General features: G+C 36.4%; 1 protein-coding gene and 1 long non-coding RNA gene across 3 annotated transcripts in view; one reads left to right on the top strand and one right to left on the bottom strand.

Annotated features, from left to right (window-relative positions):
* Positions 1–2,394: 2,394 nt before the first annotated feature.
* LOC149848532 (uncharacterized) lies at positions 2,395–35,309 on the top strand. Of its 2 annotated transcripts, XR_016430215.1 has the most exons (4): positions 2,395–2,564; positions 34,538–34,586; positions 34,682–34,820; positions 34,918–35,309. It is a non-coding gene; the product is annotated as an uncharacterized LOC149848532 (long non-coding RNA). The 2 variants fall into 2 exon arrangements; XR_016430214.1 differs by lacking the exon at positions 34,538–34,586.
* Positions 35,310–51,315: 16,006 nt separating this feature from the next.
* The window catches only part of LOC149848531 (transcription factor TGA2-like), a 13,505-nt gene continuing 1,912 nt past the window's right edge, over positions 51,316–62,908 (bottom strand). Inside the window, exons 5-12 of the mRNA XM_089995926.1 lie at positions 62,877–62,908; positions 62,675–62,734; positions 61,667–61,744; positions 61,533–61,575; positions 59,587–59,858; positions 57,175–57,414; positions 53,783–53,925; positions 51,316–51,684 (exon numbers count right to left, since the gene is read on the bottom strand). The exon at positions 62,877–62,908 is cut by the window's right edge and continues 25 nt beyond it. Coding sequence (XP_089852052.1) covers positions 51,597–51,684; positions 53,783–53,925; positions 57,175–57,414; positions 59,587–59,858; positions 61,533–61,575; positions 61,667–61,744; positions 62,675–62,734; positions 62,877–62,908 — 956 coding nt within the window. The 3' untranslated portion in view covers positions 51,316–51,596. The remainder of the gene's footprint in view (positions 51,685–53,782; positions 53,926–57,174; positions 57,415–59,586; positions 59,859–61,532; positions 61,576–61,666; positions 61,745–62,674; positions 62,735–62,876) is intronic.

Below are 62,908 nucleotides of genomic sequence, written 5' to 3'. Positions count from 1 at the left end.
CTGAGGTCGTTGTTTATGAAGTGTATATTTCATTTATTTGTTCTTTTTTAAACACTCATCTCGTATTTAGTGGGAAGTGTGATGGGATTTAATCATGATCAATTGTTAATAATGAATTGCCACTTGCTTTGAGATTTGTAAGCACTTCAGAGGTGCATGGAAAATGAGCCTATTTTCTATAATGCTGTAGCTGAATGTCACCGCCAGTTACTGTTAAGTGATGAATTTTTACAAGGAATTTTGCTTGTCCAATCGTAATAATTTTTAGGTATTATGACAATGGTGATGAAATTGGATTTGTCTGGCACTATCCATGATTAAAGTTGACCCACAGAGAACAGGTGATGGGCTACATTTTAATGATTTGCAGGTCTTCGTTAGCAGTAGCCCCCATATCCATCTGCAAATAAAGTGCTTTATGACTTTTAGTACAAATGCATTATCCAGATCTGTTTATGTTCTTTTTATTCAATGTTGGTTGTATATATGACAATAAGTTTTAACCTTGCTAATCCTTTTTAAACATATTTTCTTTGAGGTTATTCTCTAGCTTGTTTACTGCATTTTATCTTTAACTCTGTTAACTTGATTATTCAGACTTTAAACCAGCAATCAGATTTGCCTTGGATTCCATGCGTTTCTGAACTTGGTGTTTACTGTTTCCACGAATATGAGCTTAGATTCCCACCTGAATCACTTCAGAATTGTGAGATGCCTTCTATGGTACTGGACGCATGTCCGGGCAGTCGGAGATTCCTGGGCTGCAAGCTCATGTTGTAAAATTAAGTGCAGAAGGATTTTATACTGATATTGGCACATAGCCACATATAGCTGCACTTGCATGTAGTAATTTATCATATGTTGTTGGCGTGCTTTGTCGCAAGAAAATGCCATGCTTTTAAAGGAAATATTGAAGGATTTATAGGTAGGTTCCTAAGCATTAAAAAAGGGGCAAAACACACAACTGCAACAAGTGTAATGATCATGAATTCATGATGACAAAAAATGCTAATGCTTTAATATATTCATAGCAGGATTTTTTATTTCCTTTCTGGTTATTGACTGATCTCTGTGTCTGTAATCAATTGGGAGGAGCGTGCTTTTTGCGTGCTCTGTTAGTTGCTTTAGGTGTGGCTGAGGATTGGAAAGAAGCAGAGAAGAGAAAAAAAAGGGGTTCAATTAGGATGAATGCTCTTCACTGCAGGAGTTTTGGAGGAACGGCCAAAATGCCGTATTTCTTCTGAAAAGAAGGATGACTTAGAATGCGCTCCCTGCTTATATCAGAGGAACCCAAGAACTGTTAATTCATGGATGAAAACTGGTAAAAGTTCCTAGTTTCATAACTTGACACTTGCATCATCAGCAATATATTATAGTTACTATTCCTATTCTTTAGTTTGCCTGTTGCCTGTTGTCCTGTTGGATAAATCCTTTCCCTCCTGTGGCTGATAACATCTTGATCCTGTAACTTGTGTTGATGTTGTAACACTTGTAAATTTTATAGGCTAAATAAACTTGAAATTTCATGTTCAGATGTTGTTACGAGGATATTCTCATAGTTTTATTTTAGTCTTATTTGGATCTCTGATATCCTGTTCGGATCTTCGATATCGGATCCTTAATATCCTATTCGGATCCTTAATATTGGATCCCGAACATCTTAATTGGATATCTAATAGTAGATTTCAGTTAATGGTTCAGATCTTTGATATCGGATCTTCGCTGTCATGGTTGGATTTGATATCGGATCCAAAGTGTATTATGTGGATCCGTAAAATCTTATATTTAATCCATAGCATTGTATTTGGATATGTAATAGTCTACCGAATGTTTGGATCCACATTAACTTATTCGGATCCTTAGACATCGGAAAGTTTGATGTTTTAATGTGGATTTCACATCGAAATCATTTTGATCCAATTAAAATTTTATTTTTGGGATCCATAGTAAATTGTTTGCATCCATACAGGAAATCTTGAATCATCATAAATTAAGATTAAAAGATTCGGATCATTTGGGCAGATCCGGATAACTTAGGTGGATCCATAATCGTATTGGATCATGGATCCATATCACACTAGCACCCACTATGCATGGTTCAAATAAAAAAATTTCGGATCCTTGGATCCAGATAACCTAGGGTTGGACCCAAACCGTAAATGGGTTGCGGGTCACGGGTAGGGAGATCCAAACTCAGAGAGAAAAAAATGAATGGATCACGTTAAAAACAATACACGTTAAAGTAAAAAAAAAACGACATGCATTAAAAATGATGCACGTTAAAAAAAAGAAGTTAAAAGATGAAGTGGGGGGCGTGAAAGTCCCCTTTCACGCAGAAAAGGGGGGGGGGGGGGGGGGGGGGGGGGGGGGGGCGGGGGGAAGATCCCCATGACCCCTCTCCTCTTCCCCTGACCCCCTCTCTCACATTTCTTAAAACCCCTTCTCCTTCTCCCTCTCGTTATCTCTCCCTTTCTCGTTACTTCTTTCTCTCTCCCTTGCACGGTTCAGAAAAAGGGGGGGGGGGTCACGGGATCACGACAGCAATAGGAGAAATCGAGAAAAAGGTGATTTCTACTCCGCGTTCTGATTAATGTTCGAGGGTGTAGTGCTATGTGGTTTTCAATGCTCATCTGAATGGGTTTCTTCATTTTAACAAACATCTGAATGTGCCCTACGTTTTTCTGCTTTTCTTTTGATATTCATCTGAATGGGTTTCTGCATTTTAACAAGCATCCGAATGTGCCCTACGTTTTCTATTTTTCTTTTGATATTCATCTGAATGTGTTCCCTCATTTTTATCAGACATCTAAATGTGCTTTGCATTTTCTGTAGTTTTAATAGATAGTTGAAGGTGCTCTACGTTTGCTGCATTTTCAATATACATCTGGATGGGTATTGCGTTTATGCATTTTTTGATACACGTTTGAATGTATTTTGCATTTCCAATATGCATCTGATAGAGCTACGCTTTCATTATACATCGGAAAAAAAATCTTCGAAGTTCGGGTTAAATTTGGGGTCGTTATAGTTTTGGTATTAGCGCCTTGGAACAATAATTTATGAATCATGGTCATAGAACAACCCGTCAAGCGCTCTGTGAGTATATTTCATCTATGTTATTTGGGTATTCTTTTAAAGTATATATATGTAAATATACTTGGTAATAATTATAGAAATACTATAATTCGTAGATTGTAAAACGTGTGTTATGATGAAATGATTACTAGATATATTATCGAGCCAATACAAGTGTGAGCGCTGCCAATGAATGGCAGGAGCAAAGGGGTTTTATTATTGAAGCCCTCAATGACCTAGCTCAAGCAAGGAATACGCAACTGCGCAATCAGAATAAGCTAGCGGCGGCCGTCAGCGTGGGTCATAATGCTGACACAGTGACATACGAGAAATTTTTCAAGCTTGACCCACCAACTTTTTTTGGGATGGCTGAAAGTTGGATCGAAGAAACCGAGTGAACCTTTCATGTTCTTCTAGTACCGAAGGATAGGCAGATGAACTTCAGCACTTATCGTCTAAAGGGCGACACAAGGAAATGGTGGGATACAACTCGGGCAGTCAATTTTGTCAGAATGGATCCTATTCCTTGGGAAGTCTTTCGGGAGGCATTCCTGGTGACATACTTTCCCCAACATGCTCGTGACCGGAAACAACAGGAGTTTTTGGAGTTGACCCAAGGGAGTATGAACCTGATGGATTATACCACCATGTTCCGAAATTTGGAAAGGTATTGCCCTAACTTGTTCGCGAATTACAAGGCAAGAGAGACCAAGTATGTTCGTGGGCTCAAAGACGGTCTGAGATACTGGGTGATGACCAGTCGACCTTGCACGATGCCATAGAAGTGGCTACCACGTTGAATGAATAGTGGGAAAGGTCCAAGAATGATCAAAACAGACCTTCTGGTAAGAGTCGAGCCAACAAGTAGCAATATCAGGGTAGTAAGAGGCATCAACCACCACCAAAGAAGCAAAAGCAACACGGAAAAGATCGTCCCCAACGGAACCAAAATCAAAATCATGTGCCATAAATGCAACCGATTCTACAACGGGCAACCCTGCCCTAGAGATATTGGTGCATGTCTTTAGTGTGACAAGATGAGTCATTATATCCGTCAGTGTCACAAAAAGATGACAGGCATGCAAAAGCGGAATGCCGGATGAGGGCAGCCACAACAACAACCACCTCAACAGCAACAACATCAACAACAAAACGTCTAGAAGAGGGTGCCAGGACGCGTGTATGTCACCACTGCTGAGAATCTGGAGAAAGGTAACTTGGTGTAAGGTACGATGTTTGTTGATGGTAATGTTGCACTTATTCTTTTTTATTGTAGTGCCACACATTCTTTTATATCCGTAGACTTTGCTAAACAATTGGGTATGAGCATTGAACTATTGAAGCATGTATTAGATGTATATAATCCTGTCGGATATAACTCCATTTGTGTAAATTATATACCGGATATAGAAATATTATTAGACGGGCAGAAATTACATGTTGACCTCATCCTACTCGATATGACTGAGTATGATGTTATATTGGGTATGAATTGGTTATATGAATATCATGCCAACGTTCTGTACCGTCAAGGGAAAGTGGTGCTATCCCGACCTGGATTGCCGAAAATGGAGTTCAAACTCTCAAGACTTGCTGTGAAGGACCAGGTGATATCGACATTGAAGGCTCAGAAATATATGCGACAAGGATGCAAGGCTTTTCTAATTAATGTATCCTTAATTGAACCAAAGGTCACATCAATAGATGAACTTGAGGTAGTTCGTGATTTTTCGGAGGTGTTTTCGGAAGAACTGCCTGGACTGCCTCCACAACGTGAGGTAAACTTTCATATCGAGTTGGTGCCCAGGACGACGTCAATCTCTAAGGCACCTTATCGTATGACACTAGTGGAATTTGAGGAGCTAAAGAAACAATTATAGGAGTAAATGAAACGAGGCTTCATTCGATCAAGTGTATCACCGTGGGGCGCACCAGTCCTCTTTGTGAAGAAGGAAGGGTCTATGAGATTATGCATAGATTACCGGATGCTAAATCAAGCAACTGTTAAAAACAAGGATCCACTGCCTCGTACTGAAGACTTGTTCGATCAGTTACAAAAGGTTAAGTTATTCTTAAAAATCGACTTTAGAACTGGGTATCACCAACTCAGAATTAAGGACGATGATATTCTAAAGACAACCTTCCGAACAAGATACGAACATTACGAGTTTATAGTAATGTCGTTCAGACTCACGAATGCTCTCGCTGCATTTATGGTTTTGATGAATTGGATATTCAAACCATACTTGGATACTTTTGTGATCATTTTCATTAACGATATCCTGATATATTCAAAGAACATAGAGCAACATCAGAGCCATCTGAGAATTGTTTTGGAGACTCTTAAGGAACATCAGTTGTTCGCTAAATTCTCCAAATATGAGTTCTGGCTTGAGAAGGTCATGTTCTTACGCCACATGATTTCGAAAGATGAAGTATCGGTAGACCCAACTAAGGTAACAACTTTTTCATAGTTATGTCAAGAAATAATATATAATTTGGATAATAAACAATAAGAGAACCGTGCTAATTGGTGTTAAATCTATAGGTGGAGGCTGTGTTGAATTGGGAACAATCGAAAAATATTGGACATCAGGAGTTTTTTTTGGTTTGGCAGGTTATTACCGAAGGTTCATTCAGGATTTTTCACGGATCGCCTTGCCTATGACCAAACTCCTTAGAAAGAGAGTCAAATTTGAATGGACTAATAAGTGTGAGGAAAGCTCCCAAACCCTGAAGAAGAGACTTACAACCGCTCTCGTCTTGACCTTGTCATCTGGTCAAGGTGGTTTTGTGGTGTATTCAGATGCATCAAGTACAAGGTTGGGATGCGTCTTATTGCAAAATTGTAAAGCGATAGCGTTTTATGCCTGGAAGATCAACTATGGAAGCTATACATCTTCTTAGACAACTTATTGAAAGATATAGAGAGAGGAACAAAGATTTGCATATGGTTTTTATTGATTTAGAGAAGGCATGCGATAGAGTACCTAGGGACGTTCTCTGGTGGACAATGATGAAGAAAGGTGTTTCTCTCAAGTACATTAGTATAATTAAAGATATGTATGAAGGAGTAGTAACCAATGTCCGCACTTGTGGAGGGGTGTCAACCAATTTTCCGATAACGGTTGGGTTACATCAAGGATCTGCTTTAAGCCCTTTCCTATTTGCGATAGTGATGGATGAGCTTACGAGATCAATTCAAGAAAATGTACCGTGGTGTATGTTGTTTGCTGATGATATTGTTTTGATTGATGAGTCTAGAGCTGGGGTTAATGCTAAGTTAGAATTATGGAGACAGACATTGGAAGCTAGAGGTTTTAAGTTGAGTAAGAGTAAGACTGAATATATGGAATGTCGGTTTAGTAAGCAACGAAGTAGTGATGGGAGTGTAGTGAAGCTTGGTGAGCAAGATATACCGGTGAATGATTATTTCAAATATTTGGGATCCATCATTCAAAAGTATGGAGAAATTGATGGAGATGTAAATCATAGGATAAAGGTTGGGTGGATGAAATGGAAAAGTGCTACTGGAGTGTTGTGCGATCGTAGAATGCCATTGCGGTTGAAGGGAAAGTTTTATAGGACGACTATTAGACCCGCTTTACTATATGGTACGGAATGTTGGGCTGCCAAGAGACATCATATTCAAAAAATGAGTGTAGCTGAGATGCGGATGCTTAGATGGATGTGTGGAAATACAATAAAAGATAAGATTCGGAACGAAGAGATACGTAAGAAGGTAGGTGTTGCACCCATTGAAAATAAGATGCGAGAGAATCGTTTACGGTGGTTTGGACATATTCGGCGAAGGCCTAATGATGCTCCAGTTAGAAGGTTGGAGAAATGGGAAAATATATTAGTTAAAAGAGGTCGGGGTAGGCCTAGGAAGACTTGGATGGAGATGATAGGAAAGGATATGAATGCTTTGAACCTCACCGAGGACATGGCGTTGGATAGAAATGATTGGAGGAAAAGGATTCATGTGGAAGACCCAAAATGAATTTCTTTTTTGGTTCATATCGCTGACCCCAATTGTTTTGGGATGAAGGCGTAGTTGTTGTTGTTGTTGTTGATAGCGTATGCATCCCGCCAACTGAAGATCTACGAGCGAAACTATTCGACTCATGATTTGGAATTAGCAGCCGTAGTGTTCGCTCTGAAGATATGACGACATTACCTATACGGAGAACAGTTCGAGGTATTTACAGATCATAAAAGTCTTAAATATTTGTTCTCGCAGAAAGAGTTGAATATGTGACAACGGTGTTGGTTGAAATTTATAAAGGACTGTGACTTTACTATTTTCTTTCACTCGAAAAAAGCAAACATCGTAGTAGATTCTCTTAGTCGTAAGGTGGACGACACTTTGGCCAGTTTGATGGAAAATGGATAGAAGTTAGTGGAAGAGTTTACTAACTAGAAGACATTTGAAGACGAACTTAGAACCATCAAGCTATCCAGTTTATCTGCTCGCTTTGAGATTCTTACAAAAATTATTATGGGCCAGAAGGAGGATCTCCAATATGAGAAACCTAAGTCCCTTGTTCAACAAGAAGATTCCTCGTTCACACTCAAGGAAGATGACAATATCTGGATGCAAAAGCGGCTTTGGGTCCCTAGCGACCTTAAGTTAAGGGAAGAACTATTGAGTGAAGCACATAAGTCCAAGTATATCGTACACGCGGGAAGTATAAAAATGTTTAAAGACTTACAACGAGGGTATTCGTGGAATGAAATAAAGCGAGAGGTTGCAAGGTACGATAAGTAATTAGAATTTTAGCCCTTATTTTTGGTGAGTCCAGTACTTTCATGACTCAATATAATTTTAGTATTGGCTTGCATTTGCCAGTTATGTCTCAAAGTGCTTGACTTATCAGCAAGTCAAGATCAAGTATCAGAAACCTGGAGGAATGTTGCAACAGATGGAGATTCCATAATGGAAACGGGAGGAAATCAGCATGAATTTCGTAGTGGGTTTGCACAAAAGTCGAAGACAATATGACACCATATGGGTAATAGTGGACAAACTTACCAAATCGGCTCACTTCTTACTCACGGATCAATCAATCTCTAGAGAGTTTTGCAAATTTATACATCAGAGAGATTGTTCGGTTGCAGAGAGTACCAGTCTCGATCATAACTGATCGGGATCCACGATTTACTTCTCGGTTTTTGGGGCAGTTACAATAGGCTTTGAGTACAAAGGTAAAGCTGAGTACCGCTTTTCATCCCCAAACCGATGGGCAATCCGAGCGGACCATACAGACTCTGGAAGATATGTTGCGAGCCTGTATGCTAGATTGAAAAGGCGAATGGGACAAGCATGTTGTATTGGTTGAATTTGCTTACAATAACAGTTATCATGCGAACATCGACATAGCTCCTTTCGAGGCTCTATATGGACGACCCTGCGGATCACCCGTGTATTGGAACAAAGTTGATGAGCGATCTATGGAATCACCAATCGTGCTACAACACTATACCCAACAGGTCCAGATGATAAGAGATAGATTGCGGACAACTCAGAGCCGATAAAAAAGCTATGCAGACCAAGTGCGCAGGGAACTCACATTCGAAGTGGAAGATCAGGTCTTTGTGAAGGTGTCACCAACCAAAAGTGTTTTTCGATTTGGCAAGAAAGGAAAACCGAGTCCCAGATATGTGGGTTCATTCGATATTTTGGAGCGTGTTGGTGAAACAACCTATAGAGTATTTCTACCCTCTCAGTATGCACAAATCCATAACATATTCCATGTGTCTATGTTGAGGAAATATATCCACGATCCATCCTATGTGATTCAATACGAGGATGTGGATATACGGGAAGACCTAACTGTTGAAGAAAAACTAGTAGAAATTTTGGAATGAAGTAAACGAGTGCTAAGATCCAAGACTATTCCTCTTGTCAAGGTTGGATGGCAGCAGTATGGTATCGATGAAAGTACATGGGAACCTGCGGCTAGTATAAGAGAAAAGTGTCCCAGTCTTTTCGAGTAGTCCTCGAATGAGAATTTCGAGGATGAAATTCTTTTTAGGGGAAAATGATTAACACTTATAAATTTTATCGGCTAAATAAACTTAAAATTTCATGTTCAGAGGTTGGTACGAGGATATTCTTATAGTTTTATTTTAGTCTTATTTGGATCTTGGATATCCTGTTCGGATCTTCGATATCGGATCCCTAATATCCTATTCGAATCCTCGATATTGGATCCCAAACATCTTAATTGGATATCTAATAGTAGATTTCAGTTAATGGTTCAGATCCTTGATATCGGATCCAAAGCATATTATGTAGATCCGTGAATTTTAAATGGGATCTTAAATAGGAAAAATCTTATATTGAATCCATAGCGTTGTATTTGGATCCGTAATAGTCTACTAGATGTTTGGATCCATATTAACTTATTCGGATATTTGGACATTGGAAAGTTCGATGTTTTAATGTGGATTTCACATCAAAATCATTTGGATCCAATTAAAATTGTATTTTTGGGATCCATAGTAAATTGTTTGGATCCATACCGAAAATCTCGAATCATCATAAATTAAGACTAAAAGATTCGGATCATTTGGGCAGATCCGGATAACTTAGGTGGATCCATAATTGTATTGGATCATGGATCCATATCACACTAGCACCCACTATGCATGGTCCAAATAAAAAAAAATTGGATCCTTGGATCCGGATAGCTTAGGGTTGGACCCAAACCATAAATGGGTCGCAGGTCACTGGTGTGAGAGATCCAAACTCGTAGAGAAAAAAAATGAATGGATCATGTTAAAGACAATACACGTTAAAGTAAAAAAAAATTGACATGCGTTAAAAATGGTGCACGTGAAAAAAAAGTGGGTGGGTGGGGGGGGGGGTGAAAAGAAGTCGTTATTTGGGTTTCAGATCCAAGTCAGGTCTGCACAGAACCAGACCCGACTTCTGTACCGGATCGGGTTAAGATCCAAACATAGAATATGTTGTAATTCTATTTTGTATTAGAGGGTATTTTTGTACCCTAAATTTCTGTATTAGTTAAATACTCATAACCTAATACAATGAAACACGCTGAACCATTTTTTGACGTGTTTTTTTGCAGCCTCTTCTTCCTATATCGTGTTTCTTCCTTCTTGCACAGGTGAGCCTGGAGAGCATCATTTTTAAAATGGTATCAGAGCGGTGTTAAAGTTGGGCCTGGGATTGTTTTCCAGAAGGCATGTCCAAAGAGATGATCTGAGTTTTTCAAGTCAAGAAAAAATATTTGCGTCTTCTCCCTCATTTCTTTTCTCTTTTCAGTTCTGGTAAGGACGTTAATATCTCCTCTTTCTCTTCTTCAGATTTGATTCCTTTATCTCTAAAAGCTCAGAATCTGTTAATCGTTTAAAAAAAAAAGGGGGTTGCCGCCTATCTGTTAATCGTTCCAGATCAGCTCTCTGTAGTTCCAGATCGTCATTTTTTTTTTGGTTTCTCGACGTGAAGAGATGCCGATCAGTTCTCTGTAGTCGATCTGCATACTCGCTGAAACTAATGTTTGTGTTATTCTAGTGTGCATAATCTTTTATCTTGAACTATTCATATTTTTGTTTGGGTTTCAGCATGTCTTCCTTTTTATTTAATCTGGAACCTTTTCACGTTGATATTCAATCTTCTATTGTCGATCTGAATATTCTACTCTTTGAAATTAATATTTATGCTGTTTCGGTCTGCAATATCTTCTATTTTGAAGTATTCATATTCTTGTTTCACGTTACTTTTACTTAATCTGGAACTGATTCTATGTTGACATTCAGTTTTGATCAGTTTTCTTTCTGATCGTACCCAAATATAATATATCTGTCCAAAAAAAAAAGGGGACAGAATATTAGACTCACGTTAAAAAAAATTTTGGTCCAGAAAATTTCCTTCTTTTCGTTTCACAATCCTTCAAATGGACTCATCTTTCCCACAGTCAGGCCTTTCCTCTAATTTTCTTAGCCAATTGGTTTCTGAAAAGCTGAATAATTCTAACTTCTTGACCAGGAAAAGACAAATTGGTCCTTTTATAAGGAGCCAGGATCTCTCTGGTCATCTGGATGGATCAATCACAACCCCTCCATAGTTCACTTCGCAGGAAAAGAAGGACGATAAAGGGGCACAATCTATTGTTCTTCTAAAAAACCCAGATTATGTTGCTTGGGTGAAAAGAGATCAAGCATTAGTGGCATGCATCACCTCAACACTCTCGCAAGTTCTTGTAGCCATTCTCGATGATTGTTCAGCAAAAGAGCTATGAGACAAGCTAGTTCAGACATATTCACAGATCTCTGAAGTGAGAATCATGTTTCTTAAGCGAGAATTTCAAATGTTGAAGAAAGATTCGATGTCTATTATGGAGTACTTGAATAAAATGAAAGGCATCACAGATCAGCTGGCAATTGTGGGATGTCTCGTCAGTGATAAAGACAAGGTGCAACAGACCTTGAGTGGATTGGGGTCGGATTATCATGTTCTGGTAACATCCTTGTTGTGTCTCCCAGAACTTCCAAAATTTGAAGATCTTCGTGCGAAGCTCCTGCAGTATGAAATGACCCTGAAAGGATTTTCTGAGGACACCCATGTTCATTCAGGAACTCAAGATGTGCTAGCCAAAGGACTGACTTATGTTAGAGGTAGATGAGGAAATTCTTTTCGAGGAAGGGGAGGACAAGGGAGAAATGCTTTTGGGGGTCATGGACTACTTCCAACGCCTAATATACAGGGACAAAGGACCATTCCTACTTGCTTTTTATGCAATAAAAAAGAGCATATTAAAGCAAATTATTGGTTTAACCCTCAAAATAAGGGAAAAACCACACGAATAGAGGCTAAGTGGGATGGAGAAGTAAAGGAGTTGCTGTTGGCAGCTTTGGCAGGCTTGAATATGAAACAAAATGTTAAAGACATTTGGTACGTCGACTCTAGAGCAACGACCCACGTCTCGGGTGATGCGGGTAAGCTCTTGAATCTAACTCCTTATGTTGGTAAGAATAGCATAGTCACAGGAGATGGTTCCCATCACTCCATCTCACATATTGGAAACGCCATTATACCCATGTCCAAGTCTTCTCTTAATCTTTCAAATATTATTTATGCTCCCAATATTCATAAGAACATTGTTTCTGTCTCAAAACTTGTTGATGATGTTAATGCCTCAGTTGAATTTACTCCCTCTTGTGTTTATGTCAAAGATCTTCGCACGAGGTAGACATTCGTTGAGGGAAAGAGACGAGGCAACATGTACATCTTTCAAGAAGATCCCTCTTCCTCAGTTCATTCTGCCTGTTCATCCTTGAAGCCTCATCAACATTCATCTTTTGTTGCTTCTGAATATGTGTTTTCCATTTCTGAATGTAATAAGCCAACCCTTTGGCATAGTCGTTTGGGTTATTGTGGTCGTCATTTTATTGAAAAACTTGTCTTGAATAATTTCATTCCTAAGTCCAGTTTGAGTCTAGAAGCAAGTGATCTAAAGTGTCCTAGTTGTCATTTACGTAAGAGTCATGTTTTGCCTTTCAATTCAATTAATAAGAGAGCTTCAAGGCCTTTTGATGTCATATGTTCTGATGTCTGGGGTCTTGCCTCAATTGCTTCTGTTTTTGGTAGTAAGTATTACCTTATTTTCATCGATAATTATTCACGCTATACTTGGATATTTTTCATAAAACACAAAACAAAAGTTTTTTGGATTGTTTCAAAACTTTCATTCTTTTGTCAGGAATCATTTCTCTACTAACATTCTCAGTTTCCAATGTGATGGAGGAGGTGAATTCTCTTCTAGTGATTTTGTTAGTTTCCTTCAACATAATGGAATAAAGAGAAGAGTGTCTTGCCCACATACACCTCAACAAAATGAGATTGCTGAGAGAAAGCATCAACATATTATTGAGAGTGCAATGAGCATGATGCACGAGAGTAATGTCCCTATCACCCTATGGACAAAAGCTTTTTACTCCACAGTTCATGTGATAAATCGACTGCCCATGACCATCTTAGAAAATAGACCACTTTTCTCGCTATTTGGCATACATCCCGACTATCATGAATTATATGTGTTTGGATCTGTTTGCTATGTTCATGTTGACAGCTCATTGAGACATAAGTTTCAAGACAAAGCTTTAAAGTGCAGGTTTGTGGGATATACTGATGACTACAAGGGGTATAGGTGCTATGATCCATTGAGCAAACGTCAAAATATCGAGAAATGTCATTTTTGACGAGATGAATTTTGACAATCAGCCTGCTAATCCAAGTTTCCATGTTGCTAATCCAAGTCCCAGTGTTGAAGTATACTATCCATGGTTAAATTCAGAACTTTTTTCCAATACTAGGGATGATTGTTCTACAGATTGCAGTCAGAAAGAGATATGTGAGGAACTAAGTCACAGGGCTTCGGCAAAACAGGTGCCGCACCCGCGTCGACGCGACGCAACGTGACGCGGGTGCACGTGCGACACCGGGTGCGGTCAACACGACCCTGAGTGCGATCAACGCACCCGTACCCAGGGTCATTTTCGTACACTTTTCGGCGTTAAAAAAAAATCCCCGATGAAAAGGAGGATTAGGGCATTTTTTTTTGCCCTAATCTCTCCTCTCCTCTCTCGCTCAACTCGATCTCTCTCCTACCGACGCCCCAATGCTACCTCCTAGGCTCCTCTCCTTTTGCAGGTACGTACCCTCTCTCGCTCTCTACTTGTGTCGGCAGGGGAAGGACCGAGCCCCCCCCCCTGTGCCCTCTCGCTCTCTTGTTGGGTCGGCAGGGGAGGGGCTGAGCCCCTCCTGCTCCCTCTGTTTTTGGCAGGGGAGGGGCCGAGCCCCCCCTCTCGCTCTCTTGTTGGGTCGGCAGGGGAAGGGCTGAGCCCCCCTTGCTCCCTCTGTTTTCGGCAGGGGAGGGGCTGAGCCCCTCCCTGTTTTTGGCAGGGGAGGGGCCGAGCCCCCCACCCTACTCCCTTTGATTTCAGGGGAGGGGCCGAGCCCCCCCTCGCTCTCTTGTTGGGTCGGCAGGGGAGGGGCTGAGCCCCCCCTGCTCCCTCTGTTTTCAGCAGAGGAGGGGGTCGAGCCCCCGTCCCTGCTCCCTCTTATTTCAGGGGAGGGGCTGAGTCCCTCCTTGTTTTTGGCAGGGGAGGGGCAGATCCCCCTTCCTTGCTCCTGATTTTATATATATTTTTATATCAAGATAATGTTTGTATAATTGATTTGAAATTTTGAATGTATTTTTTTGTGTTTTCAGGATAAAAATGACGGATAAAGGGAAAGGACTTGCGTCATCCTCATCCCAACATGTGAGTTCTGCTGCTAGTTTTGTTGATAGTTGCAGTGAGATTGATGATGTGGGGCCACTATGAGTACATGCAGATAAACTTGCAAAAACTGGAGAAAGAGGTGGTAGAAACAAGAGATTTCGATGCAAGCTCTGCGAAAGAGATTTTGTTGGGTCTTACACAAGAGTGAATGCTCATTTGTTGAAGATACCAGAACATGATATTTCAGCTTGCAGAAAAGTTGACGAGGCAATGCCAAAACAATACAAGAAGAATATGAGAAGAGAAAGGCAATGGTCAATTCTTGTGCAGTTAGTGTGCCATTTGGAAGCCACCAAGAAGATGCTGAAAAGAAAAGAAAAGTCAATGTAGGAGGTAGAGGAACGATACAAGCATCATTCAATACATATGAAAGAGAAGAATTAGATAAAAAAGTTGAGAGATATTTTTATTCTGGTTCACTCCCATTTAATGCGGCTAGAAATCCTTATTAGAAGGATTTGGTAACATCCTTGGCAAATTGTAATTTGAGTGCCTATGTGCCTTCAAGTTCAGAAAAAATATGAACCACACTTCTTGCAGAAGAGAGGGCAAACGTGGAGAGGTTGGTGGATATTAAAAAATATTCATGGGAGCAAAATGGAGTTTCTATTGTGTCTGATGGATGGACAAATATTCAAAGGCGTCCATTAATCAATTTTATTGCGTGTTCGCTCAGTGGCCCAATATTCTTGAAAGCAGTTGATGTATCTGGGGAATATAAAAATGCAGAGTATTTGAAGGGATTGTTTATAGAAGTGATAAAAGAAGTGAGTGATCGAAAAGTGGTACAAATTATTACAAACAACGCTCGATTTTGTAAAAGTGCAACGTTGAGTTTGGAGAGTGAGTACCCTCATATTTTTTGGATTCCCTGTGTAGCAAACAACTTAAATCTAGCCCTAAAGAGCATTTGCAACCCCAAAGAAGAAGAAAATTCAAAAGCATATGCTTTATGTTCATGGATTGAAGATTTAGAAAAAAATGTCAAAAGCATTAGGAATTTTGTTGTTAACCACCATCGTGCTAATGCTATATTTAATAGGCATTCTGATTTGAAATTGTTGAAGGTCGCTGAAACACGTTTTGCGTCCATCATTGTGATGGTGAAGAGGATTAAAAGAGTGAAGAATGCTTTAATTAACATGGTGACTGATGAAAATTGGACATTCTATCGTGCTGATGATGATATCAAGGCTCAAGAAATTAAAAAATTCATTCTTGATGATGAGTTTTGGGATAGAGTGATATACTTCCTTCAATTTACACAACCTATTTGGGAAATGTTAAGAGAAGTTGATAAGGATGAGCCCATGCTTCACAGAGTTTATGAAATGGGGGATAATATGATTGAAAAAATACAAGCTATAGTTTTCAAGCATGAAGAAAAAAATCCTGTATTGGATGATTCAGATTTTTTTAATCATATTCATTCAATTTTAGTCAGAAGATGGGATAAGAGCAACACTCATTTGCATTGCATGACACATTCTCTTAATCCAAAATATTATGCAAATAAGTGGCGGGCTGGTGGTATTGTTCGTGTCCCTCCAAATTTAAACCCAGAGTTATCAATACATAGAAATATGTGTATGACAAGACTTTTTCCAGAAGCATATCTTCTACATCAAGTCACACAAGAGTTTGAAAAATTTTCATCTTCGAGATTATATGGACCGACATTATTCGCGAGAGAAGAGGATAATATAGATTCTATCACATGGTGGTCAACATTTGGATCAGAAATATCTCTTCTCCAACGTCTTGCATTAAGATTGCTATCACAGTCTGTTAATTCATCTTGTTGTGAAAGAAATTGGAGCACATATTCTCAAATCCACAACATTAAGAGAAACAAACTCACCAGCAAGTGTGCAGAGGATTTAGTATATGTTCATTCAAATCTTCAATTACTTTCGCGAAGCAATGATGAATATATGTACTAATTCTCTCTTAGTTATTTGATTATTTCTTAGTTTTTTATTTAAATATACTTGTATTGTATTTAACATTTTCAAATTGGGTTTGTAACACAGACAAGGAACATCCAAATTTTGGAATGTAAACCCAAAAGAGTGTGACTTTGAGGGAGAGCATGATTTCAACATAACAAACATGAATTTAGCTGAGCCCAGTATTCCTTCTAATGATGCATTTGATGTTGAAGAAGAAAATTATTAAGATCAATTACTTCATCAGGATATACTTTGGTATGTAATTTAATTCTTTTCTGCTTTACTTATTTGATTGATATTTAGGTTGATTTATGTAATTGCTTTACTTATTTGATTGATATTTAGGTTGATATATTGCATGAATGATGATTGCTGAATGATATTATGACAATGTTAACTGTTAAATGTTAACCATTAAAACTTCAAAATTATATATATATATATATATATATATATATATAGAGAGAGAGAGAGAGAGATATTTTACATTTTTGCCCTTGTCGCACCACCACACCCTAGGTTTTTGAAAGTGCCGCAACCCCGCACCTGCACCCACACCCATGTGACATAGGTGAGGAACCAGCAGATGCATCCCAACCAGAAGAGGTTACCACACAAAACTTGGAGCCAGTAAGGTATAAGGGTATTGTCTACACCCGGCGAGAGAAAGAGCCCTCATCCATTCCCTGCACAGATATTGGTTCTTCTACTTCCACTCCACAGATGTTGGACATCAGAAGATCCACCCGAATCCGACATTCGCTTGACAAGTGGGTAAGCTATAAAAATTTCTCCTTGGATTTTCAACTGTTCCTAACGTCCATAAATAAAGAGGATGTGCCTCTCACATTTTATCAAGCTGCAAGTTCTAGAAGATGGATCGAAGTGATGAACGAAGAAATGAAAGCATTGCTTGAATGTGATACATGGGAAGTTGTGCCTAGACCACTAAATAGAAATGTGGTTGGGTCGAAGTGGGTGTACAAGATAAAATATAAACCAGATGGGAGCATTGAAAGGTATAAAGCTAGACTTGTCTTATTCACACAAGAACATGGAAAAGACTTTGATGAAACTTTCAGCCCTGATGTTAAGATGGGGACCATTCGTATTGTGTTGAGTCTAGCCATTTAACATGGATGGACGTTGAGCCAGCTAGATGTTAAAATGCCTTTTTGCATGGGGACCTAAAAGAGGAAGTTTATATGGAACAACCCACTGGGTATGCAGAACAAGATGCCAATCAGTCAATCAGGTATCCTAATTTATGCATGAACCTCATACACCGCACATGGAGGCTGTTAAGCGAATACTACGGTATCTAAAGGGTACAATTGTTGATGGGCTGGTGTACAGGAAAAGTGAAAATCAAGATGGCCGTGAAATCATTATTTATGTTGATGCTGATTGGGCGGGTGATCCAGATGAACGACAATCAATATCTGGTTATTGTGGCTTCATTAGATCGAACATGGTCTCTTGGAGTAGCAGAAAGCAAAAGGCGATTGCTAGGTCGAGTACAACAGTTGAATACAGGTCGATGGCTGCTGCCACTGCTGAGGCTACATGGATAAGACATCTCCTAACAGAGATGGGAGAATCGATTACTCGATCACTTCTGTTGCGTGATAATCAAAGTGCCATCAATATGTCCTTTAATCTTATCTATTATAGTCGAGCAAAGCATATTGAGATAGATCAACACTTTGTCAGGAAAAAGGTTGAAGAAAAGGAGATTGAGCCTATGTTTGTGCGAACTGAAGAGCAAATTGCGGATATTTTCACCAAAGGGCTGACAAAGGACCGATTCTGGATGCTGAAAGGCAAGTTGTTCATGGTCCAAGACCATGCACAACTTGAGGGAGGCTGAAAAGAAGTCGTTATTTGGGTTTTGGATCCAAGTCGGGTCTTCACAGAACCAGACCCGACTTTTGTATCGGATCGGGTTAAGATCCAAACATAGAATATGTTGTAATTCTATTTTGTATCAGAGGGTATTTTTGTACCCTAAATTTCTGTATTAGTTAAATACTCATAACCTAATACAATGAAACACGCTGAACCATTTTTTGACGTGTTTTTCTGCAGCCTCTTCTTCCTATATCATGTTTCTTCCTTCTTGCACAGGTGAGCGTGGAGAGCATCATTTTTAACGGTGGGGGGGGGGGGTGTCGTGAAAGCCCCCTTTCACGCAGAAAAGGGAGAAGGGGGGGGGGGAACTGATCCCCACGACCCCTCTCCTCTTCCCCACGTTCTTCCCCCGACCCCCCTCTCTCACATTTCTTAAAACCCCTTTCTCCTTCTCCCTCTCGTTATCTCTCTTTCTCGTTACTTCTCTCTCTCCCTTGTACGGTTTAGAAAAAAAAGGGGGGTTTCACGAGATCACGGCAGCAGGAGGAGGAGAAATCGCGAAAAGGATAGGATTTCTACTCCGTGTTCTGTTTAATGTTCGAGGGTGTGGTGCTCTGCGGTTTTCAATACTCATCTGAATGGGTTTCTGCATTTTAACAGACATCTGAATGTGCCTTACATTTTCTGTTTTTCTTTTGATATTCATATGAATGGGTTTCTGCATTTTAACAGACATTTGAACAGACATCTCAATGTGCCCTAGGTTTTCTGTTTTTCTTTTGATATTCATCTGAATATGTTCCTGCATTTTTAACAGACATCCGAATGTGCTTTGCATTTTATGCAGTTTTAATAGATATTTGAAGGTGCTCTGCGTTTGCTGCATTTTCAATATACATCTGGATGGGTGTTGCGTTTATGTATTTTTCGATACACGTTTGAATGTATTTTGCATTTCCAATATACATCTGATAGAGCTACGTTTTCATTATACATAAAAAAAAATATAATAATAAAGATAAACAAAGATTTGTAACCTGCGCACCTTGCTACGAGACATCTTTCTTTTTTTTAGGATGATTCTATGCCAAATCTATTCCTGTACGACTATTGCGTATTTTATGAAAGGGGTTCTGCGTGTTTACATTTGTTAAAGGTTTCATACGCTAACTTCAATGCCAAAAATAAATGTCTGTGATTTTACATTAGTTTGTTTCTCTGCGTTAAGATCCATGACAAACATCGATTACTACTTAATTTTCTGAAAAAGGGTTTGCACGTTTGCATTGTTAAAAATTTTCTGTGTTAACTTCAACGACAGAAATAGCTCTGTTTTTTTTTATAATAGTTTGTTTTCTTTTTGTTCCATGACAAAAAAAAAATTGATTGCTGCATGGTTATAACAGACATTTTCTGCCTTACGTTCGTTATTATTTTTTCTGTGTGTGTTAAATAATCAAAATCAATATCTGCGTGTTACAATAGTTGTATTTCCTGTGTAGGTCCAATAATGGAAAATTAGTGTCGGCGGGTTCACATTAGTTAAATTTCTGTGTAAAATTTTAAGACAGAAATTGAGGACTGCGTATTTGCATCCGAATATTCTTGTGTCATGTTCCATGACAAAATCCGCGTGGCATCTTCATTTTCTGTATAATTTCAATAATTGAAATAGTGGCTGTGTATTTTCCTCTAATTTTTTTTTAAAGTCTTATAAGATGTCCAGCACTATGCCAATGGTCAAATCCTATTGTAAATGCTTTAATACAAGTGACAGAGTTTATGTACCCTGCTCATATAAAATGTTAATAGAGTATTTCTGTATGAGTGACAATGGAATTATGCCACATGCAATGACTGCTATTATAAAGTTTTACAACTATAATCATGTTAATGATTATTAAGTCTAACAACTCTAACCTACCGTGGATACTCACGACATGAGCTCTTAATCAATCTTGCGGTTCAGGTGAACCATTGTGTATATGTAAGCACGGGTTAGAGCCTCATTTGTATTTTAGAGGTAAATGTGGTATTAATTTGATGCGGGCACAAGAGTTGTCAAACAAGGGATCATAAACAAAAGGATTTAAAGGTTCTGCCTTTGCACCTAAAGTCTTATAAAGTTAGGTTTAAAGGTATCGGGGCACTTGTGCTCGTCCGGTTTAAAGGTACCAGAGCACACTGAGTAGTTTTGCACAAATAAATTGACATCTGACAACCTACCTACCTAAGGTGGAAATATTTGGGAACATGCTACTACAGTAGTATGATTCGTTATGTGTTAGTACCTGTAATAGTGAGTTATGGGGTTCAAATCATATAAAAACCTTGAGAAGTCAGAAAATAAAAAAATTTATAAGATAAGCAAACCACTCATACTCGGGCTTACCATTGAGACGGTAGGTGGTACACAACTCCAGGGATACGTGTTATTTAGCTTCGAGCGGTAATGGCTCATTGGTCTCCAATCCTTGGAGTTAGGAGACCCAGACTACCAATATGTCCTAGGTAGTAGGTTAAAGTTCTTCTACAGAAGTTTATGATGCATCCTGTTGCTTTGGCCTTTGAGAGATTCTCTCGGTTGTTACACCACTCTTTTAGGATTTCAGTTTCAGTTAGATGCTCAGGTTAATAAAACATACAATATAATAAACTCCCAAGTGTTCTTTTCTGTTATGGTTGCCTTAACTTGCGAGTACCCGCGGGATAATTAAAGAGAAACTTAAATTAATAATTTATATTCTTGGTTCAAGTGAAAATTTACACATGAATATGCTTATAATGAACAATGTTTATTTATATGTCAGTAATGAATCATGATGATGATTTTTTATTATAACATGCAGTTAGCTAAGATATGAGCATGATTGTTTTTGTGAAATTTTCAATTAATAATGTCATGATATGTTATAGTTCAATAGTTGAAAATTCATAGTATCATATTTTCCTGTTACATTGAACTTATAGACAAGTATATTAATCCTGCTACTCAGACTGATTGTAGTCTGATTCAATTACTTTACCATTTTTAGGTGAAGAATAGAGGAACTTGAGCGGTTGCGGGATCGTAGGTCATTATACATAATTCTTGATGTTTTCGAGACATTTAGAAATAGATTAGTTAATTTCATTTCTGCTATTATAATGTTCGGAACAATTAGTTTACTATTGAATTTCAATGAAAATGGAATGGATTGTTTTGTTTTGGTTACCCTGTGACGTGTTCGAGATGCGAGATGCTTAACTTGGAATAAACTTAATACTTCTGCTGTGATAAAAAAAAAATCTCGAAATTTGGGTTAAATTTCGGGTCATTACAGATGTACTTGTATTGACTTGAAAAAGAATGGATGGTAACCCTTTTCTCTGTATTTTTAGCTTGGTCAAAGGGGAAAAAGGCTTTAACTGTTAAAATGTATATATATATATGTATATACATATGTATTTTTGTATATATATTTTTATCTCTTGTATATATTTTTTCTTTTTTCTTTTCTTATTTTTTTTCTTTAATCTTTTCTTTGTATCTTGGTCAACCAAGGGTTGACTAACCATTAGAGCTAGTCCGACGGCTAGAAATCTAGTAGTTGTACTAGCTCCAACTGCTATAATGGTTACTCCTTTGAGCCTATTTGTCTTATTTTCTTATGTATATGAAGGAGGTGAATCCCCTCATTTTTGTAATGCTTCTCAAGCATATTTGAACATCCAATAAAAGATTATTTTTATATTTGAGAGTCTTCTTTGTGTGTGTCCGTTGTGGGTTTTATGAGTGTGCCCTTTATAACCCACTTTTGTGCATGTCCATTTGGGATTGATAGTGATGGACATTTGTGTATTGAAGACTCTCATTTCATTACATGGTATCTGAGAGCTTGCGTAATTGTGTATTGCTTTTTGGTGATTGTCATTCAAGAGATCATGTGATCGTGTATTGCTCTCTTGGAGATTTACGCAGTCCCTTGGTTCATCCTACTCAGAGTTCGTGGTGATCACGTGATTATGTTCATTCTCTCTCGTTTTCTCACTTCTTTTTATCTCTCTCTCTCTCTCTATTTTACTTTTCTATTATCTTTTGTAATCATGGATGAAAAGGAAGGCGTCACCATCATGCCTTTAAAACTTAACTATACTAATTATGTAATGTGGTCTTCTATTATGCAACACCACATTTGAGGCAAGGGATTGTGGGGGTTAGTTGATGGATCCGATTCAGAACTTAAACTAATTCTCACCAAAGAGAGTAGAACTGAAGTGGTTCTTTTAGATGAAAAAATTAATGCTATATCTGAATATAAAAAATAATGGAAAGAGTGGAGAATGAGATATGCCAAGATAATGTCTTGGCTCATTAATAGTGTAGATGTTAAAAAATGCTCGGTCTTTCAAAATTTGAGTATTCCAATAATGCTTGAAAATACCTCAAAAAAATGAATTCCCTTAAGGATATTGCCCATCTATGCAATTTGCAAGACAATGGTCGTAAGGTAAGCAAACGTATTAGGGAATATTACAATGAATTATTCGAACTTTGAGAAGAGTTGACTATTCTTGAACCAAAATAGTATTGCCCTTAAGACATTGAGCTCTGACAAAGACAAATGGATATAAAGCATTTTTAGTAATTCATAAATGTGCTATGACTCAAATTTGAAACCACTAAGTTAACTCTTTTACATGAAGAAAAAGTTTTCTCTATTGTTGATACTATGGAAAAGTTAAGCATGAAAGAAAATAGGTTGAAGAAACACTCAACCAAGAATGAGTAAGAATCCATTTTGGCTGCCTCTAGGCCGAGTAACTACACTCGTACATATAAACCACTTCATTGGAAACAAAGCAATGAACATGATCACAAGCCTTATTGAAAACAAGGCAATGAATATGACAATAAAAAAAATTTATTTGTCATTTTGCCATTAACTGGGACATATTATGCTTGTCATAAGCTAAAAACAAGGGAAGACAATAAATTGGCTACGGTTGAAGCACCATAAAAGACTAAGGACAACTCACAAGATTCATCCATTGGAATTGCCAAGCTCTTCAACCTCTTCTTAGAGGATCATCTTCTACAACGAGAGTGGTAGCCTCTGTTAAGATTAACCCTCTAATATATATATATATATATATATATATATATATATATATATATATATATATATATATATATATATATATATATATATATATATATATATATATATATATATATATATATATATAAACCGGAATACCTATAAAGGGCATTCCAGTCTTTTCACATTGTAATAGGCATCAACCCATTAGGGGCTGACTGTATCCTTTTTTTATTTCTTTTTATTTTTTTGTTTTTTGTATATTGATGTGACCGTTGGGAGCAGCCCAACAGCTAGTTGGCTGCTCCCTTTTATAAATAGGGCTTTAAGCCCATGTACACTTCAATGCTTTTTAAAACATTTCATTCAATACAAGAATATTTGTTTGATCCTTGTGTGGGTAGTGCAGTTTGATTAAGTATTTTTTTTTATTGTTTGTGTTTTTGTAAGTCCATAAGTGACATTTATTCTCTTTTATGTTATTCCATTTCATGGTATCAAAGCTTTGGTGCTCTTGAGTTATTATTAATTCAAAAAAGCCAAGAGGAGGATCATGAGATTGGTGGAGCTTCAGTTCGTGGGATCATTGCATCGGAAAACACACTATCAAATAACTCCTCAACAAATCTTTGGTTATCTTCCTTTCTCTGTCTTTCTCTCTCATGGAGAATGAAAGAGAAGTGATTGTCTCCATTCACGTGTGACTCAATGATACTAACTATGTGATGCAGGCATCTATAGTGAAACACAAAATATGGGAAAATGGTCTATGGGGTTTGGCTGATGGTACCAAAAGAGAGCCTAAACTTTTACTTACTACGAATAAAAATGGAAAGGAAGTGGCTCTTCAAGGAAGAAATGTCTAAGACCATCATCGAATATGAGAAAAAATGAAAAGAGTGGAGGATGGGTCATTTCATGATAATTGGATGACTCATCAATAGTGTTGACATCAACAAGTGCTCTAGCTTAGCAAAATTTGACTTCGCTAGTGATGTATGAAAGTATCTTAAAAATATGCATAGTCTCAAGGATATTGCTCACATATGCAATGCACAAAATAAAGTGAGAACTATGACCAAAGGAGAGATGAGCATTAAGGAATATTACAATGTTCTTTCTCTTCTTTAGGATGAATTTGCTTTACTAGAGTCAAAATGGCATTGCCCAAAGAATGTAGAACTCCGTAAAAAATAAATTAGAACAGAGCATTTCTATCAATTTGTTAATGGGCTTATACCCGAATTTGAAGGGACCAAGTCGGCCCTTCTTCATAGAAGAGGTATACCTACCATAGTTGAAACTCTTGAAGAGTTAACTATAGAGGAAAATAGGTTAAAAAATCATCCGCTTCAAAAGATGAAGAATCCGTGCTTGCTATGTCAAAGCCCAAAAATCACACCATGAGTTATAAACATCCTCACTTTGTAAAAAATAATGAGAATGAAAGAAATTCCAATGACTGAAAGAAGTGAAAGTGATAAAAGAAGTGATCATGAATACAAAAAGGGTGACAAAATAATATGTTGCCGTTGCTATGAGCCCTTTTTGTCCCAAAAGAAGGAAAGAAGATCGAAGAAATAATAAAATGGTGGCTTCGGTCGGACCATCCTTTGAAAGAAATGGTGTAGACGACTCCAAATGCACCAGCTCATTATCTTTGGCACAACTTATGGAGGCACTACAACTAATGTTCAAAAATCAAGTTTCTTCCTTCCTGGGGGCGATCTAGTCCACAAGTGGTGACCCTGGTAAGACTTCCTGGATCCTTGAGTTCGGTGCTTCTTTCCATATGACTCCAAATGAGTACATATTATCCGAATGTCATACTAACCCAAATAATTCTTATGTTTCAACCGTCGATGAAACTTTCTTAAAAATTAAAAGTTCTGGGGTTTTTCAAAAACAACAATTTTTCTTTATACCAAATATTAGAGCTTATCCGTTTCTGAAATTGCGGATCATGGATGTAAAATTTTGTTTTCATCTAATGATTGTTTAATATAGGATCTCCAGTCCAGGAAGCCGATTGGGCTATATTATAGAAGTAGAGATCTTTATGTTATGGACAATCTTGAGTTATCAAAACATAACTTTTGTAATTTTGTAGAAAAGAAAGATATAGAAAATTGACACGAAAGACTGGGACATCCTAGTATCTCCAAATTACATTTGTTTTCATTTCTTGCAAGCTATAAAGAAAAATATTTTGTTTGTAAAAATTGCATTCTTGGTAAAATGAAATCTTTACTCTTTGGGCCTAAACATTTTATATTTAAAAATCCATTTGAGTTGGTACATTTGCATGTATGATGACTGTCTCTGGTTATATCCAAAGGAGGAGTATCTTATTATGTTGTGTTTGTGGATGATTATAGTAGATACTCTTGAATATATTTTATCATTCACAAATCTGAAGTATTTGATTGTTTTAAAAAATTTCATTGCTATATAAAGACTCAATTTAAAACCAATATTAAAATCTTTAGAACCGATTTCGGAAGAGAATTTGTGTCAAAATAATTAAAAAATTATCTTTACTTAAATGAGATTATTCATAAAAAATCTTGTCTTTATACTCCTAAACAAAATGGACTAGCTGAAAGGAAGCATAGACATTATTGAGACCACTAGAACACTTCTTATATCAAGAAATGTTCTAAAAATGTTTTGGGCCAAAGCCAATCTTACTGTGGTTTATTTGATAAATAGAATATTTTCAAAATACATTGAAAATATTTCTTCTATTGAAAAATTGTTTAAAACATCTCCCGATTATAAAAGGTCGAGAGTCTTTGGTTGTAAATGTTTTGTCGTTACCAACAAAAGCAACAAACTTTTCTCAAAGTAATTCTTTGTGTTTTTCTAGGCTATGCCGAAAATCGAAAGTGATATAGATGTTATGACACTGAAAGAAACAAATTCTATGTTTCAAGAAATGTTACTTTTCTTGAAAATAAAAATGAGTTTGGTAAAGAGAAAATCCAAAAATAATGTGACTATTCATTTTTTTTCGACCTTATCAATAAACATGAAAGATGTAATAACATTCATGATGTGCATGAGAGTGACAACGAGGACACTCATGATGCACATGGAAACGTGAATGAGGGTTTTGATGGTATAGACCTATCTTATAATGAAATTCAAACCTATACTCGATGTATCGAAGTGTTAAAATGTATCTCCCAAAATCGTTGATGTAAATATAAATATATATACTTATATAATTAGAGATACATATACATATAATATATATATGTATATGTATCTCTATTTATATAAATATATATATTTATATATATATTTTATTTTTACCTGATAAGGGTATTATTGTAATTTCCCCTCTTGCGCATATTCCATTTGGAATATGCTGTATTTTTCTTTCTTTTTATTTTTGTATTTTTTATTCTTTTTATTTTTTGCTTTTTCATAAAAGGCGCATTGGGGGTCCCCCAATAGAGTCGTTGGGGGCTCCCCAACGACTCCTTTGGGAGCCCCCTTGCACCTCCTCTTTCTTGTATAAATAGGGGTGTTCCCCCCTTGTTTTCCCTAAGCTTGAGAGTCTCAAGCATTTGGTTATTTCTATAAAATACATGCCATTGTGCATGTTTATTATTTTTACGCTTTTGCGTACTTTGTTCAAGTGTTGTGAGAGTGCCTTCATGCACATCTTTTCTATATTATTTATGCTCGTTTGCGTATTGTCTTTTCATAGACAATTTTACACGAAGACTATCCACCATGCGTGTTAGAAATATATTATCAAAATCAAGATATAGATTCTCCTAATATTAGAAAATCCATGAGAATTTCAAAGGCTCATAGTAGATTCGTATCCTATAATTCTTTTGAACCTAGGTATAGATCTTGTCTAATGGCTCTTATGAAGAACCAACATCTTACCATGATGCTAAAAATCATCAAGAATAGATTAAGGCAATGAATGATGAATTAGAAGCTTTAGAAAAGACAAACACGTGCAAACATTACTTAAATGAAGAAAAACTGTAGGACGTAGATGAGTCTATAAGATAAAAACTAAAAGTGATGAAACATTAGAAAAATATAAAGCTTAGTTAGTAGCCAAATGATACAATCAAGAATATGAGATAGACTATGATGAGACATTTGTTTCAGTTGCTCGAATGACCACTGTTAGAACCCTTATTTCTATAGCATCAATTTAAAAATAGTCAATCTTTCAAATGGATGTAAAAAATATTTTTTTGAATGGTAAGCTCAATGAGAAAGTTTATATGGATCCTCCACCAGGTTTAAGTTTAGCACATGAAAAAAAAAATTCGGTTACGAAAAGCATTGTATGGTTTAAAGCAAGTCACCAAGGCTTGGTACGATCGATTCAGTAGTGTGATGACACTTCACTTTAAATCTTGTTATACTGACACTGTATTATTTGTTAAGTCTTCTAATGCAGGAATGATAATATTAGTCCTTTACGTTGATGATATGATTATCGGAGGAGGTGACAAGCAGGGAATTAATCATATCAAAGATGTGCTCAAAGATAACTTTAATATGACAAATCTTGGTTTTTTACGATATTTTTTTGGAATAAAAGTGACTTACTCACCTCGTGGTTATTTTTTATTGCAGACTAAGTATGCAACAGAGATCATAGAACGGTCAAGACTCTCAGATGAAAAACGAGTTGATGCTCCAGAGGTGATAAATGAAAAAATGAAGAAAGATGATGGAGAACCTATGAAAGATCCAACTCCATATAGATAAATGATTGGAGCTTTGTTTTATCTCTCTATTACTCGTCCTGATATTTCTCATGCTCCCACTACAGTACATATGAGTACTCTAATAATAATTATTCGATATATTAAAAATTCTATTAATTATGGGTTATTTCTTTTATCATCTTCCTCGTTAGAAGTTATTGCATATTTTGATTCTGACTGGGAGGGGATGTAAATGATAGATGCTCAACCACTGGTTCTTGTGTTTTTGTAGGTAATTTTTTAATTTTATGGCGATGAAAGAATACGCAGAAGGTGTCTCTCTCTTCCATTGAAATAGAGTATCGTGTCATGGCAACAACTACGTCCGAGTTAATACGGTTGAGACAATAATTAGAGTATTTGGAAGTTTACATTGTAGAACCCTCAAGATTATGTTGTGACAATAAGAACGCGGTATACATTGCAAGTAATCATACATTCCATGAAGACCAAACACATTGACATGGATTGCCACCACGTTTATGAAGAATTTTTGACGAAGACCATCACATTACCTTATGTTCCATGTTTCACTTCCTACTTGGCAAATTCTCGATTGTTACATCATGAGTTTGGGGTGTTAAGATCATGGTTGACAGTTGAGGAAGCAGGAGCGGGAAGCGATACGGGAAGCGGGAAGCGAGGCACTTTCAAAAATTTATGAAGCGGGGAAGCGTGGGACCACTTAGGACCGATTCGGGAAGTGTCTCGGAAGCGACCTAGGAAGCGTCTCGGAAGCGAAGGGGAAGCGAAAAAAATAAAAAATACAAAAAATTGAAAAAACAGGGGAAGCGCGCTTCCCAAAAAGGGGGACGCTTCCCCTTTTAGCTAGGCGCTTCCGGTAACCCTGGTTAAGATTAGCCCTCTAATATATATATATATATATATATATATATATATATATATATATATATATATATATATATATATATATATATATATATATATATGTGTGTGTGTGTGTGTGTGTGTGTGTGTGTGTGTGTGAACCAGAATACCCATCAGCTGCATTCGGGTCTATTCAGATTGTAATAGGCATCAGCCCATTAGGGGCTGATTGTGTACTTTTTTTATTTCTTTTTATTTTTTATTTTTTATTTTTTATATATTGATGTGATGTGGGCAGCTCCAACTAGCTTATGAAAATGCTCCCAACAGTCACAACAGCCAGTTGGCCTACTCCGTTTTTGTCTCTTATGCTTTATAAATAGGGCTTTAAGCCCATGTACACTTCAATGCTTTTTAGAGCATTTCATTCAATACAAGAATATTTGTTTGACCCTTGTGTGGGTAGTGTGGCTTGATCAAGTATTTTTTTTATTGTTTGTGTTTTTGTAAGTCCATAAGTGACATTTATTTCCTTTTGTGTTATTCCATTACAGTCTCATCATTCTATAATCACGGTAAGCTTTTTTGGCTTCTTGATTCTGGTGCATTGTTTTATATGACCCCAAACATTGATATCTTATCTGAATATCATACTAGCTCAAGTATACTTAATGTTTTTATCGCCAATGGTACATTTATTAAAAATAAAAGAATAGAAAATTTTAAAAAATATTTTCAAAACTCAAAAAAGATCTCAATTCCAAAAATTATATATATTCTCAAATTGAATTTAAATCTTTTATATGTTTCTCAAATATCGGACCATGGTTGTGATGTCTCCTTATCATCAAATGGTTGTTGGGTGCAGGTTTGTTAGTCAGTGAAGCTGATTGGGTAAGGACATAGAGAAAGAAGCCTCTACTAGATGGATTTTTTGTCCAAAAATTAGATTTAGACTTATAACATAGAAGATTAAGACATCACATGTATCCAAAATTTCATATTTTTCAAATTTGAAAAACTTTGTAACATTGATGAATTTACTTGTGGTAATTGTATTCTTGGTAAAATGAAGAAATTTCTATTTTATGAAAGACTTTTGTCCTATGTCACATGGGTGCGGGTGCGGGGATGCGGCACTTCCAAAAAACCTGGGTGCGGGGGTGCGGCAGGGGCAAAAATGAAAAAAAAATTATATATATATATATATATATATATATATAATTTTAAAGTTTTAACAATTTAACATTTAACAATTAACATTGTCATAATAGCATTCATTATGCATGCAGTATTTCAACCTAAATATCAAATTATCAATCAAATAAGTAAAGCAATTACATAAATTTAACTAAATATCAATCAAATAAGTAAAGCATAAAAGAACTAAATTACATACCAAAGTATATCCTGATGAAGTAATGGATCTTAATAATTTTCTTCTTCATCATCAAATGCATCATTAAAAGGAATATTGGGCTCAACTAAATCCATGTTTGTTATGTTGAAATCATGCTCTCCCTCGAAGTCACACTCTTCTGGGTTTACATCCCAAAATTTGGATGTTCCTTGTCTGCGTTATAAACCCAATTTGAAAATGTTAAATACTATACAAGTATATTTAAATGAAAAACTAAGAAATAATCAAATAACTAAGAGAGCAAATTAGTACATATATTCATCATTGCTTCGCGAAAGTAATTGAAGATTTGAATGAACATATACTAAATCCTCTGCACACTTGCTGGTGAGTTTGTTTCTCTTCATGTTGTGGATTTGAGAATATGTGCTCCAATTTCTTTCACAACAAGATGAACTAACAGGCTACGATAACAATCTTAATGCAAGACGTTGGAGAAGAGGTGTTTCTGATCCAAATGTTGACCACCATGTGATAGAATCTATATTATCTTCTTCTCTCGCGAATAATGTCGGTCCATATAATCTCGAAGATGAAAATTTTTCAAACTCTTGTGTGACTTGATGTAGAAGATATGCTTCTGGAAAAAGTTTTGTCATACACATATTTCTATGTCTTGATAACTCTGGGTCTAAATTTGGAGGGACACGAACAATACTACCAGCTCGCCACTTATTTGCATAATATTTTGGATTAAGAGAATGTGTCATGCAATGCAAATGAGTGTTGCTCTTATCCCATCTTCTGACTAAAATTGAATGAATATGATTAAAAAAATCTGAATCATCCAATACAGGATTTTTTTCTTCATGCTTGAAAACTATAGCTTGTATTTTTTTAATCATATTATCCCCCATTTCATAAACTCTGTGAAGCATGGGCTCATCCTTATCAACTTCTCTTAACCTTTCCTAAATAGGTTGTGTAAATTGAAGGAAGTATATCACTCTATCCCAAAACTCATCATCAAGAATGAATTTTTTAATTTCTTGAGCCTTGATATCATCATCAGCACGATAAAATGTCCAATTTTCATCAGTCACCATGTTAATTAAAGCATTCTTCACTCTTTTAATCCTCTTCACCATCACAATGATGGACACAAAACGTGTTTCAGCGACCTTCAACAATTTCAAATCAGAATGCCTATTAAATATAGCATTAGCACGATGGTGGTTAACAACAAAATTCCTAATGCTTTTGACATTTTTTTCTAAATCTTCAATCCATGAACATAAAGCATATGCTTTTGAATTTTCTTCTTCTTTGGGGTTGCAAATGCTCTTTAGGGCTAGATTTAAGTTGTTTGCTACATAGGGAATCCAAAAAATATGAGGGTACTCACTCTCCAAACTCAACGCTGCACTTTTACAAACTGGAGCGTTGTCTGTAATGATTTGTACCACTTTCTGATCACCCACTTCTTTAATCACTTCTATAAACAATCCCTTCAAATACTCTGCATTTTTATATTCCCCAGATGCATCAACTGCTTTCAAGAATATTGGGCCACTAAGCGAACACGCAATGAAATTGATTAATGGACGCCTTTGAATATCTGTCCATCCATCAGACACAATAGAAACTCCATTTTGCTCCCATGAATATTTTTTAATATCCACCAACCTCTCCACGTTTGCCCTCTCTTTTGCAAGAAGTGTGGTTCATATTTTTTCTGAACTTGGAGGCACATAGACACTCAAATTATAATTTGCCAAGGATGTTACTAAATCCTTCCAATAAGGATTTCTAGCCGCATTAAATGGGTGTGAACCAGAATAAAATTACCTCCCAACTTTTATATCCAATTCTTCTCTTTCATATGTATTGAATGATGCTTGTATCGTTCCTCTACCTCCTACATTGACTTTTTTTTTTCAGCATCTTCTTGGTGGCTTCCAAATGGCACACTAACTGCACAAGAATCGGCCATTGCCTTTCTCTTCTCATATTCTTCTTGTATTGTCTTCGCATTGCCTCGTCAACTTTTCTGTATCTTCAACAAATGAGCCTTTACTTTTCTGTAAGACCCAACAAAATCTCTTTTGCAGAGCTTGCATCGAAATCTCTTGTTTCCATCACCTCTTCCAGTTTTTGCAAGTTTATCTACATGTACTCATAGTGGCCCCATATCATCAATCCCACTGCAACTATCAGCAAAACTAGCAACAGAACTCACATGTTGGGATGAGGATGACACAAGTCCTTTCCCTTTATTCGTCATTTTTCTTCTTAAAACACAAAAAAAAATACATTCAAAATTTTAAATCAATTATACACACTGACATTATCTTGATATAAAATCACCAATGAGGGGGGATCTGCCCCTCCCCTGCCAAAAACAGAGAGCAGGGACGGGGGCTCGACCCCTCTCCTGTCAAAAACAGAGGGAGCAAGGGGGGCTCAGTCCCTCCCCTGCTGACCCAACAAGAGAGTGAGAGGGGGGGTGGGGCTCGGCCCCTCCCCTGCCGAAAACAGAGGGAGCAGGGGGGGGGGCTCAACCCCTCCCCTACCGACCCAACAAGAGAGCGAGAGGGGGGTCTCAGCCCCTCCCCTGCCGAAAACAAAGGGAGCAGGGGGGGATCGGCCCCTCCCTTGCCGAAATCAGAGGGAGCAGGGGGGGCTCGACCTCTCCCCTGTCGACCCAACAAGAGAGCGAGAGGGGGGGGCTCGGCCCCTCCCCTACTGAAAACAAAGGGAGCAGGGGGGGGCTCAGCCCCTCCCCTGCCGACCCAACAAGAGAGCGAGAGGGGGGCTGGGCCCCTCCCCTACCGAAAACAAAGGCAGCAGGGGGGGCTCGACCCCTGCCCGGCCGACCCAACAAGAGCAAGAGAGGGCGCAAGGGGGGGGGGGCTCGGTCCCTCCCCTGCCGACCCAACAAGAGCAAGAGAGGGCGTAGGGGGGGGGGGGGCTCGGCCCCTCCCCTGCCGACCCAACGAGAGAAAGAGAGGTCGGGGGGGGGGGGCTCAACCCTTCCCTTGCCGACCCAACGAGAGCAAGAGAGGGTGCAGGGGGGCTCGACCCCTCTCCTGTCGACACAAGCAAAGAGCGAGAGGGACATACTTGCAACGAGGGAGAGGAAGAGCTTCGGAGGTGGCGTAGGGAGGAGAAGGCTGCGCAGGAGAGAAGTGATTTGGGCAAAAAAAAAATTTGCCCTAATCACTCCTTTTCATCGGTTTTTTTTAACGCCAGAAATGTGGACGAAAACGACCCTGGGTGTGTTGACCGCACCCAGGGTCGTGTTGACCGCACCTGGTGCCGCACCCACACCCGCGTCGAGTCGCGTCGACACGGGTGCGGCACCTGCTTTGCCGAGTCACTGTGACATAACTTTTGTCCCCTTGAGTTAATTCATTCGGATGTTTTGAATTCGACACCAATTATATCAAAATGTTGATATGCATATTATGTAATTTTTGTGGATGACTTCTCGATATACTCGGATCTACTTCTTTAAGCATAATTATTAAGTTTTCTTGCATTTTAAAAAAATTCATAACTTAGTTAAGAATACGTTTGGCAACAATAGCTCTATTTTTCATACCAACTTAGGGAAAATTTTTATCAAAAGAATTTAAAGAATATTTGATGTACTTACATGGTATTACACATCAAATATCTTGCCCACACACCACAACAAAATGGTCTTGCTGAAAGGAAACACATACATATTGTAGAAACTAAAGAACATTACTTATTGCTAGTCATGTGATAAGGAAACACATACAAATTGGTTTGGTGATAAGGTTGATGATTTTGCTTTCTTCCCATGCCACAAGTCTCTCATTTTTAGGCTCTGCCCCACATAATCCGAGTTTCTCCTGTATGCGACACATTGATCCCTCTTCACTCTTTCCCTTTGGCTGTGTTCTTGTTATCCTCTCTCTGATGCAGCATGAGGTTTGTCAGGTTCTTCATCAAGTTAAAAGCTTAGTGAACATGGTGTTATCTCAATCAAGCTTTCTGAGTTTCATTTATTGGCTTAGGTAGATTTGCTCAAACTTCTAATTTGGGAAATCAGATTTACTTAAACTGTAAAAGACCAAGGCTGCACCCACTAAATCATGTATAGCTTAACTAGGGTTTGAACTAGAATCGTAGCGAACGATTAATCTTGTTGTTGGAAATGTCTCCTTTTTTTCTCTCAATTACGCTATTTCTTGATTTTTGGAAGCATCATATCAAGATATGCAACTTATTTCAACTTAGCTACGCTTGAGTGATCCAATATATTTTCTTCTGTAATGCTGCTACTACCAAGGTCAGGGATCAACTTTAACATGAGGCTGATTGGAACTTGTTGCTTAATTTAGAGGTAATAGAAGTTATGATGATGTAGGATGTAGGATATTATTGTTATTTTTTTTAACTATATCACTTTAATTTATTTTTCTCTTTTCCTTTTGGCAGCATTATATCTGACAGGGGTGTCTATTATTGATGAGTTCTTTGGGCAATATTTGATAAGGAAGCTTATTGTGGTTCTTGGGAGGGCTTCTATCATAGTTTTCATTCTCTCTAGTCATTTTTGCAATTGCACCCACAATGGGTATGGTTGCAAACTACTCTACCAACTATTTATTAGATTCCTTCTGTTACAACTAGGAAAAACCACTGAATTTTCATGTTAAAACCATTTTTTTCAGGAATTGTTGGTATTGAAAAGAGCAGTACAATGATCAAGATCCATGAATACATAGGATTTTTGAGCTTATGTAGTAACCCGGAGGAGGAGCCACAACTTCATCTCCATGAATGCCATAGAGATTATATTTTCATTAATGCAGGACTTGTTCAATACGTGATTAACCCACCTGCCATCTCATAAGAAGCCTTTAGTAGTATGGTGTTTTATTCTGTATGGGTTTGTATGTGTCCGTATCCAATTGATTTTTCCCATTTTGTACTGCATGCAGGAATTGGTCAATATTTGACTGACCTCTTTGCTATCTTAGAAATAAGGTCCTTTGACTTTAGCAAGTTTTGTAATTATGATTTGCAGCTATTTTTCTTTATTACAAGCTTTGTTTTTGGATTGTTGAAATGTGTGATATGAAACAATTCATAAATCTTTGAGAAAAAATGTATTTGAGATGAAGCTCTAAACTGCTTTAGATAACCTCTTGTATATGGCAAATGCATCCTAAAATTTGATTGTGGTTCTGAAAACTCACATATATATATAGCATCTATTGTCTCATCAAAGAGGTTTGAGAGTACTTTATTCATAATGGGTATTCTTGGAGTGCGTCAAATGGGAGATGTTGCAATATAAAATGTGAAGCCTTCTAAGCATGCATCTTAGTTTGTTAGACTTCAAAGACTTACTTGCAAGCAAGGATTAAATACATTACCAACAGGAGCGCTGCTTGTCAGTTAGTGCACGTCACTGCAAAGACCTACTTGCAAGCAAGGATTAAATACATTACCAACAGGAGCGCTGCTTGTGAGTTAGTGCACGTCACCTGTGTTGGGATGTTGCGAGTTCTAATCCCAATGGTATATGATTGTGTTGGCCTAACCCCAGCTTTCTCTGTCGAAAAAGGTTTAAATACATTGAGTCCAACCTAATTGGTACGATCTAATCAGATTTGGGGTCGATGGCATCAACTAAAATTGAATCTGAATCCAACTGCCTTAAAAAAACGGATATTTTTACACGTGGATTTCGATTTGGATCTTAGTTGATTTCAAACTAGGATCCAAATGGGTAAGACATTACTTGTGCATGCATGAATAGGGATGGCAGTGGGGGGGGGGGGACAAGGTCTCCAACCCCCCCCCCCCCCCCCCCCGCCTTCATCCCCGTTTCATGTCCTCCATCCTCGGTTCAAAAGTGGTCGGGGCGGGGTGGGGAAAAGTGCACATCCATCCCCGCCTCCACCCCCAAACGGGGATGGATTTTAACCTTCGTTCCCGCCTCCATCCCCGTTTCATACCCTTCATCCCCGGTCCAAACGGGGTGAGGCGGGGCCCCGCTTTCCCCCGGTCAACTGCCATCCCTATGCATGAGGTGGTGTGATCAAATCTTGCCTCCATAAATTTTTTGCATAATATCAACTTGATTTGTTTGCAGCACTATTTGCCTATAAATTTTTTGAAATAAAATAACATAAAGAAAAAATTTATGGGCATTGGCTAAACTCTTCTAGTAATAGTTGCTATTGTTTTCCAAAGCTTAGACAGACTTGCTAACTTAGCATCAGTTGGGCAGATGATATATTATTAAGTGAAAAAAATTGAAAAACCTATGAGTTAACACATTGAACAGATCAATTTTGAAGGTCCATGTCTACCGTGACAACAACAAGCTCAAACCTGATAAATCTAAGCAGATCTAGAAACTACAATATGATGTCAAACGTAAAACAAGCCAAATATGACAACCATGGTTGCATTACTGAAAAATCTAATAAACATACGATTGATGCTTAATTTCAATGATTTGTAAACTAATATTACTACCTGTAAGCTAAATTACTAAATAAAATATTGCTTGTAAGTTACAAGCTATAAACCATAAAAGGTTGTCTTTCAACCAAGTAATAGCTTCATTGAAGCCACAATGTTTACATGAAGATTAGAACCAAAATGAATGAACTCCTGCAGTCTTTTTTCACAACCATTCACATGAAGCTTACATTTACCATAAATTAGATAAAAAAACTACATCCAAAATGAATGAAGCATCCTTTACGTTCAAATGTTTGCTTATATGCATTGAAAAGTTCAATTATGCTTATATACATAATCTCTCTTTAAAGTTCCTGCACAAATGCAAAAAGAAATTTCAATATTAAGATCACCTTTTGCCAAATTGTAACAGTTAAAATTTCTTTACTTGGTACATGTGGTCACTTAGAGTATACAAAAAATCTTCTCATTTTGTACAACACACAAAAAATTTATCCATGTAAAGCTCCCAAAATTTTACGTACACAACAATTAAAGAATCATAAATTTCTTCCCATCAAACAAAACATTTTTAATGCCCATATTTGTCAAGCTTTATAGCATAAAAAAAGCTGGGTGTTCAGCCTGCATACGTTGAAAGTAATCAACAATACTTTGCACATCTCCTATTCTCTATCCATGTTCTTAGGACTTGATGGCTCATATATTGCATCCATCCTTCCATTTTCTCTATCATTTAAATCAAGAATGAAAAGACAATATTTGAAACAAAAAATTAATACAAGTTACAAGACGTGACCTACATAAAATAAGATTTGCAACATGCTGGAAATTTCCAGCAACTTTTTACGGTGTGATAGCTAGAAATTTTTTAGTTATAAAAAAAAAATCAATATTTGAATAAGAAAATTTCTTTCATCACTAGATGATTATTAATTACATAGCAAAATTAGCTTGCATCACTAGAACATGCATTAATGATGTGTGTATGTAGACCCGGTACAAGACATAGTTAACTAAGTGTATACTTTACACAAATTCCAATATGTCTAAAACATAAAATGGTTTAGGGCTATAAAATCCTTGTCAATCATATTTCACCCAAAAAATGTAAACAATTGTTGGAAGTAAAAAACTATAGAATAACTAAAATCTCATAAAAATATGAAATTTTAAATTAGAATAAGGCTCAATTCATTTCAGTGGATACAATTCCATTGGCCCTTCTTTCTCTAATTCCAAGTTCATCCATTTATTGTCATGGTATTTGAAGAATGAAAAAATAGACTTTGAAGGAGAAAAAGTAAACTAAAAGAAAGCAACCATGTGTTGTATTCTTTGCAAAGGTTACTTAAAAATTTGTGCATCCCGTACAGTTGAGATGCATACTTTTCAAGCGCCTTCAAATTTATATTTTGGAGTTGAAGTTATGGATTTAACCATTGCAATTTTATGTGCACCTTAAACTGCTTTCTATGTATAGAATCAAAATTATTTCTTTGAATGGTTTTGAAATGCAGTTTTTCATGTTGGGTAAGTTATATTTCTTTAAGAAATCGATGATCACAAACATCACATCTAAAAAATCATATAATGCTTTAAAAATTAAGATTTCAAAAGAAAAAATAGAAAATAAAAATCTAAAAACTCATCATAATTTATTTAGGAACGTGTAGAATAGATGTGATGGCTTAAGTTTGGCTTGTGTATACTATGAAATTCTTCTTTTTTCTTTAAAGAAAATACATAGAATTCATAGCATATAAGTAGAAACTTGAGCCAAAGTTATTAATGCCTTTTGGAACTTCATGACCCCACCTTGAGCTGTAAATGCTTTTGACCAGCCACGTCCAAACCAGTTGGAATGTATTTGACTAATATTGAGCTAAGGCACGTAGAAATGAAACAATTAATAAAAAAACATCAAATGATGGAAAGGAAAACAACGAATTTGTGTGAGGGTGGGCCTATAAAAATTTATTCCTTTGATCTACAAAAGAGAAAGAAAGAGGCCATCGATATTTGAGAGAGGGAGAGAGAGATAGTGGTGGATAGACATTGAGGTAGTAAGAGCAGCTTAGAATTTAATGGTAGTCACATCTCCTCTCAAAAGAAAGAGATTTATTTAAGAAAAAAACAAAAAAAAACAGTTTCTTACCTTGTTTTTTCTTTTGCTATCTCAACTACCATTTCGAGCCAAGCTAAACCCACAAACTCAAAATCAGAGGGAAGCCAAAAATCAATGATCCTCACATCAACAAGAAAAACAGACCATTTGAGTGAAACAAAAAGGAAAATGCATTCAACAAGAATAACATAAAAAAAAAACCCACAATTTTCAACTCTGTTTTGTTATTTTTTTTTTTGGGGGGGGGGGGGGACCGAATGCACTGCAGTGAACGAAGGAAAACCCTTTTTTTTTTTAGAAAAGTACTTTTTATTTTTCTTTTTTAATGTTGTCACTTTTTTGTGGGGTCCAATTGAACTGCCATGTAATGTTGTTGCCAATTAAATAATCACCCAAAACTAATCCCTATGTAAGTTTGAATCTAACGGTCAGGAGCCTCATTAATTTCTCATGTGCCTTAGATATAAATCCACACACACACACACATACACACACACACACACACATATATATATATATATATATATATATATATATATATATATATATATATATATATATATATATAACTGGAATATGTTTACCAACCAAATATGTTTGCTGGTATGAATCGAGATTTTTATAGGTTTTTCTGCAAATCTAACCTTGTAGATGCATTCAACGTGGTCCATTTGCTAGGAATCAACTATTGAATAATCGTAATCACATCAAGAAATGTGTTTTTTTATGCTTGAATATTTATGTTTCTATAAAACCAAGCATCTAGATCACATCTGTACCATGAAATATAAAAAATAAAATAAAAAAAATACCTATGAAAATCTTGGTTCATACCAGTAAATATATTTGGTTGGTAAACATATATATATATATATATAAAATCCCCATCTCTCTCTCTCTCTTTTTCTAATATCTTATGTTTTTGTTAATATGCTTTATTTTATTGCTTAAGAACAAAGTTTCTTAAAATATCATTATTGGCCATGAATATGGTGAAGACAAGCCTTTTTTTTTTAAAGGCAAACTGGGGTTAGGCAGACCCCCACCGGTTATTATTCATCGTACCACTTGGGTTTGAACGTGCAACGTCCCACCATAAGGAGACATGCACTGACAGCTCCTACAAGCCATTGTTGTCATAGAATTATCACTATTAACTACAATCTTTTTTTATCAATAATGAACTTTTAGCGCATGCCATGCAAGGATTCGATCCTAGAATAAAAATGTTCTCATGTGGATTATTGGATTGACTCACAAATCACAAAGTACTGATGGTATCAGCTAAAACAATCGCACAATACTTTTAGTTAACTCTTTCAAGGCATAAGTTGGAAAAACTATTACTTTTTTTCTCTCTTCTAAGTTCCCTCGACCCTTTAGTAAAAAACTTTGGTAATCTTTCTGAAAGCCGGCTAGCAGGAAAGATTTCCTAGACTAGTGGATAATTGTGAAATAAAAGAAGAGTGAAAAGATAGTCTTTGCAAAGTATTTTTTTTTTTTAAGTTGATAAATTTTCATCCTGCCCACAAGGGCTCCAAGGGCCGTGGTTTATCACATGACATGAGATGACCATGGTTCGAAATCCACATGGGGCATCCTTGTTGCAAGGTTGTAGCTAGGCATACTTTTCGGTAGGCGGTAAGAGGACCTCAAAGATTTTATCAACCGGAGATCTGTTGTTATGTCATTGGGGGTTTATCACTTGACAGGGGATGACCATAGCTCTAAGGCCATGAAAAGTGTCCCTTTGTAATATTGAAGCTTGATGTACTCTGGGAAAGAGGGGCATCAGTTTTTCTTTTTTTTTTGAAAGGCAAGCTGGGGGTAGGCGGACCGCTACCAGAACAGCGGCCGCGCCCCATATGGCGGAGGGACATCAAAGTTTTGATTGACCGTCGACCTGTCTAATGTGTTGGTGATGAGAGCATTTTTCTTTGCCTAGCCAAAAAAAAAAAAATTCTTTCAAAAAAATTCTTCGTCTTGTTGTAGTGAACATGATGCCAAACCCGTATATAGTTGTATAACTGGTAGAGGTCTGCCTAACCCGAGATTGCCTTTCAAAATAAAATCCAAAACCTTTCCATGCTACATTCAACTAGTCCGGATAGGGTGCAATTACATGGCACAATATTTGTGCATTAAGCACCTGATAGCCCTTCATCAGGCCTTGGGCCCTACAACTGACCGGCCTGTCCCCAAGCTGGAGGGTGATCAGGTGCTTAATGCACAAATATGTGTGCATTCATATTGCACCTGATCTTTTCACTACATTCAACTGCCCAAATTTCTAACATAAAGATATCAAAGGGAAGGGAAAATATAGATGCCAAAACAAAAGGAGAATAATAAATAAATCGACATCATTTTCATAAGACAACAGACTTTAGGGTGATGAACAAGGCAGGCAGGATTGATTAAAGAAAATATAAAAATAAATAAAGTGTTGGTGGCGGCACAAGCGACAGGAATGACTTGAATATGTATTGGGATTAATTTGAATATCAATTGGATCAAGTCACTACTTTTGAGGATCAAGTACAATTAATCACCTAAACAATGATGATACGGTGCTGGTCTGCTGTTAATTAAAGTCATCCCATTCCATCCATTTAAAAATAACATAGCGGTGAGGAATTCAGGGTTGGCTCAGCTTGGCTCTCTAAAAGATCATTCAAAGTCCAGCTATCAGTTGCTTGTGAATGCTTGCAAGCCAAGTAAGAGCATTTGAACAGTTGTTTGGAGCAATGTTGTCAGTATCGGTGTATGTGTTTCGCATCATCGCTAGAAAATAGATACTATACTGACCTGAATCGGCTATTTTTTAATAAATATAAAAATATCTTAAAATTATTTTTAAATATTATTTTAATGGTTCTAACACGCATTCTGATTGACACTTAATATTTTTTAAATTGGCCAGATCATGATCCCGCCAACCTGAATCGGTTAGAACTATCAGTTTTTAATTACACTTGAGTATGGGTATTGGCCGATATACTTGAATCATTGGCCAAACTATACAGATTCTGATACTAACAACATTGGTTTGGAGTACATGGCTTTGAAATTAGAGCAGATCAGATCATGATCCCACCACCCATCTCAGAGTGATCCAACTGATGACACATAAGTAATCTGCTGACGACACTTAAATTGCTAATGACAAGTTAAATTATCATCAGTGTTCTGGGCAACTGCTAACGACAATTTAATTTATCGTCAGTGAAATCAGGTAAAACATGTTGGACAGGTTAACTTGGTTTGGCCATAACTTTGTATTTGAATGTTGGTTTGAAGTGTTTTTTAATTAATTGGAACATCCTCACTTTAATTTATCTTTTAAGTAGAAAATCAAATTCTATAGTTTTAGTGGTAAAAAATATACTCAAAGTGGGTCATACCTGAAAAATAAGTTTTTTACTAAACAAGCCACCTTATTTCGGTTATAACTTTCTATTTTGATGTCGTATTGACCTGATTTTTTGTTAGTTGAAAAGCTAAAATTCTCTAGTTTAATTGATATTGTGAAAAAAAGCCTTAAAAATACTTTAAAATGAGCCAAAAATAATGGATTTTAGTATATGATTCTTACATAAAATGACTTGATCAAAATTTGCTTGTCTACACCTCTTCACACTAATTTGGTCTTTACAAGCATACATTAGTTAGCCTTCTGCCTTGACACTCCATAACCAATGTAAAAAGAAGTGGAGAGATAGGATCCTCTTGCATTATCCCTTTGGAGCTGTTTAAAATGGTTGGGGAGTTGTTAATAAGCACTTGAAAAGCAATTGTCGATATTAACACCATCACTATAGAAATTCATTGTTTTGGAACGCCTAACACTTGCATGGAAGCTTCCAAAAAAATTTAGTCAATCTTGTTATAAGCCTTGACCAAGTCAAGTTTGAGACACACATACCACACAATTTTTGTTATAATCCTATTTACAACCAAGTGGGCACCACTCCCTCGGCACTATAGGCATCATTAGGCCATTCAAGGGGTCTTCATTCATCCAGTTTATTTATAAAATCTCAGATAGTCACTGTGATGCTTGCACAAAAGTTCAAGACCCTTCGTTAAGGTGCCCCTCTCTCTAGGACCAAGAGTCTAGGACCTTATCTCTCTCCTTATAGTCAACGTAATGCATTATTAGGCATATTGCAGTAGCTCCACCTCAACCTCGAGTATCGGAGTCCAATATTTTCTAAGCTACCATGGTGGAGAATGGATCCCTACAATCCAAAAAAATAGGAGCTCACTCAACTGTCTAACTTCCACGAGGTTGTTGCATGCATATTCACATTTGCCAAGATAGCTCAAGCCACAAATACCAGTGAGCTCATGTTACCCTTCGTGACAACATATAATGTATCTTGTTTTTAATTAAAGTTTCTTATGCAACACATAACCTCTTTATATACCCTCTTGATACCTTGGGTAAATACCCAAACAAGATACATCTAGGGTCATCACTCTAAAATTCCAACTGTATGTATACATATCTCTTTCTCTTATTAGTGTTATCATCCTTGTAATACTCATAACTGAAAATAGTGGCACTCCATATCCCAATGCAGTACATGACATATAATAAGAAATATGCATCTATGCATGAACTAGGTCCCTCTTGTAACAATCATAAAATAAGTTACTATCTCACTGCACAAAGATTGCTCAAAATCAACTAACACTGGTACCGCCAATCCATACACAATTGTTTTGGGCTGGCTGCATCAAATCCCAAGTTGAACAACCCTTATTTGCACAAGGATCTACCATACAAATCACACAACCCACTTCAAGTCAATTTTTTTGAGTTCATGAGTCAACTCTTGAGCCAAACAAAACTTAAATAACACACATGAGTTGACTCCTTTGATTAAAAAATTGACTCTTAGGCTTTAGAAGTCAACTCACAGTTTGTAGGAATCAACTCTTGTGCTTTAGAAGTCAACTCGCAGTATGCAGGATCGTCGACTCTTTGATTACATGAGTCAACTTTTATACTACAGGAGTTGACTCTTTAATTACAAAAGTCAACTCTTACACTACAACAATTGACTATTTGATTATAAGAGTCAATTATTGTGCCCCACAGAAACCAAATACATGCATGAGTCGACACTCCTGTTTTCAAGAGTTGACTCTCTGTTCCCCAAAAAACACAAACAACTAGAAAAATGAGGGAGTCAACTATAAATCTGCAGGAGTCAACCCTCAAGGACAGAACATAGAGCATGCCATGAGGGAGTCAACTCCAAATTTGTAGGAGTCGAATCCAGACAAGGCCGAACGGAAAATCTAAGTTTCAAAGCAGCAAATGTCAACAAAAATTTATGGATTCTCATCATAAAACACAATGGTGAATGATTCTAGCATAGATTTCTATGAAGAACATGTTCAAATTAGGATTTAAAATTCATACACACTTAAACACACATGTATGCTTTTGAAAACACCATTTTTTAAACATACAACAGTCATGGGCATTCAAAATTTTCAAAAAACTCAAATCTAAACATGGTTTGTCAACTTTATAAAATCAAGTAGCATACCACGAATTTCTCAACAAAAAACACTCATAATCCACACATTAAATCACCTCCCAAACATGTCAAAATTTCAAATAAGCTAGCATGGTTTCAAACAAAACTTCATTTATATGCTTACATGCCCCTAGAGGTTCATGGAGTAAAAGGATCATACCTTGATAATCGTAAGAAAACCAAAAAATCCACCAAAATAAGAGCTATAAGTACCCAAATTCGTAAAGACTCTCAGTGAGTTGGTGAATCTCCCCAAAACTCGTCGGCTAGAACCACCAAACATTTTTTTTAAAAGAATGCAGTCTTTCCTCCTCAACTAGGGTGTGAAGAATGTGTGGAAAAGATTTGCAATCAAAGAGAAAGAGAGAGAGAGAGAGAGAGAGAGTAGTGCGGATGAGGGAGACAAGAAGAAGAGTGAGGAGATGAGATAGAGTGCAAAGGGAGAGAAGTGAGAGAGGTTATGCGTAATGAGAAAGAAAGATAGATAGATTAAGTTAGGCTTAATAAAAACTATTTAACCCAAATCATTACTCTCTTAATACATCTTAAAACCAAACATGCCGATGGGGGCTGAGCTGTATATTTTAATGTCAATTGCCTTGACAAAAATAACAAAATGCCCTTGATAATTATTAAATCTTCCATCATACTCTTATGTTATCAAATTTGCCCTTTTTGCTAACATATTGACCAAGTTGCCATTACCCATAAAAACCAAGATCTTTTAAGTAAATCCCTAACCTTTTCAAAATTTACAAAGCTACTAACATATTTACCAAGCTTCCATTACCCACAAAATAGTCCTTCACCTTTTCAAAAAATTTTAGGCATGTCCCTTGCCTAAAATTTATGGTTTTATCCCTGGATCAAATCAGGTCTGATCCAAACCTGATTTTGACGATTTTAGGGTCCATCCCTTCAGAAATCTAATATTCAATAATATTAACTATGGATTGCACATAAAAACTCACATCATTATATTAAAATATAAAATACTTTAGGTTACAGAAAAGCAGGATGTTACAGTTTGTATGTGTGCACAAACATAATTTTTGTAATTACCTTGTAAAAAAAGTTACAAAGAGATATCAATCGATAATTATTGAAGGTACTCACATCTTTCTTCAAGATAGGTACGATAAAAGTCATGTTAAGCCTCAACACCGTCTTTTGTTTAGCAAAAAAGTATTTGATTTTTCTGACCACTTCCAACAATATCCCAACATGATTAACAGAACTAGACAAGTAATCTATTTAAATTAGGGGAGCTAGTACAATCCAAATTAAAAATTGCAAATTTGATTTCCTTGACCAAGACTGGAGATAGAAGACTAGTAGTTTCTTCTATCGAGACATTCAAACCTTCATCTAGGAGACTAAACATAGATTCATTCATACTACATCAAGCTAACAATTAAGAGAAAAAAATCTTAGCAGTTGATTAAAGTTGGTCATATGTCTTAAATCTCTCTCCCTCAACTTCAATCTTGAAAATGTTATTTCTTCTCCTACGATTCATGACCACAATGTGAAAAAATTTAGAGTTCAAATCTCCTTTGCCCTTATAACAAATATGGAATTTTTGGAACCAGAATAACTCCTCTTGCTGAAGTGCCTTAGCCAATTCATCCTTTACTGTGAGGACATAATCCTCTAGAAAACCATCCTTAGATGTTGCTTAGAGAACTTCTCACTACACCTGAAGGTCCTTGACCCTTTGTGAGACATTCCAAAATGTCTCACTATTACCTTTTAAACCGAATTTGAATCTACTATATCTTGTGAAGGAGTCTAAGCATTAGACATTCTTTTGGTTCGAATAGACCAACACTTCTCAACCAACTCTCTACACCTAGAATGCTTTGCCCACATATGGAAGAGGAGGTCCAACTAAGAGGAGAAGCAGTGAATAATCTAAGGTAAATTAGGGGGAAAGCTTGAGGCAGGTCTAGGAGTGAATTTACTGCAACCATGAGGGAGACACAAAACACCAGTCTAATTTGCAGAGTCACAAGTGACTCCCTTTCTCATTGTTGGTCCAGATGAACCAACCAAAAAAGAAATGCTTAAGGCATAAAGTGAGAAATGAGTGTTTAATAAGGCATTGTTTGATTCACAGAATGCATCAATTTTTCAATGATATATTTTGGCAACCTCTCTCTCTCACCCAGGTCTATCCACAAATCTTTGCACGCACCTTCTATAAGACCTTAGTTGTGTGGTTCAAACCTAAGTCAAAGGGCATGCACTGTTATGCAAAATATCACCATAAACAAATGGTTTGATCACAACATCTAGCCCTTCGCTCTTTTGATTTCTGTGTTCTAGAAATTTAGTAACACAATGCACTTGCATGCCTCTATAACTTCGGCCCCTAGAGCCCTTCTTGTAAACCTGAAAGGGGGATATATTGGGACATGTCCAATGAAGAAGTAACCCTTCAACTCAAAGGTTGCATCCCTTGGATTCATAATTACTTGTTTCTTGGAATACATGTAACCAATGGAAGTGGTTCTCCCCAATGGTTACCTCATAGCCTTATATTTTCAACATCTTCCACTTGGCCATAAAGGATAATTTGTGTTACCAAGTTTGCTCTCATTGTTACGTTTTGCACTGGTATACTTATGTTACTTGTATGCTAGATACGTATTCTGTATAATTTTCATACATACCTCATAAGACATTTATTCATAAATATCTAAGTCTTAATAGTCTCACATGTCTTAAAAGATATTATATAATCAACTTTCATATCACATGTATGTAAATAAGTCATTGATATCTAATTTTTCATTTTTATATCATGCACAAAACAACGGATTAATTATCTAATTATGAGACATAACTCACATGCCATGAAATTATCTTATGATATTAGTTATTACACTAATTATCATCCATATACTTTTCATGAACATATAAAATTTTATACTCATCCAAAACTTGTCATTTCATATATAAAGCAGAATTTTCACATGTTAACATGCATAGTAATGATTGAAACTTATTCACATACACTATGGATTTTTCATGATACCATGATATCTTTTGCTAGCACATCACCATCATGATCCAAGCCATATTTATCTCACATAGATATATGAAACTTTCAATCATCCTTTTATCATAATCCTTAGTGCAAATAATGCTTTAAACTTATGCATTCAAAATTTTAATAGAGTAAACAAACATATACTCTTATCTAGAATACCACCATGGTGAATTTCATTATGCTTTTGCTCATATATCACATATCAACAATGTTATCTTATCTCATATAATCAATTATTCATTAATCTCACATATATAAATTGGTAAACTGGGGTCTCTTAAGACATTGTATCAATATTGAATATAGTTTATACTAAATCAGTATAACATGCCCCAACTTACAAATAACAATTATATGCACATTAGTAGAAAACATTCACCATTTATATAGATTCATGACAAGTACACATACCATTTTTACTAGTAAACCAAACTTTTACTACCTATGTGCATCATTCAAAACATTAAAGAAAATCAACATTGTGCGTATTTTCAAATATGCATTTTTTATTTATCACATATTTATAAAATATGTTCTAATCAGACCTATCACTTCCTGATCATTTTGGATCGATATATATCTAGATCCAAGTCATCATGAATTGAACTATCAAATCCTTGTTGCACACCATGCATTAGCCTTATGATATTCAATTAGTTTTTTATATATTAAATAATTTAAGGAGTTTTAATTTATGATGATTGTTTATCATCATTTTCAAATAAATATTCACGTGTAAAAGCAAAACTAAATTATGTTCTTACTTTTCCCATACATATCAATGCAAAGCATCACATGTCAAATACATGTATTATTTCTTAGGACAAAACATAAGTTCTTTGATCAAAATCAATTTGGCATGAATTAGATCAAGACCTGAAAAGAGGTTCTTTTCTATCCTATCACACTGCTATAAACCCATTTTTAAGATTTTTGACATACAAAAAATTAAATAAACACATGAACCTTTAAACTATTAGTTTAGATCCATATAGAGATCTAAGAGCAAGTTCATTGGTTTTAATTCATATTCAAATCTAACTTGAGATATTCTCAGCAAGTTTATTTCAAAATACAACTATGAATCATACAAAATTTGACTATCGTTTAAATCTATATGATTTTCAACTAAGTCGAATGGATATAATATCATATTAAACCATATAACATATCTACTTGTTTATGCATTTAATCATGAGTTCTATAGGATTTTGACTATAGTCTAAATCCATGATATTAACATACTCATTCTAATGGATAAATATGGGTTATAAAATTCACTTGATATGTTATCATCAAGTTAAAATTAGTTCTTCATGCAAGGCTAGATAACTCACAAAACCATGGGTCATATAGGATTTGATTATAATCCAAATCCATTATATATATGTGAATCTAAATATATCTAACACTCAACTATTTAGACCCATCAGATAATTATGTACCAAAGCATGGATCATTCATAAAGCATAACCCTTAAGATATTTTCGAATCTCATTATATTATTTTGGATTTTACATATCCATGCCAACTTGAAATATTATTATTAGGACATTCAAAATAGGTTTGATACAAGCTTAGAGTTATGCAATTCTATAAATTTGAATTGATTATAAATCAAGTTCATTTATATATTTAATTATGGGTCATTATAATTCGACTATTGTTATAATTCATATATAATTAGGCTCAAAACTTATCCAAATCTATCATAAAATTTGAACTAATCAGAATTAATGTATCATTAAGATCTAAGCATGGATCACAAATAAAGCATATCTAATAAGACATGTAGTGCCAACAAAACATAAAACAAACATGAATCTCATACTGTCAATATGGATCCATATCTCACATGATACTCTTTTACATAGTTTAAAAAATTGCCAGGTTGATCTGGTGACTCGATTGACTCAGTCTGGATCACCCAATCACCTGGTCAAAAACCAAGTTGAACTCGACTTTAACAAAACTCAGCCAAGCCATGGGTGAGTCATGCATATATATACATATATAATATATTTTATATATAATTACATATATTATATAAAATATAATATAAATATTATGCATATTATATATGTAAATATATTATAAAAAATATCATATAATGTATATTATATATAATATATTGGTAAAATACTATAAAATGTAGATAATAATCATAAAATATACATATATTTATATATTTTATATAAAATATAAAGTTAGCATGACCTAACCCAGTCACTGAGTTGACCCAATCAAGTCATGAGTCACTCAAGAAAGAGCCGAGAGACGAGTCATCAAGTTTTAAAACCATGCGCTTTTGATCCAACATAAAATTTGGACCAAGGCTATCTAAGGCACATAGGTAAGTAAAAACATTCTTTACTTTCATTATGCTTATTCGGATATATCTCCAAACTTACTTGTGTGGGTAAGTATCTTGACTAAATTCTAATATATATTGCATAAGTTTGAGTCAAAATTTTGGTTTCTAATTCACATGGACAAACACATGATATCTAACTCATTCATCAAGATTAATTATCATTGACTTGAGCCAACTAATATAATTAAGATTAATTATCATTGATTTGAACCAACCAATATGAATGGTTAAGTGAGATTGACATGTACTATGGTTCATCTAGTTCAAGCCAAGAAGATCTAATCCTTAAAGACAATATTTAATCTAGTCCAATTTGATCAAACAAGTTCAATTAGATCAAAATGCATCAACTAAATCTATTCAAATCCAATCCTATTTGAATGAATCTAGTCCAATTTATACAATCTCAAGCAATCCATTAAGGCTCATCCAAATTGAATCATCAGAATGAGTCTAAGTAAATTTGTCTGTCATCTAATCACAATAAGCATGATTAGGCCACATTCAAACTGATTTTACATTCAATCTATCAGGTTTGAACCAATATGTTGAATCCAAACTGATTAAATATGAGTTGCGTGACTCAGACATGGTTCACTAGATCTCATATGATCTAGCCTTGAAATAACTCAACAAATATTGGATCTGTCATATACAAAACTGAGTTATTAATACTCCCAGTTTTGCATGACCAAGTACGTATTAGTACCTTTATGCAAATTGGTTTTCACAAACAGAAAAATTTTCACAGTTTGTTAAGAAAAAAAAATAATCTAGTTTTAATTGACCTCTTTTGCTAAATTTTTGTTTTTCTTTTGCATTTTTTCGTTTTTTTATGGTGACAGATTTTCACTACAATGCACACACACCGAGCATTGATATGAGAACCGACAGGGGAAACCACCTCTCTCCAATACCATTATGAGACCTTAGATGTGCTGAAGGGCAGACTCAAGTCGAAGGGCATGCACTCTTACGCAGAAAATCGCCATAGACATATAGTTTGATCACAACCTCTAGCCTTTTGTTCTTTTTATTTTTGTATTAAAAAAACTCAGTAACACAATGCACTTGCATGCCTCTATAAATCTGGCCCTTAGGGCCTTTCAAGGGAACCAGATTGGGACATATACAATAATTCAAGGGTTGCATCTCTTGAATTCAGGATTATTTGTTTCTTGAGAGACATGTAACCATTGGAGGTGGCTCTAACTAACTCTTACTTTATCGCCATATATTCCCAACACCTTCAATGTCACAATGTCATGTAAATCCATAACTCTTTTGACAACCCATGGGAGCTGGACACCATCCCAACCACCCAAAAATTTATGCAGCCCATAACCACTCTTGTCGTTTGCACCAACTTGCATTAGCTTTTCCTCACAGAAAATCTCAAACAATGCAGAAAAGTAAAGGGTTAACGGATCACACTTTTGTATTCTATTCTCAATGCCAAACGACAATTCTCTCTCTCTCTCTCTCTCTCTCTCTCTCTCTCTCTCTCTCTCTCTCTCTCTCTCTCTCTCTCTCTTTTATCATTATTCATGACTCGTGACAAATAGTACATCTCATTCTCTATAGACTTTAGATAAGTGGTCGTATTTTTCTTACATTCTTCAAGAATGGAACTCTACAACGAAACAATACAGTTTTTCTTTCTCCTTTTCTCCCATTGCTCCAAGCGGCTAAGTCGCCATTTTCTCGGATTAATTTGATAGCTTTGTGAATTTTGGCCTTCTCAACAAAAACTTCATAGGATTCCAGTGAGCCATTCTGGTTCAATATCATCATCATGATCAGAAGGTGGTGAAAAGATTCTCTGTGGGTTGGACCATTTGAAGATCAGTTGCATTCAGGATCGAATGGGCTTCTGCAACCATTGTCCTGCATGAGAATCCCCATAAATAAATGAATAAGCACATAAATGAAAGAAAGAATCAACACTTAATTTGCTTGTCATGCAGTCTGGGAGTTTTGAAGCCATGGTAGCACATTAAATAGTCCATGATCTCTGAGTCTCGACTCCCGTCCATGCGGTCATTAGGGCACCAATTCTTCAACTAGGAAGCAAGAATCTCCCTCTTTTCATATTGAGTGGATAAGTGAATATAACTATCACCTATGATTTTCCAAGTAGATTGCACAACAGACTATATATATATATAGGGTAACAAAAATATGTAAAGCAACAAAAAATATATATATATATACTTGGGTATATGCAAGCTTATGAGTGGCAATAATTGGACAAGTTTGGTTTAAAAGGCCAAATTGATACTTCAATTGTTACAGGTGGAAAAGGAGTAGGATAACTTGGATGTGTTTTACAAGAGGCCCAGCATGCAACTCCAATAGAAGATCCCGTGATTGGACCAACCCGTCCAATCATTGGATGCTAGGCATTCACACATTTGATAAGGGTATGGCTCATTGGTTTAGGGAGTATCAGGTGCAATGTGATTGCACACTTTCAGTGTGCTGCTGCACCTGATTACCGACAGTTGTAGGGGCTCAACAGGAGATTGTGGGTGATCAGGTGCAGCAACACACTTCAGGTTTACCACTTGATCTCGATCTTCATTAGGCCGAGTACTTTTGCAAAGGTACTTGGCCATGTAGTACTCGATCAATTCCACCACTCATTAAGAAAAGTCGCCACTTCAAATTTTGATAGTGTTCCTTACTCTTGCCTATGTCATCAATAATTTTAACTTCCAAACATCCTAGAAGGGGTTTCTCTGTGTAAATATATATATAAAAAAAATCTGAGTCTAGCAACCACTATTCATCATGATTTTGTAAATCAAAAGATGCATCCAACACCCAAGGCTGTAAAATGTAAATTATTTATATATATATATATATATATATATATATATATATATATATACCAAATATTGGACTTAATTGACATAGACCACCTTGAATAACCATTGGCTGTAGAAATTTTGACATAGATGTTTTTTTTAAAGAAGATAATTTTTGACATAGATACCCAAGAACAATGAGAAAAATCCACTCCAAATCAATCAATATTGAGGATATCTTTGTGATTAACGGTCATATTTATATCATGTTCAAAATCCTAATATCATTAAAAGACTTAAAAGGGACACCGATATCATTCCTTGGTTCGAGATATTAAGAGGGTACTTAAAAAAACAAGGAGAGAGAGAAGCTGACCTAACCTTTTACCTTTGGAAAGAAGGGTGACTCAAGACCCGAACCCACCCCCCACATGATCGTCCCAAGCAATAACCGCTATGACTTAAGATACCTGACTTTTTAAAAACTTTTAAGCCCTGATTGAAAACTAATCGCCGGGATGGGAAGTGGCATTTAAGAAAGTGGCAGGAGGTGGTAGCTGTCAATTCCATGCTTTAGTGTAAATACAGTATCACTTTTCATCGCAAATGCATTAATTCCCATCCCAGCTACCAGTTTCCAAACAGCTACCAGGGTGTGCAGTTTGACCAACTTTTTACTACCTATCCCAGTAACTAGATTTCAAACATAGGGTGTGTGGGTGGTTTTGCTCATTGCAAATGAGGAGAAAAAATTAAAGAAGAGGACAGTTTTTATTTTTTAATGATCAGTAACCCTCGCCGAAAACTTGTTGAGTTAATGAGCTCACCCTCCGGCGAGGTAAACATCAAGTGAGGTCACAGACAACCAATTCTTTACTGAGCCCAACAGTGAAAGACAGTGAGAATTGAACTTGAGACAAAGGGGTCAACACCTTCCCTCCAGGCCCACAACTCCGGCGACCTAGACGGTATAAGAGGACAACTTGGTCGGTTGATCTTCAATCGTTAAGGGTGATCATTTTGGTGGGGTCATTTTATTTTCACTTTGAAAATTTAAGTAGCGTCTTAAGATTAATGAGGTTTTTAGTCATTTTCTTGTTAAGGGACTGTGACAATTTGGCCATTTTGTTATTTCATGAGGGGCAAGAGAGGCAAGGGGGTGGAAGGGGACTTACTCCCTTGGGCGAGAGGCCCAGAGAGAGCTGAGAGCTCTCAGCCGGCTGTAGTACTCTCCGATCGCCAGGAAGCACCGAGCTGCCTGCCGGATTGTCAGAATCCGGCGAAGTTGGTGCAACGTCTGCTGCCTCAAGTTGTCAGCCTGCCACCGGAAAAAGCAAAAAAAAAAGTTACTAATAAAAAGAAACAAGGCAAAATAAAGGAAACACAAACTTAACAAAATGACAAAAATACCCTCTCTCTCTCTCTCTCAGGACTTGAATTGTATTTGGGTCACATGGACGAGATTTTAAATTTTTTTGCTATTTTATCGTGAAAATTCATAGTGCATAAAAATCCTGATAAAATAGCAAAAAACTCAAAAATCTTGCCTGTTTATAATAGATCATGATAACTAATATTCAATATTTTTATTATTTTCATATTTTTAATCATAAATACATCAAGTGATCAAATGAGATAGATGGATCATTACAAGAAAAACGTCAATTCGCAATGAAAATTTATGACGAAAAAAATCCATCGCAATTTTACGACGGATTAGCGAGAGAAAACGAGCCGTCCCTAAATTTGAAATTAGTTGCAAAATTTGCGATAGAATCATTCTGTCGCACAATCCGTCGCTAAGTAGGGACAGATATTATTCTGTCGCAAAATATATTAGAACTTAGCAACGGGATAACGATGGATATTATTTCATCGCAAATTAGTGTTGGTGTTGACGACTGAATTGTGCTGTCGTGAATCCGTCACTAATTTTTGATGTAAAACGTTCATCTAGGGCATGAAATTGTGTTTGCTTTCTCTCTCATCCACGTTGCTCGCCCCGACCACCTACCGCTCTCCGACGACCGCCCCGGCCACCTTCCGCTCTCCGACGATCGCCCTAGCCACCTCCCGCTCTCCAGCGACCGCCCCGGCCACCTCCCTTTCTCCGGCGATCGCCCCGACCCTCTCTGCACCCGCTCTTCCGTCGATCGCCCCCGTGTCGCTCGCCCCGGCCACCTACCGCTCTCTGGCGACCTACCCATGATATAACTGATAGCTCTTTGGTTCGAATCTCACTATTTTCTTACCTTTATTTTTATTTTATTTTTTGAAAATCAAGCTGGGGTTAGGCGGACCAATACCAGAACAACAGCTGCCCAATGTGGCAGAGGGATTCGATCCTGGGCCTTCAGCTTGACACAGGACCCCGCTTACCACATTGGATACCTTGATTATATAAACTGTAATACTAAATGCACCAAGATTTAATTTTTATTTTTTAACTTATTGCCAGATTTTTCTTTGCTATGAAAATCCCTAGAACAAGATTTTTTTACTATGGTTTGAATTAGGCTGTATTTGGAAAATGACCACTTTCAACAAATTAATGTACCTGCAAACCCGGCAGGGAAAGGATCCGATTAGAATTGATGGGTTTGAGTGGTTATTATCTATATTTGATATCTATTACATAAACAAGACTTTTGCCAATTGTGAAAATAAATACAATAAATTGGAAAAAACATGCTTAGCACTTGTTCGAGTGACTCAGAGACATTATATACTAGCAAGTGAATATGTTTTTGAAAAGCCAGCCCTAACCAGAATAATTAGTAAGTTTTACTTATAAAATTTGATTTGACCTATAAATAGCAAGTTAATATAGTCATAGATGAAGACTTAAGTCATCCATATATAAATGGGAGCCTTTAATGCTTCTGCATCCAACCGGGTCTAGAAAGATTTGGACCAGATTTTTTGAGCTGGGAAGAAGATGTGGTGGACATAGACATGACGAATAATTTGCATCGTATCTGTTTGGGATCCAAGTCAAACATAACTTTTGTGGGACCTATTCTTACACAATGCTCAAATACAAATATAGAAAGTAGGGACTTGGTTGACTCAGCCAAATTATTATATTGGAGCCTATCTTGTCAAGCTGGATCTGAGTTGGTTCCAGATAAATATAGACCTCAATGCATCATGCTAGTCAGATCCAGTGTTTAAAACCTAAATGTCACACAAGGGATCCACTCATCCAAGTAAGGGTGACTTGTGAATAGGGCTGGTAAACGAGCCAAACGAACCGAACAGGGCATGTTCGGGCTGGGCTCGTTTATTAGTGGTTTGAGTTCATGGCTCGGCTAGTCTCTCAATGAGAAGAGTTAAACACAAGCTGACTCATGTAAAAACATTCCATGTTATTTATACATAGTATATATATTTTTATATATTATACTTGAAAATATATAAGCTTTTATAAATTATACTTAGTAGTTCATATTTTATGTATATATTTTTCATTCATCCTTTTTATATATATATTTTATGCATTCTTTCTTTTATATATTACACAAAATATATATTATCCATAAAAATATAGATATTTTATCTATACGAGCACTATTGAGCTGAGCTGAGCTGAGCTGAACACCTTGTGTTGAAGCTCAACTCGTTTAAGCTAAATGAGCTGCTCGTGGCTCGACTCACCAACTATAGAAACAGAACACCAAACGAATATTCATGTTGAACCGAACCAAGCTGAGTCATGAGCAGATCTGTTCGTTTACCAGCCCTACTTGTGAACGTCACACATCATGAGTTCAAACCCCACAGGGGCATCATTTGCCACAAGATCAAAGTTGGGTGCATTATTCCCCAGTGGGTAAGGAGTAAGGGTGTCAATGGGTCGGGTTTGGTTCGGACCCAGGTGAAACCAGACTTGAACCAGATTTTCAGGTATGGTATTGGGTCCGGACCCAGGTCTAATCGGGTCTACTATAAGAGAAACCATACCCAGACCCGATAAGAACTACATGAACCAGACCCGATAAAATAATATTTTAATCAACACACAAAAAAGAGATTTAGAAAAAAAAAAGAGGTCATTTTTTTATGTAGCAGTGCTGCATGCTTAGCTCCACCATTACTGACTATCCATCTCAACTTTTCTTGAGATGGACAACACACCCTTCTCGAAAAAATGCCAAGATGGATGGAAGCAAGGCAGGTCGCTGCATGCCTACCATACAGCGACGCTGCATATAATGTGAAGTAAAAAAAAAATCAGCGAATATTATATACGGGTTTAACTCTGTTTTAATTTTGTAAAACAATGTCAAAAAAATGTACATGAGGTATTTCCATGAAAATCAAGGTAGGGTATAGGAATTTTGCGATTCAAATTTAAGACTAAGTATTTTTTCTAAATGTTTTGTCAAAACTCAAAAGAATGTTTTCTTGCCAACATTTTGAAAACGATGTTTTCTTCTTCTTTTTTTCAAAATTTTACTGAAAAAGTTATGTTGTAAAGATGCGTTTATATTATCCACCTAGTACGGGAAATGACCAAATTACCCTTGACATTATTGAAATTGGCATAGCAGCAGAAGAAGCGAACCTGTCGGACGAATCCTTCATAATTGGCAAGCTTGCCAAGGGCTATGGCCATCTGACCCATGTAGTTCCCCACATCGGGTCCTTGGCTAAGTGAACCGGAGGCGATGTTGTCGGCAAGGGCATGTTGCAGAGAGTCGAGACCCTGCAATAGTGCCTCTTCGGCTTGTTGCGATGACTGCTGGAGGCTGTAAATTCCCAAGAATTGTTGTTCCGTTAAAGGCTCCAATTGGGGTACCAATATCTACAAAGATCCAATATCCATTACGAGGTCTGATATCCCCTTAGGAAAAATAACAAAAGAGTAGGGCGAACTTGGTAATTGAAAGAATGCAAACTCAAAACCTCTAGTTAATGCCACATCTGACCAAAATGCCATTGTCAAGGGCAACTTAGTCATTTAATGAGACACAAAACCGTAGAAAGAAATACAACTGCTTTAAAAGATTCAAAGACCATGTTTGAAAGCATTATGAAACGTGGTCAACTGAACCCAACTTCATGAAACCCACAGTAGTTCACGAACTTGGACACATTCCATGCCAAATAACTGGTGTAAACTTGACTAAGTTCATGAACTTGGCCATGTTTCACGTCATACCATACATGCCCATAATGCAAAGTTTGAAGTTCATGAACTTGGTCATGTGCCGTCTGATGACAAACTTTTTGCAGATCAAATCACGAGATTATAAAGCAAGAAATCCAAGCGCTTTTGAAAGATTTGAAGGTTTGTGTTTGGCATAATCTGAAACATGGCCCAGTGAGCTCTAGAACTCATGGCAAGTTTCTTGTCCAGCCAACTTCGTGGAATCCACGGTTCATGAACTCGGTCACCGTTACATACTATGTCAAATACTCGTGTAAACTTGATCAAGTTCGTGAACTTAGCTATGTTTCACGTCATACCATACATGCACACATATATAATGGAAACTTTGGAGTTCATGAACTTGGTCATGTTCCCTTTGGTATCATAACGTTTAATTTGCTGTCTATTGTACAACCTAAGAACTTCAAAATATGGAGTTCCCTTGAAAAAATAATTTAATATCGACTATGGAGTGCAGATTTGCAGATTTGCATGATGAATTTGCTTATTTAGATGTAAAATTTTCATAATTATATTTTAGTACAATCTGCCCAATCATTTTTTTATCCCTTTTAGAAATATATTTTAATATTTAACTTTGTCCATGGAAAAACTAAATGCATAAAATATTACACGTTGATACCATATATGTAGTGTGAACATCTGCAACAAATATTTATCCTAATCAGGGATTAATTTCATTATTTACAAACAAAATCAATCGTTTGGTGTAATCAACCAGTCTTGCTGTTGTAGCCTTGGGACAATTAAGTCTATGCGATTAATACTTGTAATTTTCTATGAACAAAGGTTATTTTCAAACCATTAAAACAATTGGATACACCAAACTTATGTCGATTTCCATCTCACACCCAACTTATTTAACTGTTTATTATTTATAAAAAGCACAAATTCACGTAGGCATAACTAAAATTAATTTTGCATTTTTATTGCCTAATGAATATAACTAAAATTTCTCCAGTGTTGTTTAATCACCATCTTATTCATCCATATTCCACAGATTTTTGGTGGATCAAAAGTCTGATTACCTATTAATCCGGCTTTAATCCAATTTTTTTTTCAAGACCATGGATTTGAGAACCCCAAGTGTATGAAATCATATTGATATCAAATACTTATTCGACAAATAAGCATTTATCTCATTGGTTAAATTTTTTTATTATTAATTGTCTGAGTAGAGTATATTCCATATATAATAGGTTACCATATTTAGTCAAGCCAACTCTTTTAGCCTATATGGACTAGCGCCAAGCTAGCCATAGGAACCAAGAAATTAGGTTTTGCAGAGGGTAGGCCAAGTAAAGTGACCGCATGAAGGACACGCTCGGAGTTGGACCTATAAAGTTCACAATTCTAACGTGAAATTATGGTATTGATGTAGTTTGGTGTATATGTTACACGAGTGTATTATCACTTCAATGAGGCATAAATTAGTTGTTATGTATATATGTTAGGTTTGAGAATGAGAGCAGACTTATTGATTGGTGCATGTTTGAAGTTTCCTTTAGTAATCTCCAAAATCGCCCCAAAGGGGTTTGGCAAAGTGGGATGAGGCCCTAGGCCGGCGGTCTAGGTTCAAATCTCATGGGTGTCATTCATTGAGCAAGCCGAAGCATGGTGACTCTTTGAGGCAAGGGTTAGGCCCATGGAGTTTTAAGCTCAGGACAGCAACTGTAGATATGGCAGGCAGAGCCAGCACGGCTAGGTCTCTTATCCTGGAGGCGGTTTCTCTGTGTAAATATCAAAAAAAAAAATCTCCAAAATCACTTCAAACAAAAAAAAATACATGTCCATCTCTCTTACCTTGAGGAGTTCGGACGGCCGGAATCCGCCCATCCAAAGGAAGCAGCGCTCAGCTGGAGTCTTCCACATGCCGGAGAAGAGATGGAAGACGTCCGACTTGGCAGCGACACTTTTGAGTCGGAAGATCTCATCGTAGTGGGCAAGGTAGCCATCGACGATCACACAGAGCTCGCCGTCTGGCAGATGGGCATGAAGCCCGGCCCGGAGCTCAGACATGTGCCTCTCACCTTCTTCCAGCCATCTTGCATGTTCCATGTCAAAGAGTGCAGCACCTGAACACACACCCACACACACACACACACACACACACACACACAAAATGAACTAATTACCTTTAGGTCCCTCTATTTTCTAAAATGACCTATACATTCCTAATTAGCCAATTAAATGACCTACAAGTCTGGTGGCTTCTAACATAGAGGCTTGATAACATATAAAAAATGACCTACAAGCCGCTGATGAAGTGAAGCGCAAGGTGAATCTCACAGTGGAAAGTGCAAAGTTGAAATTTCTAATTAATATTTAAAAATGCATAACTAACCTTTCTTTCTTCCAAAATGAATCACGTTGTTTAGCAATTTCAAAAAAAATGAAATCAATGTCAAAATATATGTATATATATATATATATGTGTGTGTGTGTGTGTTTATAGCGCTTTTACTAGCTTGTCACTTTTGACAAATATTAAAATATATGTGTGTGTGTGTGTACGATGCCTTAGAAAAAAAGACAGTCGAATGCTCCTGTTTATTTTGGACATATCATGAATTTTGAAACATGAACAAGCAGCCTCTTCATTATTCTAGAAAATGACCCCTATAACCATGATTCCACATTTCCCACCAAGATCGAAAGGAATCACTTGGTAGAAGAGACATCACAAAGTCCATATATGCTAATCTTGTCCCAGGCATGTCTCATGTTGAGTTAAGAGAGTTACATAAATTTGTACTTGACTTGCCACTGTCAAGACTTCTGTTTGTTCACAGTTTTATTTTGTCCTTGATGTGAACTATTTTCTCACTAATGCTATGAAGGCAAAAAAAATTAGTTTTTCCAACTATCTGAGACTTAGGTTTGCAGCAACCCCAAGCTAAAGTAATGGGTCTGTTCCAAGAGGAGAAAAAGTTGATCACATTTTGATATTAAAAGGTTAGCTGGATGTATTTTTGGGGAAAGCCAAAGAATAGGTGTTTCTCCAAGAATTTTTCTTTATATAAGCAGTAGAAAATGCAACCACCTTTTGGGAAAACACTCAAGACTTGAAAATTATAAAAAGCAACCCGGATAATGAATTAGACTTCAGGTTTTTATCCAAATGCTTCTCCAGTATGGCTGGTCTCAACTCATGATCCACTTTGGACTCGCTTTTGTTTGCTTTCTCTTTTTTGCTTTTTGCTTTTTTTTTCCATTTTCTGAAAAAATACAAAAAAGAAATTGACAGCCAATTCTAGATGATGTAGACATGGATTGAAAAGTACTACAAATTTTTGCTCTAATCAATTTCACCAAGTATTGAGTCGCTACAAATTTCCTTTTCTCCATTTATATCCAGTAATCCAAGTACTTTCAATAACTCTACATATCGAAGATTTGAATAAAAAAAATTAGCGTAATGTAGCATAATGCTTGTCATTATCATTTTTTTATTGATGATGACGATGATAATAACTATTATGATTATTATATAGAAGGATTGACCTAAGTAAGATACACGGTCCTTTTCATAAATTATATCATATTATTCCATGCCAATAAAAAATGATATGGTTGAAGTTTGTTGCACACGTTACATGGTTGTCAAAGAGAAGGACACCTTGGCAACAATTTCGAAAAGAGAGTGGTGTCTCAAAATTTGAGGAAGTTTTGGTATATAGTATAGTATATACTGCTACGCATCTTATAAAAATAAAAAACTACTATGCACGGTATAAAGAAAATTGCACCTGAGCTAAGGTTGGCGCCACCACCTCCTGCTATGAGAAGGCCCTAGAATTATTCCAATATCATAATCTATGAGAGAAAACCAAGAAGAAAGAAATAACAAAAAGGTTAAAAAAAACAATGTGTAGCTTGAAACCTGTGATCTTGCTCTCTGGAGTTCTTGCTCCAGCTGGTTGAGCTTGACCCTGCTGTTCTCTAATTGTTGTACATAAGACTTCAACACAAAAAAGAAACCCAAAATATTAAAATAACAAGAAAAGATAAAACTACTGTGTCCATCAGATCACATATGATCTCAGTGAAACCCATTTGTTAAATTTATTACTTAACATACTAGTGGGTATTAAATATTTGAATGAACAGATTAAATTATTTGAATCCAATTAACATATAATAAAACCGACAGGGCTAACTTTCCATTTAGCAACATCTCTCTCTCTCAATCTATATATATATATATATATATATATATATATATATATATATATATATATATTCTACAGTCGACTGTACATACTATTTAATTTTAAAAATATCTTTCATGTTATTTTCAGGACTTTTGAATTATGAGATTGCATCGTCTTAGGATTATTAAGAGTTTCAAAAATCAATAATTTATAATATGCTAAAATTTCAGGATTCAAAAAATCAATGACTCTATATATATATAGAGAGATTTTCATGATTTTTTTGTTCTTTTCTCTTGAATCTAACTGTAAGGATGTGATCTACATGATTGGTTTGATAAGAACCGGCTCTTGGATCATCTGATTTTGATGCAATAAATTTTTTTAAGGCTTTAAAATCAATGGCTCATAATCTTCATAAATATTCAAGCATTCAAAGATCACATTTTTTTCATCAAAATACATGATCCAATGGTTGATTCCTAGCAAATTCACCATGCCAAGCACATCCACATATTTGGATTTGCAAAAAAAAGTATTGGAAATGCCTATATTTTTAGTTCTCATATTTCAGTTTTCATATTTATATATATATCGAAAACAACAATAATATTATACATCTTTGACAATACATTTCGAGAAGAGTTAAACTTAAAAAAAAATGGTTACGCTGTTTGGCCTTTTCTACACTAATCATCCATGCGTATTCTATAACCAGAAAAAACATAAAAGCCCACCTTCTTTCTCAGTCGGCTCTTTCTTGCCGCTTCCCTATTCTGAGCCAACCGTCTCAAAGTCTGGAGACAAACCAGTCAAAAGTCACAGTTCGTGTTGGAACTCGAGATCACGAAATTCAAGAAATAATAATCATACAAACCAACAAACAGACGAATAAAAACTCAAATAAGAAAAAAATTGTTTTTATATCTTTATGATCACCTTGGCATCCAAAGTTTTGGATCCATCTTTCT

Source organism: Nuphar pumila, chromosome 1 (assembly GCF_984573655.1).
Source record: "Nuphar pumila chromosome 1, dmNupPumi1.hap1.1, whole genome shotgun sequence".
NCBI lineage: Eukaryota > Viridiplantae > Streptophyta > Magnoliopsida > Nymphaeales > Nymphaeaceae > Nuphar > Nuphar pumila.
This window is presented reverse-complemented; position numbering and strand designations above follow the sequence as displayed.